Source organism: Entelurus aequoreus, linkage group LG19, assembly GCF_033978785.1.
Source record: "Entelurus aequoreus isolate RoL-2023_Sb linkage group LG19, RoL_Eaeq_v1.1, whole genome shotgun sequence".
In the NCBI taxonomy this organism is placed as follows: Eukaryota; Metazoa; Chordata; class Actinopteri; order Syngnathiformes; family Syngnathidae; genus Entelurus; species Entelurus aequoreus.
Window position 1 is genome coordinate 19,740,092 of NC_084749.1, and position 67,874 is coordinate 19,807,965.

General features: G+C 37.2%; 1 protein-coding gene across 1 annotated transcript; it reads left to right on the top strand.

Moving 5' to 3' along the window:
* The first annotated feature begins 31,593 nt into the window (after nt 1-31,593).
* Nucleotides 31,594-58,213, top strand: gipc3 (GIPC PDZ domain containing family, member 3). Its single transcript, XM_062027515.1, has 6 exons — nt 31,594-31,881; nt 41,884-42,069; nt 42,166-42,346; nt 55,090-55,199; nt 57,356-57,437; nt 58,062-58,213. The coding sequence occupies exons 1-6, from the start codon at nt 31,594-31,596 to the stop codon at nt 58,211-58,213; spliced, it is 999 nt and encodes a 332-aa protein (XP_061883499.1).
* The last annotated feature ends 9,661 nt before the right edge of the window (nt 58,214-67,874 follow it).

Genomic DNA, 67,874 nt, shown 5'->3' on the forward strand with positions numbered 1-67,874 from the left:
TGAATCAAACTTTACTTATATAACGCTCTTCATGCAACACAAAATGCTTTGTGCGAAAAAAAACTATAATTTAAAGAAAAAACACACAAGCACGCACACACACCACTTTTGACAATAACAAGACCTGACATGGCACTGAGAATTGAGGAAAAACACCACCTTTGAAAATACAATTAAAATATTTGAAAATATATGTGAAAATAAAGTATAAATATCGAGAATAATAATATAATAATAATAGCAATAAATAAAATAGAAAATAACAGAACACAAATTAATAACAGAGGAAGAGTTTAAAACGAAAAACAAAAATCAACATAATCTAAAAAAGACTCTTAAATACATTTTTTAAATATATGTAAAAATAAAATATAAATACCAAAAACAATATAGTGAGAATAATAGCATAATAATAATAGCAATGAATGAAATAGAAAATAACAGAATACAAATTAAGAACCAAAGAAGAGTTTGAAATGATCAGTAAAAAACCTGATTAAAAAGGTGCGTCTTTGGGGAAAAATAAAAAAATAAATAAATAAAAAATAAAATAATAATAATAATATATATATATATATATATATATATATATATATATATATATATATATATATATATATATATATATATATATATATATATATATATATATATATATATATATATATATATATATATATATATATATATATATATATATATATATATATATATATATATATATATATATATATATATAGTACAAATTAAAACTTCCACATCCTTGATAAAAAATCATTTAGGCTCTTGTTTGACACTGTGACTAAATACATTCATTTATTTTTAGATTATCACTTTGGTCATAGTTTGCAGTGTTGTACAACTGCACTTCTTCTAATGAAAGGTATGCTTGTTTATCTTTTACTTTGCCCTTCACCTTACTAGAAATATTAGGAACACCAACAAAAACCACAACATTTAAGGATAACTCCACACAGAGATGTTCCAATGGAGCTTCGAACCCTCATCGGGCTAATTGGGGACAGTAAATTGTCCATAGTGAATGCTGGGATAGGCTCCAGCTCACTCGGGGCCACTTAGAAGCAGAAAATGGACCACCACCGTAGATCACAGAACCACCAGACCAGACCAAAGATGAACCCGGGCCCTATCTCATAAGTCGCATTATAGTCACAATACAAGCAGTGTGTCAGGGAAATTATCATAAAAATGAATATACTGCATAAGCCACAGTGTTTTTTGTATGTATTATATGACCTGATGGGGTTTGAACTTTAGCAAACATTTGCCTGAGTTTGCTGATAGAGCAAGTCCTTGAGCAACATTTTATTATATTTGCAAGTGACCTTAACACTAGAGCGCCAGAATGTTCTAATTTTTGCAGAGCTTTGAGGGAGTTCTCATTTTTTAAAGTGAATGAAATGCATGACGCAATCACGTGTTTCTGCATGCATGCTTTAAAATGACAACACCGCTTTGGTAAGCATATTTCACATCATTGAAGTCTATCAGGTGGATTGGAGAAAATCAGAGCAGCTCGGTTGCTCGGCAACAGACGAGGCAGTGTGGTGGCGCATGAGACACGACATAGCAAACAGCCTCCGCACAATCTGCCCAAGGCTATACCCAGTCTTTCCCCTCAGTCAGGAAACACAGCAGATAGTGAGGAGGAAATCACACTTCCGAGGGAAGTATACGAGTGATGCAATGAGGGGGTGTCCTAAAGAGTGGGAAGGACAGCATGTCTTAATGACGCATGAATCATTACTTGAGATAGAACAACTCCTAAAAATTAACACAACAGGGGCAACCCATTGAATGTGGTTGACTTGTGCTACTGTATGTACAGTTAATAGGTAGTTATTAAATTACAGTGCAAATAGCAAATATCCAGCTTTTTCCGGATGTGCTGCAACTCAGACAGCACAATTTAAGGATGCAGGAGCCGTTTTGTTACATTAAAGATACTAAAACCAATAAAGTGTAGGTCAGGGGTGTCCAAAGTGCAGCCCGGGGGCCATTTGCGGCCCGCAGCTAATAGTTTACCGGCCCGCCACACATTCTGGAAATGCTATTGCAAAAATAAAAAATAAACATTACAAAAAGTGGAATGAGGTGAAATCTAACTAGAAAAAGTTGCAATGTTGACACAAAGCTGCCATGCAAGCTGCTTTTTTTCTTTTGTCTATCTTTATTTTTCTTTTTTTGCCATTGCTTAAAAAAAAAAAATCAATGTTATAATGAATTATTGACCTATTCAAGGCTCCAATTATTTCAAATATTTCACTTTAAAATGTTTTATGTGGAAAATATTGCACATATTGTGTGGTTGCCATACAAAAACAACAGACGTTTTCTTTTGACAAAAGAGCATAAAACAAACAAAATAATAGTTCAAACGTAAAATTGACAGATATATCTGAAGTTGATCTCGTAACTTAAGTGTTGAAAGTGAAAAAAAAAACTAATAAAAATGTATCACTTTATGAGTGGGGCACCTTTTGTATCCTAAATATATTTGATGGGATTTTATTTATCTTTTCACTGTGATTACTCAAAAATAACAATGAATTAATATCAATGGAGTCTTGCATTATTGATATTTTTAAGGCTCTAATTACTTCACATCAAACATTGCTTTCTGAATGTTTTGGGCAGTGGGGGAAATACTGCATATTTCAGTTTTATTATAAAAAACAAAGTTGTCTTGACAGAAAAGGCATAAAACCTTTTTGTTTTTTTTAATTTTATATCAACCTAAAGTTGATATACTGTAGAGATTTACTGTAAACCTTAAATAAAATAAATAAATAAATAATTTGACTTGTTTTCAACATTTTAATGACTTAGACCCTTTATGGTCCCCGGGAGCCCTAGAGGTAAAAAAAACCCCAAAATCCATATATTTTGTTATGATTTGAAAATGAAAACTATCAAAATGGCCCCCGCAGGCTTTAATTTTTCCGTGTGCGGCCCTCAGTGGAAAAAGTTTGGACACCCCTGGTGTAGGTCAATATATGCTATAGCAGGGGTTCTTAATCTTTTTGACCTCAGGGCCCAACTTTTCCCTTACTCAAATAATACCACTGAATTAGTAATCTTACTTTTGATTTTAATCATATTCAATAATTATATTTAACTTACTTACTGTTCACAACCTTGTCAAATAATATGAAAGCATGTGTTAATCACAAAGAGTAGTATTTATTTAACCCTTGTGTGGTGTTCGGGTCTGTGGGACCGGTTTTCATTTTTTATTAAAAGAAAAATGAGACAATTAATTAACTTTTCAAACTGAGACTCACTGATTTTGGCTCATTTTCTGTGAAGAACATATATCAGAATACATATTTAATGACCACACACCATACATCCCCCCTACACATTTCTATTACATATAAGATGTCCGGGTCCACTGGACCCGGGGTTAATAGAAGTGTGGAAATTGATGTTCTGTGTACCACACACACACACACACACACACACACACACACACACACACACACACACACACACACACACACACACACACACACACACACACACACACACACACACACACACACACACACTCACACACACACACACAGCAGGCCTAGACAGGAGGAGGACAGAGTGTAGGTACACAGAACATCAGAGGGTCAAATGTGTGAGAAAATGAGAGCAGACATGTGTTGACAAACAACGTTGCAACCTTGTGTGGGAACCGCAGGTGCAGAAACACAAAAGAAGAATCCCTGTGGGATGCAGAAACTGGCAGAGAAATTTTCCGTGCAACGTTCATATTGTTGTTACTCAGGCAGCGTTTGTGGGTCTGATGGACCCGTTGCATTTTGTGGCTTTTAATGCCTCACAATCAAACACTTTTATGTTAAAATACCAAACAGATGTTTATTGGGATAAGGTAAACATTTGGTCAGTATTATTGGGATAAGGTAAACATCTGTTCAGTATTTTAACATAAAAGTGTTTGATTGTGAGGCATTAAAAGCCACAAAATGCGACGGGTCCATCAGACATACAAACGCTGGCTGAGTACCTTATTTTTCGGAGTATAAGTCGCTCCGGAGTATAAGTCGCACCGGCCGAAAATGCATAATAAAGAAGGAAAAAAACATATATAAGTCGCACTGGAGTATAAGTCGCATTTTTTTGGGAAATTTATTTGATAAAACCCAGCACCAAGAATGTTAATAATTTCACACATGAGTCGCTCCTGAGTATAAATCGCATCTATGAAAAAAACTGCGACTTATAGTCCGAAAAATACGGTAACAACAATATGAACATTACAGAAGGGTTAACACATAAACCGTAGGCTTAGATCAGGCTGATTAGGAAAAAAAAGGACTCATAATTAACTGACCTAAAATAAATTGACATATAATTATGTTGTGCTAAAATAAAAAAAATCCAATGAATGATGAATATGTTTCTTAACTAAACTGTCGCTAACATTAACGTTCAAATGATAATACAGCTTCAACACTTTAGTCATATTTTTGGCGCTTAAGAATTTTCTCTCTGACTTTAGGTCCTGACTTTTTGTGTTTGATTGAGATTGTCATTACTGCCACATGTGGTGGAAAAGTGTATTGCAACTGAGTACCTCTGCGGCCCACACAGACCAGAGCCGAGAAACAGATATTTTTGTCGGCCCTATAGGGGGCACTGGCGCCCCAAGAAAAGCAGAGCCATGTTATATCGAGAGTATGGCCAACACGAGGAGCTTTTGACCAATCATTTAGGAGATCCTACGGCCACACTCTCTCTGATTGATCAAAAGCCCCTCATCTGATTACAGGGCGCCATGTTTGCTCCCAACTTTGAAACCAAATTGGCCATACATACGGCTCTGAACAAAGGCCCTATGGTTAAAAAACAATGTGCCAAACTATTTGAACAAAACATTTTCTTGGCTAATAGTTAATGATAAAAGTAAATACATTATTTTCTAATTATTTTAATGATGATTTTATTTTTATTCATGATTTTGTTTGCCTTCTCCTAATTTTATGCATCTGTAAGGCACTTTGAATTGTCTTGTGACGAATTGTGCTCCAAAATAAAACTTGCCTTGCTTAATCTAAACAATTTTTTTTATTATTAATGTATTATATTACTGTATTATTATACAGCCAACTAATTTTTTTTAGGGTTTTAACACACCAAAAAAACCCTAAAAACTACCGTATTTTGCAATAAATAGCCATGTTCATTATAACAGGACACTGTCGGCCATTTTTGGTTTTCAGGCAGGGCCACACCAGTCTAAATTATGGCTTTGTTTGGAGTCCCTCATTATAATTGTTTATTTATGTGAAAAAAATTGTATACTTTTTTTTTTAAACAAACTTGAATTTAATACAATGCATGTTTTGTACTAAAACTTATTCATGAGAAATACATTGTTCAACATCTTATTTTTTTGTGCACTATAACACAATTTTAACATCTTTAAAACATAAATCTATGAACCTTCCAAAATCAACTTTGACCGAGGTTCAAACCCTGTACCTCTGCTTTAAAAAGGCAAGCACTAATGTATTATATTGGGTATTTTGCTATTATATTCTTGTCAGTGGTGGAGCAGGAAGCAGCTGGGAACACGTGTGCTGTAGAAATTCCTATGAAGCGTCCTGTCATACACTAATTGACGTTTCACATGCTCTTCTTCACGGCTCACAACTCGGGTTCTGCCTATAGGACTAGGCGGCCTTTTTCGGGGAGATTGGACCAGTTTAATTTTTTTTTTTTTTTTTTGTGTCATGTTCAAATCCAGGATATGTTTATTTTCTCTTTAGATTGTGTCCAAAAAACCCCCCCAAAAAACCAAGCAAATGACCACACTTTAGACACCCCTGCACTCTAGCATAATACCAATGTTGACTCATTCCCAAACTTTCTAAAAGTTCATGAAAAATTGTATGTACTGTATTTACAGGGAATAGGCCCCATGACCACATGTTCTGCAAATATTGACATTGTGGCTCTTAAAACTTGAATTATCCACAGTGGTAAATTCAGTCAACATAAAACACCAGCAAGGCCTCCAAGGCTGAAAGGAGGAACATGTATTGAAAAATATGCCAAAACAATTAAAACAATAAATAGACATTTAAATTATCTGTGCCAAATGTGTTATTTTTTTGGTAATTGGTTGATATTAAACAAGACAATCAGGGTATATTGGCTAAGGAAAATACAATAACAATGATTATAGCATGAATAACAGCACCTTTGCAGACAACAACTATATTAAAACAAAAGTGCAGGACCACACAATGGAAAGCGTACATTTCCCTCAGTCTGAGACATGTAATGAAAAAGTCTTAATAAGCTATATAGTCGTTACTCAGCACATCAAAGTTTGTGGCTTTACTTTATCACAGATTTTTTTAAAGCTTATTTTACATATTTGTTGGCCTACATTAAGCATTTTCAAGCATGAAGAGGGCCAAATGAACTAAAAAAAACACCAACACTACAGTAATATTAGCCACTAACTGAGACCAAACTAATTAGAGCGAGCTGTCCAGTATTATGGCCACTGATTGGCTCAGCCTCAGCCATCATTTACGACTGTAACGTTGACTATGTGCGTGTCATTTCATATCTATAGGGCTCTAATAATGTTAACACATATTTTTATTAGGTTTTTTTATGCTCTACCCATGACAATATTCAATGCCTAATTAGTCATTCCCACTTTAAATGTTTTCATAAAAAAACGAAATAAATAAAAAAATCGAAATAAATTTTATATAGTTTAATTAATCTATTAGTCGCCAAATAGAGTTATAGTAGATGTTTTTTTGATATTTTTTTTTACCTCAACGTGTTTAAACTTTCACCTCCAGTCTTCTTCAGAAGGGTCGAAACATGTTAAAGTAAAAAAAACTACATATTTTATACCTATATATTGAGTGAAATAAAAAAAAAATCAAAGTATATAATATCTAAATATAGTAGTTTGGAAGTAGCCAAATAATAACGTCATTTGCAGCCATCTTGAGACATTATTAAAAGAGGAAAAAAATCCCCATTTTCTGATTCAAGTGCTATCCAAAAAAATATATTTGAACATGTAATTATAATTTCTGCTAAAACGACAATATAATTTTTTTTTTCATAAATAGATGTATTACGGCTTGGCATTGTTGCGTGACCCCAAAATGCAGAGACGACAAGCGACGTGCAGACCACGGGTAACTACAAAAAATTAGCAGTCGGTAGAAAAAAATGCTACGCAAGGCATAAACACAAAAACAACACTAAAAAACTATGCAAAACAACGCACCAGCGTCGAAAGACATTTAAAAAATGTTTTTTTTTAATTATTACCGTATATGGACCACACAACTAATGAACTACTTAAACAATAATAATAGTAATTATTAAAAAAAGGGATGAATAATAATATTGAAAAAAATCCTTGTCTAAGGCACTAATCAAATAGCAAGTCAATGTTTACTTTTAGGTTTCTGCCTAATACCCGGGAGGGGCAAGAGAGCAGCAACTCGGACGGAAATGCAATATTTCACTTTGACCGTTTAATAACTTTTGACTTATAAAAGTCTAAAATGTGAATGTAGCACATTAACCGGTATCAAATGCACAGTGTACTTGCAGCGTTGATTTTACGCAGCCGTCGATGGGTGAAGTGTTACATAAGTGTCACATTAACATGACATTAACAGAAATAAAGGCACATCGTAGTGCCTACTGCTTGAACACCTGCAGAGTAACCTTTAGCACGTCAACTAATTAACTCGAAGGAGTTATTCTGACAAAAAGAACTTTGAACTCAAAATGCATTTATCATCTTTGTTTCATTTTGAGCGTCTACACCAGGGGTCACCAACCTTTTTGAAACCAAGGGCTACTTCTTGGGTACTGATTAATGCGAAGGGCTACCAGTTAGATACACACTTAAATAAATTGCCAGAAGTAGCCAATTTGCTCAATTTACCTTTAACTCTGTTATTATTAATAATAAATGATATTTATCTTTGTGGAAACACTGATCATCTTAATTATTTCTCACAATAAATATATATAGAAACAGATAAATATCAATATGCAACACTTTATTTTTATATTTTCTCTAAGTGCACATTTTTCAAATTGAACATTTTCAAATGATCACTTCTAAGACAGTCTTGTGAAATCACAATATCCCATTTTAACTAGCTAGCCACTAACATTTTTTAACAAATCATGAATTACTTTGCACCATGTTTGTACAAATAATAACTCATGTAAAATACAAAAGTAAACTCTCAAATGTTTAAATCATGTCACACTTTGAACTGGACACCAAATCTGTTATCTGTTTCTTTGTCAGTTAGTGGGAAGCCTGGCATTGCATGCTGTTAACTAGTGTGTTGTACTCTGGTGTGTAACTTGACACTGCAACTCTGAGTGAGTCTTGCAGATGTGCATCAGTGAGGCGTGTTCTGTGTTTGTTCTTGATGAAGTTCATGTCAGAAAAGTCTGATTCACAAAGATACGATTTTTCCTCATTGTTTGCGGAACCTTCTTAATCTTTTGGACATATTTTCACAGCAATCTGGCCTTAAGCTTAATTATGATAAATGTAAAATGTTAAGGATCGGAAATCTAAAGGGAACGTCCTTTCGAATGGAATGCAAAGTGCCTGTTTTGTGGACAGATGGACCAGTTAACATACTTGGTGTTGTTGTCCCAGAAAATCTGGAAGATCTAGGCTCAGTAAATTATGATAATCGACTAAGAAAGCTGGACAAAATTATGCAATTATGGAAAGGGAAATCCCTAACCTTGTATGGTAAAATGTCTATTGCCAACTCGTTAATTATTCCTCAATTTATTTATTTGTTTTTGTCATTACCAGCTCCATCACAAAACTTTTTTAAGATTTATGAGCGGAGGGTCTTCGATTTTGTCTGGAACGGCAAACCAGAAAAGATTAAAAGAAAGGTTTTGTACAAAGAGTATGAATATGGGGGCCTGAAACTTCTCAACCTTGAAGCTATGTGTCTGTCTTTAAAAGCATCAATTGTTCCAAAGATGTATTTAAACATTGAGTGGTACACAAATGTCCTGTTGGACAAAAAACATGTACTGTATCAAAAGAAATTGTATCCTTTTTTACAAGTGATCCCCTCCCAGAGAGTCTGCTGGGAAACATGGCGGGGTTCATAAAGGAAACAATCCACTCATAGTGGTGTTTTCAATTTTATGTGCCAGAAAAAAGAGACAATATTTTGCAGCAGTTAATATGGATGAACTCTAATATTGTAATAGATGGAAAGCCTTTCTTTTGGAAAAATATGTTTGAAAGAGGAATCATTTTTGTCAATGATATTATCAATGAAAATGGTAAAATTATGAAGTATGATGAATATAGAGTTACGTATGGTGATGCTTGCTCAAGCTTTTCGTTTTATCAACTAACTGGAGTAATTGGGAAAAGATGGAAACAAATAATTAATTATGGAACTACTAAATTATTAGTTTGTAAACCTCTAATAAGAAATTCTAGTTGGCAAAAAGGAACTAAAATAAATAGAAAAATATATAATTTTTATTTAATAAAGAAATATTTGAAGGCTGCCCCATACAACACAAATGTAAAATGGGAGGACTTTTTTGACTGCCCGTTGCCATGGGATGCCATATTCAAACTAATCTATAAAACCACTATCGATGTGCAAAATCGTTATTTTCAAATTAAAATTATTTATAACTTCTTACCCACAGGGAAAATGTTAAAATTATGGAATATGACAGAGTCAGATGATTGCCGATTTTGTTGTCAGGAGCCTGAATCCACCCTGCATTTGTTTTGGTATTGTCATATTGTGTCTTTGTTTTGGGTGGAAGTTGAAAAAATGTGTTTAAGGATTGGTTTGTTTATGAAGCTTAATGTGGTTTCTGTTATTTTAGGAGAGTTTATTGACAATCATGATTTAGTCAATTTAATTATAGTACTCGGTAAAATGTTTATTTTTAAGGCCAAAAACAGATATTCACTTAGTATTACTTTCTTTAAAACATTTATTCAGTATTTTCTAACTTTAGAAAGTTACATGGTTGAAAACGATAATGATGCCAAAAAACATTAAAAAAAAAGATGAGAAGTCCTCAAAGGCTTATTTTGAAAGTATAATTATGTTTATAGATTATATGATATCTGTTGTTGTGTTCCCTAATTTGAGTGACCTGGAAATAATCTGGACTGTACATAAATGCTTATTTTGAAAATGTAATTTTGTTTATAAATTATATGCAATCTGTTGTGTTCCCTAATTTTTTTTCTGTGTACATGAATGAAGGTGTGTGTTGCTGAGTCCGACTTGGACATTATCTGGACTGGGCCTGGTTTAAAAAACCCTTTAAACAAATCTAATATCATTGACAACCTGGTCTGTTGAAGATAAGGCCCTTTTTTTTTAAATAAAATAAAATAAGATAAATAAATAAAAACATTTTCTTGGATAAAAAAGAAAGTAAAACAATATAAAAATAATTACATAAAAAATAGTAATTAATGAAAATGTTAGTGGACCAGCAGCCTATACAATCATGTGTGCTTCAGGGACTGTGTCCCTTGCAGATGTGTTGTCTATGTTGTGGGAACCAGAATATTGGTAGCAGAAAGAAATAACCCCTTTTGTGTGAGTGGGTGTGGATGAGTGTGCATGGGGGAGGTTGTTTGGGTTGATGCACTGATTGAAAATGTATCTTGTGTTTTTTCTATGTAGATTTAAATAAAAAAAATAAAAAAATAATTTTTATTTTTTTATTTTTATTTTTTTAATTTTTTTTATTTTTTATTTTTTATTTTTTATTTTTTATTTTTTTTATTTTTTATTTTTTATTTTTTATTTTTTATTTTTTATTTTTTATTTTTTATTTTTTATTTTTTATTTTTTATTTTTTATTTGTATTTTTTTTAGAACAGGCCCGCGGGCGACTCATCTGGTCCTTACGGGCGACCTGGTGCCCGCGGGCACTGCGTTGGTGACCCCTGGTCTACACATTAGTCTGCAACCTGGGCTACAGTTGACCATCTTCCATAGCAAGTTCACATCTTCTGAGACAAATGTAAACATTGATTAAACGTCGTCGGAAATCGTGTTGTTTCAACGTTTTATTAATGCCTAAATAAAACAGTTTTTCCTCATAAATAATTGAGCCGCTTTTAATTCACTTAATGAAATACATATCTTTACCATAATTCTTCTTCCTTTGACTTTGTAAACACTTTTTGTTTGAACGGATTCTTAAAGTGGATGAGCACATTATTTGACTTCTCATGATAAAAGTTTTAAGCGTTGTGCATGCATACAAATGTTTTAAATGACATACTAAAACAGTGGTTCTTTTTTCATCAAGTACTATCTCAGAAAAAACTTGGCTCTCCAAGTACCACCATAATGACCAACATTAAAACACATTAGCATAGTAGGCCTAAGTATTTGTTAAAAACAAGGCAGAGGTTTTATTTATCAAGTACATGTAATATTTTTGGCCACTGGAACATTACACACAGTTAGAACAGTAACACTGTGTATGAATATAGGAAAATAAACTGTACTTTAATCAAGAGATTAAAGTACACTAGATGGAGCCTGCGTACCACTGGTGGTACATGTGTCACAGTTTAAGAATCACTGTACTAAGAGTTGTAAGTGTTGTACGTGCATACAAATGTTTTAAATAACATTTAAGTTTATAGTTCTCCACCGTTTTGAGATAATGGCTTTTTTGCCGATATCCGATATTCTGATATTGTCCAACTCTTAATTACCGATTCCTATATCAACCGATACCGATATATACAGTCGTGGAATTAACACATTATTATGCCTAACTTTGTTGTGATGCCCCGCTGGATGCATTAAACAATGTAACTTTACCATGAATTGATTAACGTGGACCCCGACTTAAACAAGTTGAAAAAATTATTAGGGTGTTACCATTTAGTGGTCAATTGTACGGAATATGTACTGTACTGTGCAATCTACTAATACAAGTTTCAATCAATCAATCAAAAACAAGGTTTTCCAAAATAAGAGAACAACTGCAACTCCAGTTATGGAAAAAAGTGCCAACATGGCGCTGCCATATTTATTATTGAAGTCACAAAGTGCATTATTTTTTTTAACATGCCTCAGAACAGCTTGGAATTTGGGACATGCTCTCCCTGAGATAATCATAATACCCATTACAACTATGGGAAATACTATACTTTGACTTTCACAAAGTGCATTATTTTTCATTTTTTTAAACATGCCTCAAAACAACAGCTACAAAAACAATGAAGGCACACAGCTTCAGTCCAGAGTATACTAGACTACGTCCGTGTTTTACCGGATATGTACCGCTCCATACAGCAGTGTTTTAAAAAGTCATTAATTTTAATTTTTGAAACCGATACCAATAATTTCCGATATTAAATTTTAAAGCATTTATCGGCCGATATTATCGGCAGGCCGATATTATCGGACATCTCTAGTTATAACTATCTTTTTGCATTATTTTAAATAATATTATTATATATTATATATTATATAATAATAATTATTTTAATAATAACGGTGTGGCGAAGTTGGTAGAGTGGCCGTGCCAGCAATCGGAGGGTTGCTGATTACTGGGGTTCAATCCCCACCTTCTACCATCCTAGTCACGTCCGTTGTGTCCTAGGGCAAGACACTTCACCCTTGCTCCTGATGGCTGCTGGTTAGCGCCTTGCATGGCAGCTCCCGCCATCAGTGTGTGAATGTGTGTGTGAATGGGTGAATGTGGAAATACTGTCAAAGCACTTTGAGTACCTTGAAGGTAGAAAAGCACTACACAAGTATAACCCATTTATCATTTAAATGTTTGCAAATGCACCAAATCATTGAATTTCAGTATTTTGGAATTGACAAATAAAGAGTTTGTTTGTTCTCAATAGCCAACATGATGTATTATTCTAACTGATCTTTTTTTTGTATCACAATTAGTGAGTGACGTGTACTGTTGTAGTAATTTCCCCATATTTCTACACAATAACTTAAATATGGTAACACTAGCGAGCAGTAAAGCTTGTGTAGGTGATTTTTGGACTAGAACATCCATCCATCCATCTATCCATTTTCTACTGCTTGTCCCTTTTGGGATCGCGGGAGGTGCTGGAGCCTATCTCAACTGCATTCGGACGAAGGCGGGGTACACCCTGGACAAGTCGCCACCTCATCGCAGGGCCAACACAGATAGACAGACAACATTCACACTCACATTCACACACTAGGGCCAATTTAGTGTTGCCAATCAACCTATCCCCAGGTGCATGTTGTTGGAGGTGGGAGGAAGCCGGAGTACCCGGAGGGAACCCACGCAGTCACGGGGAGAAGATGTACACTCCACACAGAAAGATCCCCAGCCCAGGATCGAACCCAGGACCTTCGTATTGAGAGGCACATGCACAAACCCCTGTGTCACCGTGCTGCCCATATTTAGCTTAATTCATTATATAAATATTTCTTGCCACCTTATGTTGCATAATAATTAATAATAGTAAAAAATATATATTTGGGTACAGCTTTAATTAAACGCTAAGCCAATGTGTACTTTTGGCTTACTGGCTAATATTTGAGTATGAGGAGCAACTTGGATGAAATGTTTAACTTTGACCGTTTAATAACAATTTTTTTCTTTTTTTTAAAAGTCAAAAAGGTCAATGTAGTACATTAACCAGCATCAAATGCACAGTGTACTCGGGTTCATATCAGACAGTTGTTAATAGGTAAAGTGTTACATAATTGTCACATTAATATGAAATTAACAAGAATAAAAGCACATCGCGGGCCTGCTGGCTAAACACCTTCAGATTAGTGTAACCTTTATTTGAGCAATTCATTACTTTTTTTGAACTCACACCTTTGTCATCAGGTCATTCTTCAGCATCTGCAAAGACAGTTTACCATTTTCTATACAATAATTGCCAAAGTATAATATATATATATATATATATTTTTTTTTTTATTGCACTTTACACATTTTAGGGCTTATTGTATCCGTTTCGTTTATTCTTCAAAACTTTTCAACAATTTTTTAGGTCCTTAACATGCACGAAAATTCACCAAATTTTCCAAAAACCTCAGGTCTGGCAAAATATATTTTATATTTTGGTGTTCCTGAACACCAAATTTCAAAATTGACTCTCTAGCGCCCCCTTGAAAATTATTATTAAAAAAATGGCCCCAGCCACCAGAGTCACAAAAATCCCTGGAAACGTCCATCATGACAGGACACATGTAAAAGTCTCAAGAGCCCATATTTAAAAACAAACATGAAGTCGGCCATCTTGGTTTCAGTCGGCCATTTTCAGGCCAAAAACCTGGATCGTACTTCCGGGAACTCCTTCCAGGGACTTTGAAGAAATGTCCTGCGGTTAAAATGAAATGCACTAGACCAGTGGTCGGCAACCCAAAACGTTGAAAGAGCCATATTGGACCAAAAATACAAACAACTAATCTGTCTGGAGCCGCAAAAAATGAAAAACCGTATATAAGTCTCAGTGGCCTAGTGGTTAGAGTGTCCGCCCTGAGATAGGTAGGTTGTGAGTTCAAACCCTGGCCGAGTCATACCAAAGACTATAAAAATGGGACCCATTACCTCCCTGCTTGGCACTCAGCATCAAGGGTTGGAATTGGGGGTTAAATCACCAAAAATTATTCCCGGGCGTGGCCAACACTGTTGCTCACTGCTCCCCTCACCTCCCTAGGGGTGATCAAGGGTGATGGGTCAAATGCACGAAATAAGTTCGCCACACCTAGTGTGTGTGTGACAATCATTGGTACTTTAACTTTAATGAAGGCAACACAATTGTCTATATCAGCTATAATAGCCTACTATCAAAATTACTATGCGTCGCAGGCTGAAGCCAATTTTCGTTGACAGAAATGTTGAAATATAATATTTATTCTACACATTTTTACAACATTGGACAACATTAGTTAATCAGAGGCTACTCAGAAGGTGAGATAACGCCTGGAAATTACTGGCTTTTTCGTTTGCATTTGTTTTCATTGTTTGTTTCCATCACTTGTAATGGCAAAATCAGGGCTTTGATCAAATATCCAATGTATTAGTTGCACAAACATAATTGCTTTTAGAGTGGGGGGAAATTGCAATCTCCGTCAGTCAACAAAGGGAAAACAACCTTTTTATAATCTAAGAAGTTGCCTAACACACATGTTTGTTTGCTTGAACAGATACTGTATACGTCATGTGATCATGTAAGTCTCAGAACGTGTCACACACGCTTATCTGTTAGAAAAAGAAAAAAGTTAGCAAGAGAGGTCATCTTTGTTATCGGAGGTCAGCGTAAACATATCGACCTTGGGAGTCGAGAATCACCTTGGCCGGAAAGAACCGGGCCGTGACGCACACAATAACGTACTACACAGACATGCAGCAGGTGTGCAGGAATGCTGATAAAGCAGAATAAAAGGGATATAAGGTGCCTGGACCCCCGGGATGCAGAGACGGCAGGCAAGTGCATTAGGGAAAACACAGGTCACATTTGGTTTGAGTCTTTAACATTTTTTCCATCCAAACTGCGACCAAAACCCTTCTTCTTCAAAGTCAGAAATCCGGCCTGCGGGAAGTCCGAAGTTTAAAATAAAAAAATAAAAATAAAAATACATATATATGTATATATATTTTAAATGTATTAATTTATTCTTTTATTGTATTTTTGAAAATTATTTTATTAAATTGTTTTTAAAAAAAAAAATCTGTCCTTTCTAATCCGTTTCTACCGCGTGTTACCCTCGGTGTCTCCTAGCCGCTCAAGCAAATCATATTGTCTAAAAATGCATTTTTCCATCGATAACATGACATCAAATGCGCACTCCTTCAGTCAATTAGTGCGCGAGGAATATATAAATATATATATATATATATATATATATATATATATATATATATATATATATATATATATATATATATATATATATATATATATATATATATATATATATATATATATATATATATATATATATATATATATATATATATATATATATATATATATATATATACTGTATATATATATATATATATATATATATATATATATATATATATATACACAGACCGGCCCCCGGCCAAATAGTTTTAACCCAATGCGACCCCCGAGTCAAAAAGTTTGGGGACCCCTGCATTAAAATGATCTATGCAAATTATACTCCTTCTCTTGTTTGATCCGTCCCATTTTGTGTGAGTCAGTTTGACTGGAGAGGTCCATACTTTCCTCATATTTGTTATTTTGCTATAACCAGCATTACCAGCATAAGCCTTAGAGGGGACCTTTAACTGTCCAAGGAACCATAAATCATACTCTTGTGTATTTTTGCTGTTTTAGTCACTGTGGGATTTTGCTACAAATTCTAATTGTCAACCCTTTCTGCTCATACACTTCCAGCTTGAGGCAAAGTGAACTACAGTTACATGACTTTAGGAACTTTTGCAGGAAGTGGTCCAAACAGCGAACCATTATGTTCGAATCACACGGACCTTTGTTTCCTATAAGTCACAATAAAATCGAAGAGCGTTGCTGGTCTGTGACCTTTGGGCAGTCATCATACAACCAAGAGGAGCTTTGTCTAATGGGACCAACGTCAACATCACGCTGCCAAGACACGTTTTTAGCTAGTGCAGGAGTAGTTCACAGTTCTTAGAATTTACAGACTCACGTTGTTGGCCTTTTCCAGATTTGATCATAATTGTGTTTCGCTACACTAGTGCTTCTCAATTATTTTGTGACGCCTTCCCCCCCGAAAAAATACAAATATTTTACGCCCCCACTGTAGCCGCCACAACTATAAATAGTATATTTTGCCTATTAAATTGTTATAAGTACACCTCCGCATAACATTGTATCCTTATTAACATCAACTTACAAAAAAGGATAACTTCATTAACATTGTTGTTTTAGTCTGTAACAGAAAATAATTTGTTGAAAGGACTAGTTGGTACAATCCCTGGGGACTCTGCATGGCAGGGGCGTCCTCCTCCCTGAGCCAGGCTTGCACCTGACCGCATACCTAAATGAGGCTAAGTGGCACTGCTGGGAGGCTTTTCCACCATTGGGACACATCTTCAGTTGTTCGGCCCGGCTTACCACAAGACAACCTCTGCCGAGGAAGGGCCCACCCCAGGGTGATCAAATCCCTGGGTGTGTGCATCCCATTAGGTGTTAGCCTTAGCAGCCCAGCTGGTGTCACTCCTCCTCAACCACAACCAATGGCTCGTCCTCTCTGCTGTGTTGGCCAACTCTTTAATGGCCTGTCTGTGAGCCTGCCCCCTGACTCCAACCTCCCTAAGGAGCTTTGCTGTTGTGCTTGCTACAAAGCCCCTACAGCCCACCTCCACTGGGCGCACCCTTACCCTCCAGCCTCTGTCCTCTGCCTCAGCTGCAAGGTTGGAGTACCGCAGCTTCTTGCGTTCATACGCTTCTTCGATGGCATCCTCCCACGGAACTGTCAGTTCAATAATATAGACTGTATGGCAGGTTTCAGACCATAGGACGAGGTCTGGACGCAGGGTGGTCGTTGCGATCGCCGGGGGGAAAATGAGCCTCTGATCTAAGTCGACTCGCATCTGCCAGTCCCTGGCTGCATTCAATGGGCTTAGATCAGGATTTGAAGGTCTCGTCTTCAGCTTTTCCCCCTCCCGAACAAACGCTGGTAGGTGTCGGCACACTTCCTGGTTGTTGATGGGTTGGGCATTGATGGATATCCTCCTGCACTCAAGTTTGTCAGCTAGACATCTGAGGACCTGGTTATGTCTCCACGTATATCTGCCTTGAGTGAGGCTGGTTCTACAGCCAACCATTATGTGCTTGAGTGTTGCTGGGGTTGTACACAGGGGACAGGATGGGTCCTTTCCAAACCATTGTTGTAGGTTTATGGGAGATGGTAGCGTATCATATGTTGCTCGAACGATGAAACTCAGTCTGTTGGATTCCATGCCCCAAAGTTCGCTCCAAGTGCATCAATTTGCCTGAAATGAAAAACAAAATAAAATCCTTATTTAAACTATAAACATTTTTTGACCGACTTGAAACGTTTGATACTGACACATAAAATAAATAAACTCAATAAAAAATAATGCATTCATATTGACCGACAACATTAACCAAGGAGCACAACATATAAAACACTTTAATTTACAAAAAAGGAAATAATTAAAACAATTTCTGCTATTTTTTCTTGAAATCAAAATGAGAAAGTTAGGATTTATTTGTACAATGAGCAATTTTCGTAATGCACAGCTTTTAGAAGAAGTGTGATACTGATAAAAGCACCCCTACACTATTATTTATTTGGTATCCCTCCTGATTACAGAGACAGGTCTTCTTTGTCCTAACAGATATTTGCATGTATATTTTTAACATGCATGCATGTTGAAAGTATGTTTTTGTAATATCCTTTTCAAACAGGAAATGGAAAAAAACATAATACACAAAATACACAAAGTTGGACTCAAAATTATTCAACCCCAGTAGTAGATAAGGATGAGTACATTTAACATTTCAACCAATACGGTAATTCCCGGTAACGATAAATCAATAACGATACCGATTTTTGGTACTTTTGTGTGTTTTATAATTTGTTTAATAATAAAATCTAAATTTTTCAAAATGTAAAATTTAACACTGAACTGATAATTAAAACTATGCTTTCCAGTTGTAATATATGGTTTTCTTACATTTCTGAGTCTCACTGGCCATAGCCAGGAAGTAGTCTTTGCCATTAATTTGAATGTGCCATTCTTGTCTTTTGTTGAGCCCTAGAAAGCGTTTGTACTGTAACTATTGCACTTATTACATATCAGCTTTTTGATTGCAACGCGCATCTTGGTTGTAGTTTTCATTAACACATTTGGAGGTGTTGAAATCGCCATGTAAAATCGCCAATGCTAACCAGGAGCATGGATATGGCGAAGGCAATGTAAATTAGCATCGAGCAAGCAGATTTTGAAAAATGGAGCCCTGCTTTCGGGCGCTTTCTGTCAGGCATGTTTGCTTTGTTGGCATGGAAAATCGCAACATTACCTGGAGACAGTCCACTATGAATACGTGTATTTGCCTGCCAAGGGCTTGAGACGGTGCCGTGTCACCTGCAACAAAAGTACGGAAATATGTTACCCTTAAATTTCACCTGGATCAGTACCGGGTAGAACCGACAGAATTCGGTCAGTAGTTTGCAGAAAAACAACAAAACATAACTCCAGTATGATGCATTGTGGTCACGACAGTGGACACAATTGCGTCTTGCCATACAATGCCACCCATTGGTCGACTGTTGTACATTCTACAACCTTCACATGAACAAGATGGCTGATGAACTTGCAGAAGTGCAGGCAAACTACTAAGGAGTGATCCAATTGTTACTATTTCTGAATATTGATTTTGGGACTTGAGGAACTTGTGAATAATCATGTGTCCTACATTGAACATACACTATGCAACACTAGCTTTAATTTGGATAGTATTGCTACAGCTTTGTTGTTTAAAAAATAAAATAAAATTATATATATATATATATATATATATATATATATATATATATATATATATATATATATATATATATATATATATATATATATATATATATATATATATATATATATATATATATATATATATATATATATATATATATATATATATATATATATATATATATATATATATATATATATATCTGCAGTCACTTGTTGAATCACATCTACTTACACTACCGTTCAAAAGTTTGGGGTCACATTGAAATGTCCTTATTTTTGAAGGAAAAGCACTGTACTTTTCAATGAAGATAACTTTAAACTAGTCTTAACTTTAAAGAAATACACTCTATACATTGCTAATGTGGTAAATGACTATTCTAGCTGCAAATGTCTGTTTTTTGGTGCAATATCTACATAGGTGTATAGAGGCCCATTTCCAGCAACTATCACTCCAGTGTTCTAATGGTACAATGTGTTTGCTCATTGGCTCAGAAGGCTAATTGATGATTAGAAAACCCTTGTGCAATCATGTTCACACATCTGAAAACAGTTTAGCTCGTTACAGAAGCTACAAAACTGACCTTCCTTTGAGCAGATTGAGTTTCTGGAGCATCACATTTGTGGGGTCAATTAAATGCTCAAAATGGCCAGAAAAAGAGAACTTTCATCTGAAACTCGACAGTCTATTCTTGTTCTTAGAAATGAAGGCTATTCCACAAAATTGTTTGGGTGACCCCAAACTTTTGAACGGTAGTGTACATCGTTTTTCAGTCTGGTTGCCATCGTCTACATCAACAATGGTACCAGGTACCATGGTTTGGGACAGAAGCATATGATTTTGATGGCCTTACAAAAATGTATATACTGTATTTCCGGTCCGACAATAGTTAGCCAGAGTGTCAGCCCTAGTTTTTGACATGACACCAGCAAGTTAATCCTCGTTGTATAATATGCAGTGCACCATGCTTACCATCCACGCCAACATATATAGTCGACTATAAATGGAAAGGAAGTGGCATGTGGGTCCAAAGATACCTTGGATGCTTCAGTACGCTGTTGCCTGACATGTTGCCAGCGTTGGCTCGGCGTTGTGTACCCACAGCAGTGTTTGGTGATATAGCTGAAGGCCTCTTTAGTGCTGCCAGGCCACCTCAAGCCCATCCAGGTCCCTTTGTGGAACACTGATCAAAGGCAATGCTGAAGCAGGAGAAATTATTAATATTTTTGTTTAATCTTATTATTTATTTGTGTGTGGCGTCGCGCGGGTCTCGCTTCCTGTTGGGTGGGGTCCGTGCCCGTGTGGCCCGACCTTGCGCTGTGGGGTCTCTGTTGGTGACTTGATGTGGTGGCGGCGCGGCGCCCGTGGCGTTTGGGCTTGCTGGCGGGCTGGCGCTGGCTGGTCTCTGTGATCCTGTTGGCGTGTGGTTGCCGGTCGCGGGTTTTTTTTGATCGCTTTGATTTGATTGGGTGGTGCTGGCTGTCTGGGGGTGTTGTGGCTGCTGTTTCTGCTGCCGTTTGTTTGTGGTGTGGGCGCCCGTGGCTGCTGGGTCTGGTGCAGGGGGGTGGCTGATGTTGTGACTGGTGGCAGCGCGCGCGCGTGGTGGTTGTCGGGGCTGACAAACTGTGTATATGTATGTGTATGTGTGTGTGTGTGTATGTATGTATGTATGTATGTATGTATGTATATATATGTGTATGTGTATGCATGTGTATGTGTGTGTATGTGTACATGTGTATGTTTATGTGTATGTATATATATATGTATGTATATTTCTGGGGGTACGTTCTGGGCCTGCCTGTCGGGTGGGGGTCGGCGCCTCAGGCTACTGCATCCGGACTGCGTGTCTGGAGCTCCAGGGTCCCACCGTCCATCCCTTCCGGGTGCCCGTCTTGGTTGGGGCCTGCTGGGTCTGGTCCCTGCGTCTACTGTGGTAGCTTGGTGCTGCAGGGTATTCCGAGGTGCTGCGAGTCGGCCAGTTGTTGGGATAGCGACCCTGTGTGTCAGCATGTCTGTGATCTTCTTTTAATTCCTTTTTATTTTATTTTTTATTTTTATAAATAGATTTAATTATTTATTTATTCTTATTTTTTAATATATTTTATTAATATTATTATTATTATTATTATGTATTTATTTATTTTATTTATTTATTTCCCCTACCTCAGGGGGGGGGGACTCGGCGGGGGGGTTGCTGGTTGTTCCATCTCCATCGTTGGGGTCCCTGCGGGTGGGGTGGGTGGTTCCCGTGGCCCCGTGCTGGGTGGTCCTGTGGCGGCCGGCTTGGGTGGGGTGGCCGTGGGCTGGCCTCGCCGCGCTCTCCGGGGGGGGGGGGGGGGGGGGGGCTCGTGGGGGCCCGGTTGCCGGTGGGGTGGGGGCGGTCTTCCCATCCGGTTGCGGGGGGTCTCCGGGCCCCTCGAGCGGGGCGTCCCGCCTTTCTGTCCGTGTGGGGTGTGGTCTCTCGCTGGCTTGGGGTCTGGCTGCCCCCTGCTTTTCTCGTGCCTTGTCCTCTGCCGGGTGCGTCTGTCTGTGGCCTGCTGCTGGCCCTTGTGGGCGGCGCGGTGGGCCAGGCTCTGGGGTTCCTGTCGCTGTCTCCGGCTTGGCTGCGTGGGGGCGGTGGGTCCTGGTTCCCTGGGCACCACACTTACTGTTTGTGGGATGGGCTCTCGGGGAGGCTGGGGCCGTACTCTGGCTCCTGCACACACTGGGAGTCAAATGTATTGTACATGCAAATTCACATATACTCACACACATACATACAGACATACATAGGTACCTACGCTCCCACATACATATACAAATAAATACAGTACATATTTACACACTCAAAGTTCGTACATCCACACGCACATTCATTATACAAACATACTGTATACACATACTGTACATATACATTCACTGTAAAAACATACATATACACATACTGTACATATACACTCACTGTACAAACACACACATACACATACTACACATATACATTCACTGTACAAACACACACATACATATACTGTACATATACATTCACTGTACAAACACACATATACACATACTACACATATACATTCACTGTACAAACACACACATACATATACTGTACATATACATTCACTGTACAAACACACACATACATATACTGTACATATACATTCACTGTACAGACACACATTTACACATACTGTACATATACATTCACTGCTCAAACACACATACTGTATACACATACTGTACATATACATTCGCTGTACACACATATACACATACTGTACATATATATTCACTGTACAAGCACACATATACACATACTGTACATATACAAGTACATATGCACACATACACTCATGCACATAATCACGTTTCATCAAACATATATTAACGTTGTTGCCCTAGGGTAAACTGGGTATAACACATGGCACACTGACAAAGCTTAACCTATTGTTACTATAACAATCTACAAGGTTAATGTAGGTTGCTTCTCTTTCTTCCCCTCCATTTTTCTGCATTCTTTCGTAACTCAAGTTATCATTACGTATATGTATTGTTGCATTTGAACAATTGTATTGTTGATAATAAAGGTAAAGTATTGGTATTGTTTATTATCAATAGCGCTACTTCTATTGGTATTCATATTGCTCCATTTTTAGTGTAATAATGCTCATGGTCATTTCTGTATTTTTTAAAATTTTTCGCTAACTGCTTATTTGCTATTACTTTTACCATCATATTTGTACATGTAGTATTTGCTGATGTTGCTCTGTTGTTGTTGTTGTTGTTGTTGTTTTTGTCTCTCTGTCTAATCCCCCTCTTGTCCCCACAATTCCCCCCTCTGTCTTCCTTTTTCTCTCTTTCTATCCCCTCCTGCTCCGGCCCGGCTGCACCAAATGATAATATAAATACATTTAATAAAGTCAAAATACAAGTAAGGCAACAAGAGAAGTATCCTACACTTCTCTTTTGTAAAGTAAATCTGAACAGCCGATATGGGCATCTACATCTGCTATATGATTTGCCCGAGAAGCTGGGCAGGACATTATTAAAAAAAAAAAAAAAAGAAAAAAAAAAAAAGAAAAAAAAAGAAATGAAGGCTATTCCACAAAATTGTTTGGGTGACCCCAAACTTTTGAACGGTAGTGTATGTAATTAGATTGCAGATTTAGTTTTGTGGATTGGTGTTTTAAAAGCTTACTATTGAAGTCAGGAAGCTCAATACATTTAGCAATATCAAAATATATTAACACATTGTTAAGATCAATAAAACAAGTTGTATTTTTCCCTAAATGTATTTCATCAATTAAAACTCTAATGCAAGGATGCCCAAAATGGGGCCCGGGGCCCAATGTGGCCCGTCGACTCGTTTGATTTGGCCTGCCAAAGATTGGCAATCCAAATTTAAGACATATTATTTTAAACTCACAAGGTATGTCTTTATTTAATATTAAAATCAGATGTTGGTCTGATATCAACAAAAAAAAGGTATCGGGTTATATGGAATCGCATCTAAACTTTACGACACAGGACCTCCGATAATTGTGCAACACTCCAAAGCCATTTAACATCAAAATATCCTCCAATAAACACACAAGTTTGGTCTTTTCTTGTATTTTAGTAAAGTCATTTACAAAAGGTAAACATGGTAGGCTGTAAGCCACTAGCAGCTACACAACAGCTTAGAACACTATAGCACACAAGCTAGACATATGTAACACGTGTCCTTAATTGAACAATATTGCAGTCTAAAACAGCAGAATTGTCAATATAGACATGAAATAGTAATAGTTGCATGTTACTTACGCTTACTAAGTCTCCAAGGCAGAAAAGTAATAGAAAGTATTCAGTAACAAACGTGTCCGCATCATTCAACTTACTGCATCATGAGTTTAACTTAATGAATTATTGTGGACACCAGGGGTCGCATAAAAACAATTACCACTCCACTTCAAATTAAAGACAGCATAGGTCCATTCCAGACGGTTATTAATAAATAGGTTAGTGTTTTCCATACAAGCTATTAGTTCTCTGTTCGACTAATTTTGCTTGGTCAAGCTTTTTCTAACATTCCACACTACAAAATAATACAAGTATGGATGATTCCTGCTGATATCGCATTGGACCAATATCGGTATCGGTCAATATTCAAGGCTCCAATATCAGAAAACTTTTATCGGGGCAACCCTAAAACTCACCCAATCATTGACATCTGCCATCGATATTTGCAATAATTAAATAATTTTTTGTAGAGATGTCGGACTGCCGATATTATCGGCTGATAAATTCTTTAAAATGTAATATCGGAAATTATCGGTATCGGTTTCTAAAAGTAAAATGTATGACTTTTTAAAAGGCCGCTGTACGTAGTGGTACACGGACGTACTGTAGGGAGAAGTACAGAGTGCCAATAAACCTTAAAGGCACTGCCTTTGCGTGCCGGCCCAATCACATAATGCCTACGGCTTTTCACACACAAAAGTGAATGCAAGCATACTTGGTCAACAGCCATACAGGTCACACTGAGGGTGGTCATATAAACAACTTTAACACTGTTACAAATATGCGGCACACTGTGAACCCACACCAAACAAGAATGACAAACACATTTCGGGAGAACATCAACATAAACACAACAGAACAAATACCCAGAACCCCTTGCAGCACTAACTCTTCCGGAACGCTGCAATATGCACCCCCCGCTTGAGGCATGTTAAAACAAATAATGCACTTTGTGACTTCAATAATAAATATGGCAGTGCCATGTTGGCATTTTTTTTCCATAACTTGAGTTGATTTATTTTGGAAAACCTTGTTACATTGTTTAATGCATCCAGCGGGGCATCACAACAAAATTAGGCATAATAATGTGTTAATTCCACGACTGTATATATCGGTATCGGTTAATATCGGAATCGGTAATTAAGAGTTGGACAATATCGGAATATCGGATATCAGCAAAAAAGCCATTATCGGACATCTCTAAATACAAGTATGGATGATTTCTGCTGATATCGTATTGGACCAATATCGGTATCGGTCAATATTCAAGGCTCCAATATCGGTATAGTTTTATCGGGGCAACCCTAAAACTCACCCAACCATTGACATCTGCCATCGATATTTGCAATAATGAAATTATTTTTTGTTTACATTTAGGCTATTTCCATTTCACGCTAATGCACATTGGCCACTTATTGACATTTTTTTTTTTTTAATGTTGAGGGAATACTAAAACAAAGATTGTAGGTTGTAGAAATATACAATTCTAATTCTGTTCAATATTGTTTTGCAATTTGTCATCTACATAAGGGTTTTTAGCACAATAATGTCAAACATTTTGACAAGAGGATCTGGATGAAGATGTGTATCAAATCATTTATGTTCGCTTTTCAACATTTTGGGTCGCTGTGGGATTGTTGCTGATGCCCCAAAATGACAGAAGTCTTGTCAGTTTATTCACTTTTTGCTGCTTGAGGCGAGAATGAGCAAACGTGTGCACTGTTTAGTACCAGCTCTGCAACTTGATGGAGAGGTGGTGTATGAGCCAAAGTAGAAACTATGGCTGATAAAAATGCTGGTACAGGAATAACTATGAAACATGTCATTCACCCTGTAAGTGTTTCTTCCATGAAGAATTATCAAGGATACAATTATGTGGCTGTGTTGTGAAACATGACATAATAATAATAATAGGGAGGGGACGGTGGATTCCCCTGCAAATTACCCTGACGAGTCTGGACATTTTTCTCACGGTATGATGCAACGTGCTAGTTGGAATTGTTTAACACAAACGGATCAATTTGAAGCAGAATGCATCTCATCAGCTGGCTCTGTCTCCATGACGACTCACTTATGTCACATAGGGATGACAATAGGGGACTCTTCAACATGTCAACACCAACTGCTGGTTGGTGCTTACACAACCAACGATACACGTTTCGTAACAGTTTTATGAGAGCATGTTTTGAAAAGACCCCGAACAGCTGAGATTTTTGTCTTATTTATTTTGGATCAACGTACACATGTTAAAAGTGCCATTTAAATGTTGATTGTGTGCATTTATAAGAAAGAAGTACGAAACATACAGTATATTTGTTTATTTTATCTATTTTCCTGAGAATATGCATTGAGGCTATTAAGTGTGTTTTATCTGATCACTCGAATAATCGTACAAAATAATCGTTAGATTACGGCATTACTAAAATAACCGATATCTGCAGCTCGATACGCAGTTAGAAAGCAAAAACTGTGTGTGGGACATTTGTCTATCTTAAAGGGGAACGGCACTTTTAAAACATTTTTTTGCCTATCAAGACAGAACTAGGGTTGCAAAATTCTGGGAATATTCAAAATTGGAAACTTTCCATGGGAATTAACGGGAATATATGGGAGTTAACGGGAATTAATGGGAAATTAATGGGAATAAACATTGAATGCAACATGCTAGATCTTGCAGCATGATTATTAGCTAAAACAACCTGATTTAATGCAAATTCAGTTGAATTTCAACCCTGCACTGTGCATTCCTCCATCACATGTGCAGTGCATTCTTCCATCACATGCACAGATAATTACCAGCATGCTACACACTACAGGCCACACTAGTATTTGGGCCCATGGACTTCATCCAGTCAGGTAAGTTTTAATGATATTACTGGGGTAAATATATTTGATCTATGGTATTTAAGTTTAATAGAGGTGTCATTGCTTGTTACTGAATGACTGTAGACTACTCCAGCAGACTTCCACTCAAGCTAGATAGCTGTTCCTGTACTTGTTAAATGATTTTGGGGCCAATATCTCTAGCTAGGTAGGTTTATGTACCACCACAGTCTCATAATGAACCGAAAATATTTCTCCGTTAGCCGCGATGCTAATTTTCTCTATGTTAAATCCCATTCATTTATGCTAACAACGTTAGGGATCCGAATTTAACTTTTTTGTGATCTTTAAAGTTCAACTAGCAAATACTAAATCAAAATGTGTAGTTTCCTCAGCCTTCTGTTCTGCTAGCCATTCTGTTGTTATGCAAGAATGTAGGTTATAGTTTGATTTAACATGCTGATTGAGTGTTCATTTATTCATCTAGCCTATTTCTATTAATTTGTCCATCAGTAAAAGACTACTCCAATTGTTTAGCTGACTATTTATATCTGTGTGTGGCATTGCATTAGTGTTTTACAAGCTTTGACGGTGTACAACTTTGAATAATCAAAAAATGGTCAAAATTTCAAAACTTCCCGAGCTTAACTTCCCGTGGTAAATTTCCGGAAAGTTTCCGGAAATTTAAAACTTTCCATCCCTTTGTAACCCTAGACAGAACACACGTGTTTTTCTTTTTTTATGCAATCGTAAGTCGTAAAACACGACAAGTACACTATTCCGCCCTTAAAGCCCTCTTAAAAAACATCCAAACAATACTCCATTTACATGTCGTGTCTTATCAACCAAGTATTAGCGATATTATTATAACCGCGAAAACAGACCAACTACTTCTAGTGGCGTCGTGATATCAGAGTGCTAACTAGCTCGCGCTGCTATATTGACATGTTGAGCCGGTGAGCTGCTGCATGGCCTCTGAGTTGGTGAAAGTTCATTCTTGACTATGTATTATGACTGTCATCTGGATAGTAGAAGGCTGTTGCCATACATTGAGAAGTTGGTCAACTTTGACGTTCAACTTAGACCCGGAGATATAGCGAGAAAGACACAAAATTAGCGCTCGTTTGCAGCATTTATTTAACCCTTCGTGAGGATTAAGATTCATTTTTCATCTTAATGGGAAAATAGGAACATCCCATCGGTAGGCATCCCAGTGAGAGTAGACATTGTACAGTAACCGATTTGGTTTATTTTGTTCGTTGTTTGTGTTTCTTGTTTAGCACTTAGCAATGGTGCTATTTGCCGGCTCTGTTAATCCCACAGCTTCTGAAACATGTACTGTAGTTCATCCTCCTTATACTAGGCTCAAAAATAAGGTTTTAAGTAATCATGTGTCCCAAAGTAGTCTTTGTTGTCTCTCATGAAGTCTGCCATGTTGTTGAAGGGAAATGAATGCGCTGTCGTAGGCTTAAAATGAGCAACATATGTAAATATTACATGTTATTATGAATATGACTGTTACTACATGACAAACACTACCGTTCAAAAGTTTGGGGTCACATTGAAATGTCCTTATTTTTGAAGGAAAAGCACTGTACTTTTCAATGAAGATAACTTTAAACTAGTCTTAACTTTAAAGAAATACACTCAATACATTGCTAATGTGGTAAATGACTATTCTAGCTGCAAATGTCTGGTTTTTGGTGCAATATCTACATAGGTTTATAGAGGCCCATTTCCAGCAACTATCACTCCAGTGTTCAAATGGTACAATGTGTTTGCTCATTGGCTCAGAAGGCTAATTGATGATTAGAAAACCCTTGTGCAATCATGTTCACACATCTGAAAACAGTTTAGCTCGTTACAGAAGCTACAAAACTGACCTTCCTTTGAGCAGATTGAGTTTCTGGAGCATCACATTTGTGGGGTCAATTAAACGCTCAAAATGGCCAGAAAAAGAGAACTTTCATCTGAAACTTGACAGTCTATTCTTGTTCTTAGAAATGAAGGCTATTCCACAAAATTGTTTGGGTGACCCCAAACTTTTGAACGGTAGTGTATATACTTACAGTGCATATATAAAATGTTAATGGATGTTTTTGGATGTTTTTTAGAGCGCTATATAGGCGGAGTAGAGCAAATCCAGTTAGCTCCATTGTTAGCTGACTTTTCTAGTGACTTTTTTGCTGGTGTTTATTTACATTTATTTACTTTAAAACATAAAAATGTGTTCTAGTCTTACATGGGGATTGTGACTGATAGGCAAAATCCCCCAAAAAGTGCACAGCTTTTCGAAGCGGGGTTTGACGTATGATTTACGGACACGAGGCTGACCATATTCTGAAATCTCAAAAAGAGGACACACATATGCGTGCCAAGGCGGGCAGCACGCCAAAGCCGGGACTAAATGAAAATTTGCCAATGATACTCGAACTTGCTTTATAAATAATACATTTATTCAAATAAAGCATTTTTTCTCCTCTGTTGACAGCAGTGTTGGTGCTAGGAATTTTCAAAATGGGGTCCCATGGACCCCATCAAGTCATAAAAATGGGGTCATTTTTGGGGTCCCGATTTTTTGTAAGCGTTTTGAAAAAAAATTATAAACGTATGCATTATCCTGTTGTATCTCACATTCTATATTGTGTTTTGGAAAAAGGTTGTCATAAACGTTACTTAATTCATTAAAAAATAAAAAATAAAAAAATAAAATACATTTAAATAAATGATAAATGGGTTATACTTGTATAGCGCTTTTCTACCTTCAAGGTACTCAAAGCGCTTTGACAGTATTTCCACATTCACCCATTCACACACACATTCACACACTGATGGCGGGAGCTGCCATGCAAGGCGCTAACCAGCAGCCATCAGGAGCAAGGGTGAAGTGTCTTGCCCAAGGACACAACAGACGTAACTAGGATGGTAGAAGGCGTATGTAATATGTAAATGCATATGTAAATGTATTCAGTTATAAACATTCATTCACTTTCTTCTTTCCTTCATGGATCTAAACTTTACCACTGCTGCTAGTTTTTTCTATGTTTTTATTTAATAAGTTGTAGGTGTATTTATTCCAGTATAAAAGTGTAAAAAGTGTTTTGCTTCGGTCATGAAATGATGATAATGGTGTGCCAGGGCATACATACATGTTATATTTAATGCTTAAATCTCTGGAGTCTACATCAACTTCAGATCTATCCCTCATTTCAAAATGTTTTAGTTTTTTTTATGTTGTTTTTTTGTTTGTTTGTTTTCCGCCCTTTTTTGTCAACCAAAACTATATTTCTAATGGCAAACACACAAAATATGCAAAATCTTCCACCAAAAATATTTTTCAAAGTGGAATATTTGATGTGAAGTAATCAGAACCTTGGATAGGTCAATAATTCATAATAACATTCATTTTGATTCAATATTATGTTTTGAGCAATGACAGTTTGAAAGAAAAAAAAAAAGCTTTGTTTTATTAGTCAACATTGCAACTTTTTCTAAATGACATTTCACCTTTAAGCTTTTTTATTTCACTTTTGTTATGTTTTTGTTTATTTTAAGAGTATTTTTAGAATGTGCCATGGGCCTTTAAAACATTAGCTATGGGCCACAAATGGCCTCCGGGGCACACTTTTGACACCCCTGCTTTAGATAATAAAAAATTAAATCTGATAAATCTATCGATAAAAAGCAGAGCCTGGCGACGCATGCGCTCTCTCTGTCTCTGCCCCTCCCTCACGAATGCTGCTGCGTGCGCACACCTTCACAATTTGTTTTGTTTTTAACCCCTTCTTAACCCTGAACGTACATTGAAAATACACGCAACCCTAACTTAAAATGCCGGACATTTGAGGCATTTAAGAAACTCCGCCCGGACAGCCCCGCAAAAGAGGACATGTCCGGGGAAAAGAGGACGTATGGTCAGTCTAACGTACACGCTGGCATCGCGATGCGACTATTTGAGAAAAACTGAGTTAAATTATTATATTTATTACTTTATTAAAGGCAGAAAGGTAATGTCATGGCCAGTTGGTGGCCAAGGATTCACCCCAGCAACATAGAAGGCACCTGTACTCTCTGAGCAAAGATATCAGCTTACTTCTTGTTCTGGGTCAATTGTTTCCAATTTTGCAGCCATAGTTGCGCCTTTAAAACACGATTCTTGCATTTTACACACTCCAGCTGCAGGCTGATTGGAGAATGTTTGTTAAAAAAACGTTTAAATTGAATGTGTTTGTGTTCTCTCAGGTGCAGGTGTGACACATACAAACGCCAACTCGCAGGGCGTCGGGTTTCTACACGGACGTTCGTGTTACCAGCTATCATCACTAATTCATCCGCACTCTTCTCCCCGAAGCTTTGGGTGGTTAGGCAACTAAATAAGGGGGGAGGTCAGTGTATTTTTAATCTTTATGCCAGAGCAGTTGCACCATCAGGGCTCCCTGAGGAGTGCGCAGATGCAGAACAGGGAGGCTATGAGCCCGCAGGACTCCAAGGCAGCAGGGGCAGAGGCCATGGAGGGTAACAAGGCCCAAAGCCCCAGTCAGGGGTCTATGGAGCCCACGGCGCCGCCCGTCCCTCCTCCTTCGCCGCCGCCAACGGGACCGCCGGAATACCCACGGCCGAGGCTGATTTTCCACACTCAACTGGCGCACGGAAGCCCGACAGGCCGAATCCATGGGTTCACTAATGTCAAGGAGCTGTACGGCAAGATTGCTGAGGTTTTCAACATCTCTCCCTCGGAGGTACTGGACTGGTTATGTATGCAACCTGTATTGTTATTGTATTTCATTCAATCTAAATTCAAAGTGCTTTCTTTTAGAACATTCGGACACCTGCAAGTGGGTTGGTTTCCACGATTACCTTCACATGCGTCATCATCAATAGTTGAAACTTAGGACTCAGGATGTAACAGTTACCGATACAATGATAAACGCGATGAGAAACCGTTTAAAATGTAAATTATCGAACGATTGTGACTAGGGATGTCCGATAATATCGGACTGCCGATATTATCGGCCGATAAATGCTTTAAAATGTAATATCGGAAATTATTGGTACCGGTTTTAAAATTATCGGTATCAGTTTCTAAAAGTAAAATGTATGACTTTTTGAAACGCCGCTGTGTACACGGTCGTAGGGAGAAGTACAGAGCGCCAATAAACCTTGAGGGCACTGCCTTTGCGTGCCGGCCAAGTCACATTATATCTACGGCTTTTCACACACACAAGTGAATGCAAGGCATACTTGATCAACAGCCATACAGGTCACACTGAGGGTGACCGTATAAACAACTTTAACACTGTTACAAATATGCGCCACACTGTGAACCCACACCAAACAAGAATGACAAACACATTTCGGGAGAACATCCGCACCGTAACACAACATAAACACAACAGAACAAATACCCAGAACCCCTTGCAGCACCGGGACGCTACTATATACACCCCCGCTACCCCCCCACACACACCTCAACCTCCTAATGCTCTCGCAGGGAGAGCATGTCCCAAATTCCAAGCTGCTGTTTTGAGGCATGTTAAAAAAAATAATGCACTTTGTGACTTCAATAATAAATATGGCAGTGCCATGTTGGCATTTTTTTCCATAACTTGAGTTGATTTATTTTGGAAAACCTTGTTACATTGTTTAATGCATCCAGCGGGGCATCACAACAAAATTAGGCATAATAATGTGTTAATTCCACGACTGTATATATCGGTATCGGTTGATATCGGTATCGGTAATTAAGAGTTGGACAATATCGGAATATTGGATATCGGCAAGAAAGCCATTATCGGACATCTCTAATTGTGACTGATTACCCTATGTTAAAGAACTTAGTGCCCATTTCCTAGAGAAGCTCGCTAGCCTGCTGATCGCTTGCTATTAATGGCTTGCTGGCGTGCTAATTGCTTGCGAGCTTAAATGCTAACATGAGTACAAGACACATTTAAGTTTAAAAAATGAAAATTGGTTAAAATATGACAGTGTGTGTATAAGTACTTTTTAACAACATTCAACAATAGAGGGATAATATTTACAACCGTGATAATTTTGGTCACAATAAACATGACATTTTCGTATCTTTACATCCCTACTTACTTACCTTTCACATTTGTACGATACCAGTACTCAACGGTACCAATTTTTGCTACTTTTATGTGTTTATGTGGAAATAAACAACAAAAAAAAAATGTTGTAATATTAATTTTTTTTTAAATTTAACATCTAACAGTGAGCTGATAATAAAAGCTGTGATGTCCATTTGTTATATCTGGTTTTCTTACACTTCTGAGTCTCATTTGCAAGTATTATATAGTAGACTCTGCATTACAGATGTGACATCAATGAACGGAACAAGCCTTTTGAACGGCTCTCTGAATAAGAATCATCTTCTTTAGCCAAGTGTGTAACACGCTAGGAATGTCACGTGATACCGTGCTCTTTTTGTTGAATGCAAAAAACAAGAAAAAACACAGGAACGACGAGGGGGTGCAATACCTTGATGGCCATTTGCGGCACCATCTTGGTATGAAAAAAGATGCGGACGTTAAAGAAGACACGGATTTAAAAGACAATAAAGGAGCACAGAGATGATGCAATGAGCTCCCATTTCAGAGGCGCTATTTCTACATACAGCTACAGAAGTAAAACATAACGAAAAACAAAATACATATATACATTTTATGCTCCCTTATTTGTGTTTTTCTTTTTTGTAAAAATGCATATGTGCTACTAAGTTTTTTTAAGTAAGAGAAAATTATAAGTAGTGCTATAATAGTCACTGTCAAAGCATGGTGATATGGCACCCCTTAATGGAATATTTACAATAAAAACACAACAAAAATTTAAATATATTCAATGTTTCAGAATAATTCCCACCAATCGAGTACCACTGGTTTACATTTAAATGATTTGTATCGACATCTTATATCATAACTTCTACCAGTGATTGTTAAAAAGAAAAAGAGAACTACAATAATAAGCCAGTCTTTTGAACGGCTCTTTGAAATTGATTAACGTGGACCCCGACTTAAACAAGTTGAAAAACGTATTCGGGTGTTACCATTTAGTGGTCAATTGTACGGAATATGTACTGTACTGTGCAATCTACTAAAAAAGTTTCAATCAATCAATCAATCAATCAATCAATCAAGAAGTGACTCCCCTTCAAAGAGACATAAATCCCATCTCGACTTTGCATGCAGTTGCAATTCCAAGACATTAGATGGCAGCAATGTATAGGCAACAGAGCTATAAAGATGGCCGATACGGTAGTAAAGTAGTAGTAGTAGTAAAGTTTCAGGATGTTGCTGCAAAACTGAAGATAGCTTTGTCCTTTTTGAAATGATATACTAAGAATTCATGGCAAGGATGCATTTTTTCCCCCAGTTTTCCCGTAGTCAGGAAGTAGTATTTGCCATTAAGTTAAAGTACCAGCTGTTTGTAAAGTGCATCTTAGTTGTAGCTTCAACAACAATTTTTGAAATATTGAAAACGCCACGTAAAAAATTGCTAATGCTAATTAGTAGCATGTATATGGTATATCCAACGTAAATTAGCATCGAGCTAGCACATTTTGAAAAGTGGAGCCTTGATTTTTGAGCACTTTCTGTCAGGCATGCTTGCTTTATTGGCATGAAAAAAAGGGACACCTACTAATGCACCTGTCTGCACGCCAGGTGCTTAAGTTGGTGCAGAGTCACGTGCAACAAAGGTATCGAAATATGTTAGTTTGATTTTACATCAATCAATACTTGGTAGTCCTGAACAAATTTGGTACAAAAGTACTGAAATTGGTACTTATCCTTACTAAGGACTAGGGTTTTACGGTATACAGTAAAGTACCGCGATACTAATGAATAATTTTCGGTACTATACAGCCTCTGAAACGTACCGGTTCCGCGTCGAAGTCACGTCGTGACATTGCCGGTTTACGAGCAGACGAGCATGTTCGGTCGCACACAATCACAGAGTACTTACAAGCAGACACAGTGTGTAGACAGAAAAGGGAGAACGAACGCATTTTGGCTTAAAAGCGAACAATAAAGGTGAAGCTATAACACTGAAACGCCCTCAGGAAGAGATGCTTTAAGACATGGCTAGAGTGTGAATGATGTCTGTCTATCTGTGTTGGCCCTGTGATGAGGTGGCGACTTGTCCAGGGTGTACCCCGCCTTCCGCCCGAATGCAGCTGAGATAGGCTCCAGCACCCCCAGCGATCCCGAAAATGGATGGATGGAGGGATAGCTAGCTAGAGGCTAACGTCCATCCGCCGTCGGCAGTGTTTTAGCTACTTCTGAATCACTAATCCTGGTCTCCATGGCGACAAATGAAGTATGTTTCTTACAAGTATCATCCCTGCAGGACGAGGAATAGCTGAACATGCTTCACTACACACCATAGCTCACCGGCATCAAAATGTAAACAAACGCCATTGGTGGATCTATACCACTGTAACGATATCAAGTACAGGCACGTATCTAGTCAATACTACTATGATTACGTCTAAATTTTTTGGCATCACAACATCTTCTTTTGTTTTTTTAAAATGTATATTATGTTTATAAACTCAGGAAATATGTCCCTGGACACATGAGGACTTTGAATATGACCAATGTCTGATCCTGTAACTACCGTAATTTCCGGACTATAAGCCGCTACTTTTTCCCCTCGTTCTGGTCCCTGCGGCTTATACAAGGGTGCGGCTTATTTACGGCCTGTTCTTCTCCAACACCGACGAAGAGGATTTCGGTGGTTTTAGTACGCAGGAGGAAGACGATGACACAATGATTAAAGACTGACTTTTCATATAACGGTAGGCTGCTTATTTTGATAACGTACAGGCGAGCACTTTGTATTACTTTGCACCGTTGTATTATTTGTACTCTGCACGAATGCTGTTCGCCATGTCAAAGATGTGAAAGTTTGATTGAATGATTGAAAGATTTATTGTTAATAAATGGGACGCGTTGCGTTCCCAAACAGTCATCTCTGTCCCGACAATCCCCTCCGTGGTAGCAGGAACCCCTATATACTACGGTAATTACACATCAAAACCCTGCGGCTTATAGTCGGGTGCGGCTTATATATGGAGCAATCTGTATTTTCCCCTAAATTTAGCTGGTGCGGCTTATAGTCAGGTGCGGCTTATAGTCCGGAAATTACGGTACTTGGTATCGGATTGATACCCAAATATGTGGTATCGTCAACAACAGAAGAATAAGTGATTATTACATTTTAACAGAAGTGTAGATAGAACATGTTAAAAGAGAAAGTAAGCAGATATTAACAGTAAATGAACAAGTAGATTAATCATTAGTTTTCTACCACTTGTCCTTAATAATGTTGACAAACTAATAGAATGATTAATGATACAATATGTTACTGCATATGTCAGCAGACTAATTAGGAGCCTTTGTTTGTTTACTTACTACTAAAAGACAAGTTGTCTTGTATGTTCACCATTTTATTTAAAGACTTAACTGCAATAAGAAACATATGTTTAATGTACCGTAAGATTTTTTGTTAAAATAAAGCCAATAATGCAATTTTTTTGTGGTGCCCTTTATTTAGAAAAGTACCGAAAAGTATCGAAATAATTTTAGTACCGGTACCGGTACCAAAATATTGGTATCGTTACAACACTACTCAAGACACAATAACAGTTAATCATTGTTAAATAAAACATATGTACTGTACACTCTTTGACCATAACCTAATGTTACAATAACTAAAGCAAGCGCTGCATAAAAATGTCTGCCTTTAGCAAAAAAGTGTTTGAGGTTGAAGTTTGTAGGGGTGTGCAACGAGGACGATGATAGAGGAGTTCCACAAGAGCTCTCAAACAAAAACATTGTATTAAGTAACACGTAATAATGCAATATTTTTGCCTTGAACGTGATTGTGCTGTTCAAACTTACCAGCAAATGATTTGAACCGTAAGCCCTATTAGGTGGACGTCCAGCAAATATCAGGCTGGTCCGCCATTTTTTGTCAGACAAATTCGCAGAATTTGTATCTCCACTACCTAGAAACAGATACATAATATATAGAGATGTCCGATAATATCGGCTTGCCGATATTATCGGCCGATAAATGCTTTAAAATGTAATATCGGAAATTATCGGTATCGTTTTTTTTTTATTATCGGTATCGTTTTTTTTATTTTTTTTTTTTTATTAAATCAACATAAAAACACACTATACACTTACAATTAGTACACCAACCCAAAAAACCTCCCTCCCCCATTTACACTCATTCACACAAAAGGGTTGTTTCTTTATGTTATTAATATTCTGGTTCCTACATTATACATCAATAAATATCAATACAGTCTGCAAGGGATACAGTCCGTAAGCACACATGATTGTGCGTGCTGCTGGTCCACTAATAGTACTAACCTTTAACAGTTAATTTTACTCATTTTCATTAATTACTAGTTTCTATGTAACTGGTTTTATATTGTTTTACTTTCTTTTTTATTCAAGAAAATGTTTCTAATTTATTGATCTTATTTTATTTTATTATTATTTTTAAATAGGACCTTATCCTCACCATACCTGGTTGTCCAAATTAGGCATAATAATGTGTTAATTCCACGACTGTATATATCGGTATCGGTTGATATCGGTATCGGTTGATATCAGTGTCGGTAATTAAGAGTTGGACAATATCGGAATATCGGATATCGGCAAAAAGCCATTATCGGACATCCCTAATAATATATTTTTATTGTGATTCCAGCAGGCTAAAGTGCTTGATTTAGGAGCAGCTTTTGCAAAAATGTGCTCATAAGTTGCAATGTCTCCCCCATAAATGCATCATCTTGGGATTTTATGCGTTTGTTTTCAGTCAGACAATTTTTTTTTTTTTATCAGATTAATCACACTTAAAAATGTTGATTAATCACAGTAAATTACTTGCTTACAATAATTTAAATTCATTTTAAGAAAAACTTTCAGATCATATTGTTGTAATGTAATCCACAAACATTTTTAAAATGTCTTACTTGCTAAAAGTTGTGTCAGGGTGTATTTTGGAGCGAAACTTGCCACCAGTTGGAGTCTCCTCACTCCCGTATGCATTGACCTGATCACTGACCGTAAAACAACCAGCGCCACTGTTCTATCGATTTTGGCAACCGACCGACAAACGCAAATATTTCAACTGTTATCCGTGAACAAAATACCCATCCAAAACAGCTCCTCATGAAAACATTGTTACTTCTCAATTAAATGATAAATAAATGATAAATGGGTTATACTTGTATAGCGCTTTTCTACCTTCAAGGTACGCAAAGCGCTTTGACAGTATTTCCACATTCACCCATTCACACACACATTCACACGCTGATGGAGGGAGCTGCCATGCAAGGCGCTACCAGCACCCATCAGGAGCAAGGGTGAAGTGTCTTGCCCAAGGACACAACGGACGTGACTAGGATGGTAGAAGGTGGGGATTGAACCCCAGTAACCAGCAACCCTCCGATTGCTGGCACGGCCACTCTACCAACTTAGTCCTTTTAAATTATATTGCATTCATTTTATCTTGTACATGTATATTTTCGTTTTAATCACAGTTGAAACAGGAATATTAATTTTGTAGACAATTACATCATGAGGTAGTTCACAATGTATATTAACGGACAGTAAGCATGTTGACAATTACAGCGTGAGAAAGTTTAACAAATTGCCGTTTAGAAACGTATTTAAGTTGCTCAATAACAGACAAAGTAAACCTGGCGAAAACATAACCTCATTGAAGAAGGTAATAATTGAAATTTTACTGTGGGAGTGTTATTTCATATCCAAATCGGCGTTCCGAAAGTTGAAGTTGCATTTTTTTACATGGTTATGTAATTTGATAGAACCCACTATCGAGTTACGCAACTGGTTGCTTTTTTTCAAAGAAGCTGCTAAATTCGACAGAACAGGTAACCATCCAAAATCATTTCCGTGATTAATCTGCATTTATACCTGATGAATGTTCATGAAACATTTTTGGGAGATTAATCGCTCAGGTTAATTCGTTAACTTTGGCATGTCTGGTTCTTACACATTGCTTTTCGTTCGAGTAACTATTGAGCGTTGATCGCAGTGATTTTTGTTGGCAAATGACAGAGAGTGAAAGATTATCAACACAAGTCAATGTAAACAAGGAAGTAAGGATGTATGTGTGCAAAATGTTTTGCTTACTCCATTACCCTGCAGTTTAGTTAGCACTGTAGACCAGAACCAAAAGAGGGTCTGAGGAAATTTGAGAGTTCTGCTGAAAGAATAGAGATATTGACCTGGTTTGTCTACACAAAAACAAACATAACATCCTGGTGCATTTGATTGATTGATTGATTGAAACTTGTATTAGTAGATTGCACAGTACAGTACATATTCCGTACAATTGACCACTAAATGGTAACACCCGAATAAGTTTTTCAATTTGTTTAAGTCGGGGTCCACATTAATCAATTCATGGTATAAAGGCGGCTTTTGTGATAGCGTTTCTTCACATGGCTCCTCTGTACTCAGTCATGCATTCATCTGTGTGTGTGCGTGTGTGTGCATGTACTGTATGTGACTGACGGTAGGGGGTAGTGGGTCATCGAGGCGTTGTTTTTGTTTTATTTTGGGCATTGATTGAATTTGCGTGAATTGGCGCAATTGGAACATCACAAAATCCTGAAGGATCTGATAAGCAAACGCAAAAGGAACACAGTAAACCATTAAATTGGGTATCATGAATTATACTGACTCTACACTTATGCATATAAATACAACTGAATTCAATCGAGTGAGCTTGTCCAGAGATGGACAGTATGTTTTAATCTGCCCAGCAACAAAGCAGTAAAACATCAACAATGCCAATCAGTAGTATTGTCCTATCTACAATTATACCTGAAGGACATACACGACTGCAGAATTGCAGATTAGACCAACTGGATTCCTCAACAGCCAACCTTCATGTTCTTATCAGGAGCCATGATTATGCTGTCTTGATAGCCAAAAGTTTCACAAGATCCATTACACTAATTGATGAGCAAAAACATTTCTGGATATTTTAAAATTACCTTCCATAAACAACAAACATTTTGAAACCCCCCCCCCAAAAACTAACTGTCTACTTTACAGTCTTGACAGATCAACATCTGAACTGTAATTAATGAGAACATCTATGAGGCCTTAAAGAGAAGTGAGAATTCATAATGATGGTCAAAAGATAAGCAGTCGCTTCTCTTTTTTCTTGTGTGAACTCAACAACAGCAGATGACTTTCCAGTGCAAAGACATGACAAAGAAGACCTTGAACTGTAGTCGGAGTCTCGTATCGCGGCGAACAATATCAAAGCGGAACAACACCAGGTCAGATAACTGCTGACTGTGGTTATCTTCTATTTCCTTTATGGCTGATGAAATGGTGGTGCGATACAACCTCCCGTACAATTATCCAACTTTACTTGAAGAAACTATTGATTACGCTCGAGTGTATGGGAAAATGTTCCATTGGAAGTACTGCATTAGGAAAGCAGCCATTAACGAGTCTCGTCTTTGACTTTCTACAGACTAGCAATCAGACAAATGCATAATTGGGACAGAATTGTATATTAGTTATGTACTAATATACAATTATACATTTTAAAGGTATGGTTATTTTAGAACTTTTTTTCCACTCCATTAGGCTCACATACCAACAGTTCATACATTCCAGTGTATATTTGTTTGAATGTGGCGCCCTCTGCTGTTCAATCAGTATATAGCATTGCTGGAGATGTGCTTTTATACAGAGCATCATCACTCAAATAGATAGAAATACCGTAACTGAAATAAATACATTCACCCATCCATTTTCTACCGCTTGTCCCTTTTGGAAATAAATAAAATTTAAATTAAAACTTAAAAACTTAAGTAAAATTAACCAATATTAACTAAAACAAAACACGAATCATAATAAGAAAAACATGTGTAACAAAATATTTAAATAAAATAAGGTAAATCAAGACTGGCACTTTTAAATGGTGCTCTTCTGTTGCATCTCATTAGTTTAGGTCAGGGGTTGGCAAACTTTATTAAACAAACAAAAACAGTCTGCTAACGCAAAACATAAAGCTTACAAACCTTTAAAAGTTGCAATTAAAAAAAATATTTTTTTTTTTACTGTCCATTAAGTATTAAACTGAGAAATGAGAGTTGTATTTCTTGGAAAGTATTTATGGTTAGCTGGTGAAATTAAGTACATGAAACATATACAAAAACAACAGAGAATATCTTCATTTCATAGTTATATTGTGGTTTATTTTATTATGGCTGTAGCTACCAAACAATAGTGAATAATTGAGTAATCAAAGTAATCTCAATTGGTTTGGTTAACTGAGTAATTGGATAAACAAGTATTTTAGGGAAAATAGTTGGCCTCAACATTAATTTTTTCTGTTTGCCATAATAACTTTCATGTTTTTTTTTTTTAATGAATACACATCATCAACAATTTTTACAAATATGCATTAATAAATAAAAGAACAGCTCCACACACCACTGCTCTCATGTGAGTTCTATTGCAATGTCGATGTATTTAAAGTTCCATTTTTATTAATTGCACTGATTAAATAATTAATCAAAGCAACAGAATATAAATTAAAGCTTTTTTCTAATCGATTTAGTGCACTTTATAACTTGTTATTAATCGTACTTCATATTCATATTGTTTTCCATCAACTCTCGCATGTCAGTGATTGAAATTCCTGCTTCTCAGATCCTCTTCTGCACCCTCAACTCCCACAAAGTGGACATGCAGAAGCTTCTAGGGGGGCAGATTGGACTGGAGGACTTTATCTTTGCTCATGTCCGGGGGGAGACCAAAGAGGTGGAGGTGACAAAGACAGAGGACGCGTTGGGCCTCACCATCACAGATAACGGTGCCGGATATGCATTCATAAAGGTCAACCACGACAAATAATACACTTAAAATTTGGCTTGCACGATTCAAAAATTCCGAAATTATTAAAAAACAAACAAATGATATTGTTTCCCGCAGAGGATCAAGGAAGGGAGCACCATAGATCGGCTGAAGGCAGTATGTGTTGGGGATCACATCGAGGCCATCAATGACCAGAGCATTGTGGGATGTCGACATTACGAAGTGGCCAAGATGCTGAAAGAGCAACCAAGAGGAATTCCTTTCACTCTTCGACTGGTCGGACCCAAGAGGGCCTTCGGTGAGACACTTTTGTATAAATCTCTTTTTAACATTCTAAATACTGGCCATGATTTATATTAGAGTATGTTATAGGATACTTCCAAGGTTAGGCAAACTTATGCATCAGTGTTTCAGCATTCTGTTACCATGTCTTTTTTCAGCATCCCTCTATTTTATTTCATCAGCCAAGCAGGAAGATGAAGAGGGTTCTTGTGATTGGCCCCTTGCTAACAAATAAAGACAACATACAGACTTAGAAGTATGGATGGGTATCGTGTACATTTTGATCACTACTAGTACCAAGTCGGTACTTTTAAAATGGTGTTGTGCTTAAACAATGTCTAACCGGCGCCTAAAACCTGGAAAACATCCACTGTAAATAAAAACCTGTAGATTTTACGGTAAAAACAAAACAAAAACTTGCAGCGCAATTGTCCGAATGTTATCGTTAAAGTAAAAGTGGTACAGATTTTCAATTCACAGTAATTTGGTGTAAAAAACACCATAGATTTTATGGTAAAATTCTGGCTAATGATGTGTCCATTTTTTCCTCTGTTTTTTTTCCAGTGCACTGTAAAAAAAAACTGGCAGCTCAGTCATTAGCATTTCACTGTTAAAATAACTGGTACTGTTTTTCCACATAAAGTAAAAAACGACTATAGATTTGACTGTGATACTGATTTTCAATATACAATATTTTTACAGTAAATTTGGCAAAATATTTTAGAGTAAGCAGCTGGCAGCTCTGTCGCCAGAATTTTACCATACAAATAGTAGTGGTACCAATTTTAAAATTACAGTAATATGGTGTAAAAACCAATGAAAGTTTTACAGTACAATTCTGGCAACTGACTTGCCAGTTTTTTTGTTATTTGGCAGCTCAGTCAGCAGAATTTCACTGTAAAAATAAAAGTGGTACTGTTTTTCCATTGACAGTAATGCACTGTAAAAGCAAACACGGTACATTGTACGGTAAAAAAAACCCTGGCAACTGTGTCGCCACAATTTTACCATATAAAATTCGGTCTCTGAATATTCTCATTCATCCAGGTCTTTGTAATCTCAGGGCATTCAATCGATCGCAACTGAACTGTTTGGTTTGTCTTGGAATACGTTGTGTCTCTCAGAGAATGCTTCATCAGTTCATGCTCATAGACTTAGATTGGTCAGATCTAGTCTTGGACTTAGATTGGTCAGATCGAGTCTAGCGGCTGGTGCCAATACCTCAGTAGGTTTAATCAGTTCATGCTCATAGACTTAGATTGGTCAGATCTTGTCTAGTGGCTGGTGCCAAAACCCCAAATATTTATCCTCCAAAAACCAGGAGTGTGTGCTTGGGCATGAATGGTTTTGCCCTATCGTAGTGACCAAAAGAACTGCTTTTATGCAAATAAGACAATTCTACTGTCAATGCTAACGACAGTCGTTGAACTGTAATTTCTCCTCGTTAGCATTGAGGTATTGTGTGGCAGAACCATTTCTGTAGATCGACTACTACCAGTCAAAAATAATCACCCAAGTTAGCATTCCATTCAGTTGTAAACAAAGGGCACAAATGGAATTATGGTCACTTTCTGTGACCAGCATGTTTCTAACTCATGTTATTTGTTTATTAATTGCAGAGTATTTTAGGAATGTTTGAAAGGACAGTGTTGTATGTGGGAGATAGGTGGTGTCGCAGACCACCTCCTTTGTTCAGGGATGGATTTTCAACCTCGACATAGTTGGCTTCCCTCACTCCTCTTTCCATCCGTCCTCCCTGTCCAAAAATCTGTACCTTTTTGTTTTCAAAACGAGTGCTGTTTCTTCTTGAGGTGCAGGTAGACAGCTGAGTTTTGGCCTGAAGAGTTTGCCCGTCTATGTTGTGCAATGTGTAGGCTTAGTGGTTGTTTTGTTTCCCCAATATATGAATCAGTGCATTCACCATTACACTGGATAGCATACACCAGATTGTTTTTGTGGGTGTGGGGTGACCGGTCTTAAGGATGCACGAGTCTCGGTCTCAGGGTGTTGCCTGGTTTGAAGTGTACTGGGATGTTGTGTTGGTTAAAAAATCTTCTGAGTTTCTCAGATAGACCTGATACATATGGAATGACAATATTTTTGCGTCTGTCCCCTTTTCCCCCCTCATCCACTCTGTTCTTGTTATTTCTGGAACTGGATGCACTTTTCACAAATGACCAGCTGGGGTACCTACATGTTTTTCAGGGAGTCCCTCAAATGCCTATGCTCTTTCTCTTTGGCCTGTAGGCTGGTATGAACACTATCAGCTCTGTTTTGTAGGGTTCTGATAACACCCAGTTTGTGTTCCAGTGGGTGGTGTGAGTCAAAAAGTAGGTATTAATCGGTATGTGTGGGTTTTCGGTAAACCCCGACACGAAGGCCCCTGTTTTCTCCAATGTGGACATCACAGTCTAAAAAAGGCAAATTACTGTCGTTGACATCCTTACGTGTGAACTTGATTTGTTTGTCCACTGAGTTCATGTGCTCGGTGAAGACTTGTAATTCTTGGTTTCTGATTTTCACCCATGTGTCATCATTGAAATGTAATATGACTTGGTGCTGTTTCCTTAAAAGAACTCAGAGCTCTCTTTTTCATGTCCTCCATGTAAAGGTTTGCAACTATTGGGGATACAGGTGATGTCATGGCACAACCATTTTTTTGTCGGTAAAACGTTCCTATTAATTGAAATGATGTCGTGTTAAGGCAAAGCTCCATCAAAAGGCAAATGTGTTCTGGGTTTAGTATGGATCTATCCTGTAAGGTGTGATCACCTAATAGACATGGCCTCACTGTCTCATCCAGGGTTGGAATACAGGTGAAAAGGGAGGTGAGGTCAAATGAAACTATAGTTTCATTTTTTTCCAGTTTTAGATCTCTGATGCTCACTACAAAGTCAATTGAGTTTTGGACATAATGTGGAGTTTTGCCAACCAAAGGTGCTATGATGTTGCCCACATACTTAGCAATATTGTATGTCACAGAGTTAATGCTGCTGACAATAAGTCTGAGGGGAGCCCCATCTTTGTGTATTTTTAGCCTAGATGGTTTCCTGTGGGTATATTGGGTAACACAATGCCCGGTTGATGACTTCTAACTTTTGTAGAGTTTGTAAGTAGTAAATGATTTTCCTCTTGTACCCACTTGTGGGGTTCCCTTTTGAGTATTTAATATGTGTTAGAGGAGTGTAAGCAATTGGTTTTGGTAGTCAGTTGTGTTGAGAATTACTGTGCATATCCCCTTATCAGCTGGCAGGATTGTGATGTTTTCATCCTTGCCAAGTGATGTTACTGCCTTCCTCTCCTCAAAACGAGAGGTTTGGGGGTGGGGGCTTGGCATTAGAAAGAGCTGCCTTCACTTTCGGCCGTATTTGCTCCCCTTCGGTTTCTGTTACGTTGTTTTTCCTAATGGCTGATTCCGTCGCTGTGATCAAATCAACTGTAGGAACCTGATGTGGAGTCATGGCAAAGTTCAACCCTTTTGCCAATACATCTTTTTCTGATTGTGTAAGATATATGCTGGATAAATTCTTTCCCCATCTATTGTGTGATTCATTATAACTCTTCGGGCCAATAGTGATGAATGCACTGATTCATATATTGGGGAAACAAAAAAACCCCTAAGCCGACACATGGCACAACATTGACGGACAAACTCTTCAGGCCGAGACTCAGCCGTCTACCTGCTCCTCAGGGAGAAACAGCACTCCTTTGACAACAACAATGTTTCTCGACAGGATGTATGGTACAAAAGAGGAGTGAGGGAAGCCATCTATAACCTGACTCTCGCTAGATCCTTGTAGTCCGCTGAGCTCCACACAAGGATCTGGGCTCGAGGGCATTGCGAACTCCTTCAAGACAGCAAAAAATAATGAACCAATCAGGATCGCCGGGCGAGATTTCATTGATGCGATGTAGCGCCGAAGCGACTCTTTGACTCAAACAACAATCGAGGAGTCGTTGTCTGACATTGATTCTGCTATTGCAGCTGTTTTGCGACATCGATCATCTACTGACATTGCTGCGTTATTTCAGTAAAAGTTATCCAACTTTTTGCTCTGTCGTTATCCAATATGTCGGCTGTTCTGTTTTGGATTTCCCAGCGAAGCTCTCATTAGTGTCACGGGTTGATTTCGATGTGAGTGGTTGAAGTAGCACGTCATTCAAGATAACGGACAAGTGGTTTAAAGTTAAAGTTAAAGTACCCATGATTGTCACACACACACTAGGTGTGGCGAAATGATTATCTGCATTTGACCCATCGCCCTTGATCACCCCCTGGGAGGTGAGGGTTTATCCAATCACATACAATGATTTTTTTTTTTACAAGGTCCCGCCTTCTGAAATACATCTCCTATTGAGAAGACCCAGATCCTTGTGTGGAAATCAGCAAACTACAAGGATCTGGCGAGAGTCGGGTTAAGCCATCTATGTCATGGTTGAAAAGCCAACCCTGAACAGAGGAGGTGGTCTGCGACACCACCGACTCCCAGATACAACACTGTCCTTTCAACCATTCCTAAAAGACTGCAATATATCTGCACCTTATTGCTCTTTTATCCTGCACTACTGTGAGCTAATGCAACACAATTTCGTTCTTATCTGTAGTGTAAAGTTCAAATTTTAATGACAATAAAAGGAAGTCTAAGTGTAAGTCTCAGTATTTAGCCTCCAACAAATAACAGTTAAAAACAGAAAGTGACCAGAATGCCATTTGTTTACAACTAAATGGAATGCTAACGTGGTGATTCCGACTATTTTGGACTGGTAATAGTCAATCCACAGCGATCGTTCTGCCACACAATACCTCAATGCTAACGAGGGGAATTTACTCTTCAACGACTGTTGTTGGCTTTGACAGTAGGATTGTCTTGTTTGCATTAAACCAGCTTTTCTCACTACAATAGGGCAAACCCATTTTTGCCCAGGCACACCCTACTGCAGCGTTTCTCAAAGTGTGGGGCGCGCCCCACTGGTGGGGAATAGAGACATGACAGGTGGGGCGCGAGGAACGGGAGGAAATTTCACTTTTATTTTTTTTATTTTTTTATTATTATATTCTTTGATTTTTTTTTTTACTATGCTTTCATTTTCTATACACACTGGAAATCACTTTGTGATTCTGTCTGTGAAATCCGCTATATAGATAAATGTAAATTACTTATTTTTCCTGTATGCTTTACATTTCTAGGTAGGAGCGAAAGTTTGACAGACAGCAACAGTAACTAATGGGGGCGGGGCTAAGCGGAAGCTTTGTGAATGGCGAGTCACTGTGCGAGGATTTGCTGTTTTGCAAATACATAAAAAATAGAGCCACTGCTGATGAGCTGTTCAAGATAATGGACAGTTTCCTCAAAGAACACGACCTTAAATGGGAAAACTGTGTGGGCTTTTGCTCTGATGGCGCGCATGGCAAAGTCAAGAAACGGGCTGCAGGCTCTAATAAAGAGGGTTGCGCCAAATGCGCATTGGGCACAATGTGTCATTCACCGGGAAACACTCGCGTCAAGGCAGCTCAGCCCCGAATTCAATGAGGTTTTAACAGTGGCAGTGTCAAGCCTGCAACCCCGATTTGAAAAGCTGTGCAGTGCAAAACAGGCTCATTGCAGCCACTAATGCTGGAGTACTGTAAAACTCATGTTCACTTGCCCTGTCCTCCTTTTTTTGGCAAAGATTACAAAAATGGCACTTTTATTTTCATTTATTATTGAACTTAATGCAAGTTATTTGATTTATTATTGAACTTGATGCAAGTTATAACACTTTTTTTGATTTATTATTGAACTTGATGCAAGTTATAACACTTTTGTTTTATTTATTATTGAACTTGATGCAAGTTATAACACTTTTATTTGATTTATTATTGAACTTGATGCAAGTTATAACACTTTTTTTGATTTATTATTGAACTTGATGCAAGTTATAACACTTTTGTTTTATTTATTATTGAACTTGATGCAAGTTATAACACTTTTGTTTTATTTATTATTGAACTTGATGCAAGTTATTTGATTTATTATTGAACTTGATGCAAGTTATAACACTTTTATTTGATTTATTATTGAACTTGATGCAAGTTATAACACTTTTTTTGATTTATTATTGAACTTGATGCAAGTTATAACACTTTTTTTGATTTATTATTGAACTTGATACAAGTTATAACACTTTTGTTTTATTTATTATTGAATTGATGCAAGTTATTTTATTTGATATTGAACTTGATGCAAGTTATACCACAGCTGCACAGTTATTTTATTTATTATTGAACTTGATTTTATTTTATGTTATTGAGTTTGAATGTATAAAACTTGATGTTACTTGATGTTCGATAAATTTGAAAATGTTAAGCTTGGCATTAGCGTTCTGTTGGGGCGATGGGGGCAGGTGGGGCTTGAAAACTCCCCCTTGTCCAAAGTGGGGGATGACAAAAAAAGTTTGAGAACCACTGCCCTACTGGGTTTTGGAGTATAAATATTTGGGGTTTTGGCACCAGCCGCAAGACAAGATCTGACCAATGTAAGTCTAAGACTATAGATCTGACCAAACTAAATCTATTAGCATGCACTGATGAAGCCTACTACGGTATTGGCACCAGCCGCTAGACTAGACCTGACCAATGTAAGTCTAAGACTAGATCTGACCAATCTAAGTCTATGAGCATGAACTGATGAAGCCTACTCGGATTGCAGGCGAAACGTCTTCTAAGACAAACCAAACAGTCTAGTTGCGATCGATCAATGCCCTGAGAAAACAGTGGTATCGATGTTCAATTGACAGTAATTTGGTGTAAAACCCACTACATATATTATGGTACAATTCCGGCAACTGAGCTGACAGTTCTTTACGTAAAATGTAAACATTTTTTTAGAGCGCAGTACCATTTTCTATTTACAGAATTGCTCTGTAAAAACAACGACCAGAAATGTTATAATAAAAATGGTAGCTTAGTTGACAGAATTTTCCTGTAAAAATAAAAGTGGTATAGTTTTTCCATTCACAATAAGCTGAATAAAAATACGTACATTTTATGGTAAAACAACTGCCAGCTAATTTGCCAGAATTGTACCGTAAAATAAATGGTGGTTTTTACAGGAAATTACTGTGGATTGGAGAACGGTGGCGACTGAGCGAACTGGCAGATCAGAAGTTTACCATACAATCTACAGGTGTTGTTTTTACAGTGCATTAGTGTAAATGGAACCTTCGATTAAATATGATGCTGGTTGCCAAGGCCCTGCCTCCAGAGAAGAGCCTTTTTTGAAAGACACATGGTTTAAGAACACAGGAAGTGATTCTGGTTTTAGATCAACCGAACTGGAAACAACGGCAAAAAAAGAAATATTTAGTTAATTACAAACAATAGATACCATCTGCAAGGCGGAAAAACAGGAAGTGAGGCTGGATCTCAGCAACACTTTGATGCCAGACAACAAACTTCATTTGTGGCGGCATGTACTGTCTCAAGTGGGTTTTACGTCAGACAGACAGAAGCCTCTTTTTATATAGACCATTTGCAAGGAAAGTTAATTATATCAGCACATGAAATATCATACTTTCATGTCCGAAGACTATACAAACTGTTTATAGAGCATACTTGAGTTTAGTGGGTGATATTGATATTGTATTCCAATCATGCACATACAAATGTAAAACATTTCTTTGAAGGTCATTTCACCCTGCAAGAAAAACAACTGCAGACTGGATGATGCTAGGGAGTATGCATTAGTGTGCAGCATAAAAATGGAGTTGAGACCAAGTTACACGTTTGTACCGCTGTAAGGACACACTTTGATGAATTGCCTTCCTTGGCAACCTAATCCTGGCCATAAAAACATAACAACACGACCCTTCAAACATTTCGTTTATTTACAAAATCCGTCGCCATGTAGGCGTCTGTCTCCCTTTCCCTTTCCCATAAATGCTTTCATCGAATGGCAAAGTGGCTTTATTTGTTGCACTCAATCTACACACGTTAGAAAGGAAGCGAATGACAAACTGGGAACCTCCTCAGCCTTTGTTACCTGATTGGAAAGTAAGTGTTTTGCTGCTGAGCTGGCTTCCTAAAGCCACAGAACAAGTCACGTGATTACTGGAAACAATGTTGTAGTGCCAAATGGCCGCCCTTTCCTATAAGCTCATCACACGTTGTGTTGAACAAGCGCGTGTAATATGTCAATCATAGAGCGGATATGCAAGTATTTTATAAATCTGTTAAATTTGTTATTTCGCATTAAAAAGGGCCTGACCGACGAAACAGGTGCAAAACGAGAGCTTGCGCACAGGATTGCGTCTCATATATGTCAAGACGTGGACTATGGGGTGTTTGTTTTCCCGAGATGCAAGTAAAGTTGGATCGGACATGGCGTGAAGGTAAGGACATCATTTTATTTGAACACTAACTACAAAAAGGGTACAAACAAAAGGCGCGCTCAAGGCGGAGATAAACTTGGCTAAGAAACAAAAACTAGCACTTGGGCAAAAAACTATGAACATGAAACAAATAAACACTTACTGTGACAAGAATATAGACAAAACTCACTTGGCATGGAACTATGGTAGCATGGGTAACATGTGTAGCAGAAGTCAAACAGAGTTAATGTCGCCAGGCTGACTTCCTGGCAACTATCGGCTTAAATAGTCTTGAACATGTTTAATGACAGGTGTGTGAGTCCAAATGAATCAGGTGCGTGACATGAGGACAGGTGAAAACTAATGGGTTGTCGTGGAAATAAAACAAACAAGAGTGCACAAAGAGTCCAAAAACCAAACCGAACATAACCAAAACAAAACATGATCACACAGACATGACAATATATAAGCAGAAATCGACAGCGCAATCTATGTAGCGTGTCTGTCATCATGTGTCTGCAGAAAATATGCTGACTATGAGAACGCCCACAATACTAGGATAGGAGGTGCAAATATAATCAGTTAGCACTCAACTGTCAGGACTACAACTGTATCATACCAGTCTTTTTGGATGTGCTTTTGTTACGACCAAAGTCGCTACTGCGCATTGCCGACACCGACCCCACGTCACATTCGCCTTCGCGCACAGCTGAGGTGCACGCACCGTAGCTGCGGTGGTTGGCGGCGGTGGGAGGATACTCCTCTTTATTAACCAGAGGTAATACAAGCCGGTAAAAAGAATGAACAGAACAGCCGTCAGGGCCGACAAACAACTGCTGCTAACTGCTAAAACTAACAAATACAGTTCAGCTTGGCAACAGACACCGCCTCATAAACTTCTCTCAATCTGCATATTACATATATTTAGAGATGTCCGATAATGGCTTTTTTGCCGATATCCGCTATTCCGATATTGTCCAACTCTTAATTACAGATTTTGATATCAACCGATACCGATATATACAGTTGTGGAATTAACACATTATTATGCCTAATTTTGTTGTGATGCCCCGCTGGATGCATTAAACAATGTAACAAGGTTCTCCAAAATAAATCAACTCAAGTTATGGAAAAAAATGCCAACATGGCACTGCCATATTTATTATTGAAGTCCCAAAGTGTATTTTTTTTTTTAAAGATGCCTCAAAACAGCAGCTTGGAATTTGGGACATGCTCTCCCTGAGAGAGCATGAGGAGGTTGAGGTGGCGGGGGGGGGGGGGGGGGGGGGAGTTAGTGCTACAGGGGGTTCTGGGTATTTGTTCTGTTGTGTTTATGTTGTGTTACGGTGCGGATGTTCTCCCGAAATGTGTTTGTCATTCTTGTTTGGTGTGGGTTCACAGTGTGGCGCATATTTGTAACAGTGTTAAAGTTGTTTATACGGACACCCTCAGTGTGACCTGTATGGCTGTTGATCAAGTATGTTTTGCATTCACTTGTGTGTGTGAAAAGCCGTAGGTATTATGTGATTGGGCCGGCATGCAAAGGCAGTGCCTTTAAGGTTTATTGGCGCTCTGTACTTCTCCCTACGTCCGTGTACCACTCCGTACAGCGACGTTTTAAAAAGTCATACATTTTACTTTTAGAAACTGATACCGATAATTTCCGATATTACATTTTAAAGCATTTATCGGCAGATAATATCGGCAGCCCGATATTATCGGACATCTCTACTTATATTTAAAGCTTTTTTTTTAATGTAACTAATTACTTTCGCTAGTAAATAATAACCATATTTTTCGGACTATAAGGCACACTTAAAATCCTTTTTTTCTTCTCAAAACTCGACAGTGCGCCTTATAACCCGGTGCGCCTAATGTAAGGAATAAGTTTGGTTGCGCTTACTCACCTCGAAGCTGTTTTATTTGGTACATGGTGTAATGATAAGTGTGACCAATAGATGGCAGTCAAACATAAGAGATAAGTGTAGGCTGCACTATGATTGCAATATGTCTCAAGTAAACAACACCAACATTTTAAATGTTCCATTAAAAATATAGAACGTTACACACGGTGCTCAAAAATACCTGCTGATCTGCATTTGGGATCTGTAGAAGCCCTGAAAAATTGCGAACGTCCGCGAGTCGATAAGCTTCGTCTTTTTCCTCTATCTTCTTGTTATGTGACATAAATCCTCCGCTGTTGCCATTTTTAATATAAAGTAGTGTAAAGTTCTTACTTATATCTGTCAGTATATTCGCCATGAAAGCGCTAAAACATACCGGTGTAGTGAGTTTACATTATTCACCCAAGGAACTTTAGTTATTAGAGTTCCGGTCGGACGGTTTTTCACGGGACACATTTCCTGTGTTGTTATTTCCCGGATGCGGAGATGTTGCTCCGTTATTGATTGAAGTAAAGTCTGAATGTCATTAAAACAGTTAGCTACATCTTTTGACATTTCTTCCACTCCCGTCCTTGCACGCTACACCGCTACAACAAAGATGACGGGGAGAAGACGCTGCCAATGGTGAGCCACGTAAATAAGACCGCCCACAAAACGGCGCATCCGGAAGCGACTGTCAGAAAGCGGCTTGAAGATGATCTGTAAAACATAATCTATGCAACATTTTGACCATTTAGAAAAATAAATAAATAATATGACTCCTTTAATATGCCCGATAATCCGGTACGCCTAATATAAAAGGAAAAATATCTAAAATCCGGTATGCCCTATGGTCCGGAAAATACGGTATTTGTATTACAGAGTAATTCCATTAGTAATTAAATTCCTTTTTTGCTTAAGTAACAAGTGACTATAATTAATTACTTTTTAAAAGTAATTTTCAGAACACTGGTCATAACAGTCATGTGATGTTTGGTTTAAACCAGACCTGGGCAAATTAAGGCCCGGGGGCCACATGCGGCCCGTTAAGCTTTTCAATCTGGCCTGCCGGACATTCCCAAATAATTGTTTTAAATCTTTAAGATGGAAAGTGTAGCTGCCATTATGATGTGCAGTGATGTTTTCTAACAACCGTAAGTCTTGAACTGTACTAAGTATTTCAATAATTGGAATCTGCGCTTATGGATGATATACTAGTTACTATGGTAATCTAATTAGTTACTATGGTCATCTAATTAGTTACTATGGTCATGTGATGTCATGGCAGTGTGGGCGGGAAGCGTTTCCACAGACGCGGAAGGAGATTTTCACAACAAAGTTCTAAAGCTTAGTGATATATCAGATATAGCAGATTGTAGGTGGGTTTATTTTGTACCCTTCGCGTTCATATTTTACTGTTTGTTGCATTTTTGTTGCGTTTCACTTGATTGTAAAATATTTCGATCGAAAAGGGGGTGTGACGTTCATATTTTGTCAATATTCAGTGTTTTATCCTTCATAGAAAATGTAAAATTCCATTTAGTTTTTTAAGTCGGTCTGTCATAACGTTTTTAGCATTCAATCAGACATTATTGTGAGGTTTTGTATGAGTGTTCCTGAAAATAGATATACCGGTCCCCAGGCACATTTTTTTCTCTAAATGTGGCCCCCGAGTCAAAATAATTGCCCAGGCCTGGTTTAAACTAAACACTATGCGTGTTTAAAAAAAACAAAAAAAAACATATATAGCGTTTATCGCCATTTGCCTAAAAATACCATTACATAAGTGCTCATATTAATGAAATAAAAATGTTGATGTTGTTGTTTTAGCATCACTCAGCCATATTTTTTCATTAAACTGTAAAGTGAATGCAGATGTCAGGTCACATGTGTAGCTTTACATTGCTCATGAGGAGTTGAGGATAAGCAGAATCCTCAGCCATGCTAGAGCCAAATAGCTTTCTTCTCTTTTGTGTTTCTTTTTGAGTATAAATCAACAATAAAGTAAGCGTCGTCATAGCATCAGTCATAACTTACTGGAACACCGTACACACTGTGACATACTGAAGATTAGCTCATGCCGTTGACATTGGTAATAACGACCCCTGACTGCTCTCTGGAGTCATTTACTGTAGAATTAGTAATGCTTTATCTCTAACATAAATTAGGTTTAAAAATTTCTGATGGTTTGTGTGTTTTACTGAGAAATATCGCTGAGCATTCATTTACCAGATGTCTCCCTCGGTGGGTAACAGATGTTTTAAAAAAAAAAAAATGCTGCAATAAATAGCACAACATAGCTTTTCTTTGAAAGACAATGATTCATCAAAAGTAACGAGTTATTGTGATTGTGATTGTCTTTGTGTAAAGATGTTATGCAGTTTTTACAGGTAAACATGCTGAGGCAATTACTATGAGTAAGATTTGTTCTCTTGCAGGGCAAATGTTCTTGGGGAAACTGGAGAAGTTTTAATGTGCGGAGAGTTCCAGCTTTGATTAAATTAACAATGTGTGTGTCTATCTGCAGACATGATTGGAATGAGGACCAAAGCGCCGAAGTCTAATGAAGGCAAGATGGTCAATGGAAGGGAGACTTTGCGTCTCCGTTCAAAAGGTTCCGCTACCGTTCAGGAAGTGGTAAGTTCGCAGCATAATGGCCACTTCATTTTCTGGTCAACACGCAAGCACACACACACACACACACACACACACACACACACACACACACACACACACTGATTTCCATCACTTCAAAGTAAATACATTGACGTATTGTTCATTGATTTCCTGCAGACTTTCCTCCAGACACAATTACCCTGGCATGTTTGTTCAGCTAACTTTCAGCGAAACCAAAACAACAAAGTCAAACTATGTGAGAGTAAACTTGTCTTACGGTAACAAACAGCTACCCAGAGAAAAATGATATTGCAGTATTGAGTAAGAAGTGTTAGGCAAAGCAGACTGAATGAATGGAGTTTTAAAATGCCCCAAATTTACAAAATGTCTTTGTTTGTTTAGTATATTCAGACATTTATAATAATATTAATTAACTAATCTTTTTTTCTCTTTAATACGTCCTGTCCAGCCACACGGGCAAATCATATTTTTGCTGTAGAAGCCCGTATCTGCTGTACAGATTTACCATAGAAAATAGAAGTGTTGAATACTTCTCCCATTGCCTTATTTGTATTTGACTTCACTAAATGTTTGGATATATTTTGTGTTTGGATAGGAGGCGATTGGAAGAAGAAAAAACAGACAGAAATTGTGGGGGCAAGAGAGGGACAAGATAGAGAGAGACAACAACAAAACAACATAACTACCTCAGCAGTTACTATATATACAATAATGACAGTCGATAGTAATACCACCGTATTGACAATGAAAATGATACAATTGAAACAATAATAATACTAATAGTCGTAACAGATATTATAATGAATAACAATATTTGCCATTATCACCATACACATTTTTCTTAATACAACAATGCAGAGGAGCGGACTATATATATATATATATATATATATATATATATATATATATATATATACTGTATATGTGTGTACAGCATGTATATATATATATATATATATATATATATATATATATATATATATATATATATATATATATATATATATATATATATATATATATATATATATATATATATATATATATATATATATATATATATATATATACTGTATATGTGTGTACAGCAGGGAAACCTGACCTAAGGAATATTTCGCTCTACTCTGGTATTGAGCACTGTTTAACGGATAAACCACAGTAGCCTCAGCTATATATGTATATATGTGTGTGTGTGTGTGTGTGTGTGTGTGTATATATATATATATATATATATATATATATATATATATATATATATATATATATATATATATATATATATATATATATATATATATATATATATATATATATATATATATGTATATAGTATATATACATATATATGTATATTATACATACATACATGTTTGTATAGGTATACATGCATATATATGTGTATTATATATACATATATATGTTTATATATGTATATATGTACAGTATATATATATCCATCCATCCATTTTCTACCGCTTATTCCCTTCGGGGTCGCGGGGGCCCTGGAGCCTATCTCAGCTACAATCGGGCGGAAGGCGGGGTACACCCTGGACAAGTCGCCACCTCATCGCAGGGCCAACACAGATAGACATACAACATTCACACTCACATTCACACACTAGGGCCAATTTTAGTGTTGCCAATCAACCTATCCCCAGGTGCATGTCTTTGGAGGTGGGAGGAAGCCGGAGTACCCGGAGGGAACCCACGCAGTCACGGGGAGAACATGCAAACTCCACACAGAAAGATCCCGAGGCCGGGATTGAACTCACGACTACTCAGGACCTTCGTATTGTGAGGCAGACGCACTAACCCCTCTCCCACCGTGCTGCCCGTATATATATATATATATATATATATATATATATATATATATATATATATATATATATATATATATATATATATATATATATATATATATATATATATATATATATATATATATATATATATATATATATATATATATATATATATATATACATATATATATATATATATACATATATATATATATATATATATATATATATATATATATATATATATATATATATACATACACACACATACGTAGGAATACACACTCCACCTGATTATACACATTAATAATCTAATTTTACATCTTAAAGATCAGCACATTCTTCTTACAGCAGAGTGAGTTTGAAGAACAAGCTACCATGAGAGTGGACGACCTGCTGGAGAGCTACATGGGCATCCGAGATTTTGAGCTCGGTAAGACTATTTACTCGTTAATGGGCAGAGTTGCTCATCTTTTGGCTACATGCAAGTTGGCTACTTTCATCTTTTGACAGAGAAGCACAGTAATACCTCAGGATACGAGTGCCCCGGCTTATGACTTTTTCGGGATATGAGCTGTCTCTCGGCTAATTGTTATGCTTTCGTTTGCAAGCGAGTGTCACCGCGAACCCTGTAAAATCGGATTAAAACATCCGGTCTTACTCACTAGCATTATCTTATTGCTAGAGAGCGACATAATATGGTAACGAAGAAAGTGAGTGTAAAAATATGGAGATGTTGCTGATGGTGTGTTTGACGGAGAAGGTAAATGCTGTACATTCATAAAACTACTGTAATGGTTTGTAGTACATATTGTTGAATTGTTTCTCACACACTTCTATTGTAAAAGTAATTTTTTCCTTTTTAAACTGCATGTATCGTGTTAAAATTGTGCCGTTTCGACCAGTTAAAATGTATTTCAATGGGCAACAACCAAATGTCACAAAACCAAATAATCTCGTATCCCGAGGTACCACTGTAGTACTTTGTTCAGAGTGACAAAAGAGTTACTGACCTAAAACGTAAATCGAGACCTGTGCATCCCCGTCTTCTCTGCAGCGACCACCATAGTTGAGGCCGGCAGAGACAAGAAGAACCCTGATGACTTTGCAGAAGCTCTGGACTCGGTCCTGGGAGACTTTGCTTTTCCTGACGTGTTTTTGTTCGATGTCTGGGGAGCAATTGGAGACGTCAAGAATGGCAGAATCTAGATTTTTATTTAAGACAATGGAGCTGTGTCCTCCGGCACATCCAATTATAAGAAGGCATTGTAGCCTTCTCGTTCCTTTACATGCATTTTTAATGCGTTCATACATGTTTAATGCTTGCATATATTTAACATTTATGCAAGGATCACTTTCTTCTCAAACCATGGCAGGGACTAAACTGAATGTTTTGGTGTGTCGGCACATTATCGCTTTCATCAACGTTTACATTATTAATACATAATAAGCGTATGGTTAAAGGAAAAGTGCACTTTTTGGGGGAATTTTGTCCATCGTGTGAGACAAGAAACTAACGTCTTTCCCTTTACTGTGCGTTCTAAGTAGTGAAAAACTGCTAGTACGAGGCAGCTAACATGTGGATTCATATATTCCGCCTATAAAGCCCTAAAAAAACATCCAAAACCCACCAACAACGCGGTGAGCTGCATATCAACCGGGCTATATCGACATTGTTATTGCAAGAGCTAACACCAAGGAACTACCTTTCTGGCATCGTGACACCTTGCTCACACTGATCCTCCAACCACGAGCTTGAGCTGCTAACAACGTTAGATGCAATCGACCATAAAACAAAAAAGAACTATTGCCTTTAAATTAGAAAAAGTTAATGTTAGATTATGAAATAATACATCCACCTGTGCAGTAGAAGGTTGCAGCTACCAACTTGATACTTTATAGCAAACAATACACTGCAAAAACTGAAATCTAAGTAAGATTAAACAAATATCTCAAATAAGGGTGATATTTGCTTATATTCTGTCTGATAAGATAATTCTTCTCACTAAGCAGATTTTATGTTAGAGTGTTTTACTTGTTTTAAGGGTTTTGGTCCTAAATGATCTCAGTAAGATATTACAGCTTGTTGCTGAGATTTTATGACCTATATTGAGTAAAACATGCTTGAAACTAGAATATCAACTGTTGCAAAGCTGTGTCATCCACACTCACAAGTATAAAACTACTTTTTTAAAGTAATAATTTCTTATTTCAAGCATGAAAAAAAAAATCATGACTTTGACACAATTGTGTCTCATATTTAAACAGATGCCAGCCAAATGGACTTTGCTGTTTTATTTTCAACGAAACAATAGAAAATACGTACTCATATAGTAGTACAGGTGTTATTAGTGAGAATATACTTATTTTAAGGTATTTTTGGGTTCATTGAGGTTAGCTAATTTTACTTGTTTTGGAAAGTCTTGACAAGCCAAATTTTCTTGTTCTATTGGCAGATATTTTTGCTTAGTTCAAATAAAATACCCCTAACTTTTGTATTTTTTTTTCTTGTTTTTGAACACTGACTTTTTGCAGTGTAGAACACAGCATACGAGCATCGCAACATGGCTATGAAGCATTTTTTTTTTATCCGAGGAGTGAGGTTTATTTTGATTTTAGCAGCTAAAAAAGAGTAATAAGTGCTGAAAGTTACAACTATCGCATCAGTTGGCATCCCAGTGAAAACGGACATTGTAAGTCACTTTATGTTTTTTTTAAAACGTTTAGCAATAGTGCTGCATGACAACGCTCCGGGACTCTCACAAAGTTTGCCATTAGTGGTAGCAAACACAGAAATTGCACTCTTTGCTAGTGTTGTTAACAAAAGTATTGTTCATTGCGCCCAGGGAAGAAGTTACGGTAATGCTTAACCCTTGTATAATGATCATATTGTTGTTACTCAGAATAAACAATATTAACGTTGCACGGAAAATTTCTCTGCCAGTTTCTGCAACCCACAGGTATTCTTCTTTTGTGTTTCTGCACCTGCGGTTCCCACACAAGGTTGCAACATTGTTTGTCAACACTGTCTGCTCTCATTTTCTCGCACATTTGACCCTCTGATGTTCTGTGTACCTACACTCTGTCCTCCTCCTGTCTAGACCTGTTGTGTGTGTGTGTGTGTGTGTGTGTGTGTGTGTGTGTGTGTGTGTGTGTGTGTGTGGGTGGACCCGTACATCTTATATGTAATAGAAATGTGTAAGGGGGGTGTATGGTGTGTGGTCATTAAATATGTATTCTGATATATGTTCTTCACAGAAAATGAGCCAAAGTCAGTGAGTCTCAGTTTGAAAAATTAATTAATTGTATAATTTTTCTTTTAATAAAAAATTAAAAACGGGTCCCACAGACCCAAACACTACACAAGGGTTAAAATGACTGAAATACCGTAAATATTACATGTTATTGTGAATGTACCTGGAACTACATTATGTACATACTTACAGCATGTTTTTTGGAGTGCTTTACAGGCGGAATGGATTGTATCCCCATTACTTACATAGTTAGCAGCCACATACTAGCAGTTTTTTACTGTTTAGAACGCACAGAAAAGGGAAAGACGTGTTTTTGTCTCGCATAGGGGTTGTGGATGTTGGGAAAATATCCCTCAAAAATGCAGTTTTACTTTAATAAAAAAACAAACAGCACATAGTTTAGATGAATGGTCTCAACTTAATTGTATATCGAGTCATGTGAAGGGCTCAGAGGGTTACCTGTTTGACGTTACCTTCCTGAATTTATATAATTCTTAGCATATTGTCCTGAGACAGCACCCTCTGCAGTGGACGAGCATTACAGGGTTATTTAAAATAAATAAATAATGTAAATAACAAAAGAAATAGACTACAAACAAATGCCCGCTGCAGAAGACACTGGCTCCAAAGAGAATATGTCTATATTTGAAACTATGTATAATTCAAACAATTAATAATATTAATTTGACAGGGAGCATATGTGACAGCATATTAGGATTAGGATTCAATATATTGTGATTACAGGTGCATAACAGAATACAGGGTAATGAAATGTGGTTTAACATCCAATCCAGAAGTGCATTAATTTGTGTGCAGTATTTGTATATGTATGTATGGAATAAATAATTTGAGTATTTAGAAATATACAAACTAGATGTAATGGATAGAGTGTAATATATAGATATACACAAACCTATGATGTGAATATACAAATTAAATCATAGTACATAAATAGTTCTGAGTATACAAAACTTATATACAATGGGCCTGATTTACTAAAGGTTAGTGTGTACTAAAACACATGCAAACCTGATAGCACACGCATCTACTAAATGTGTGCAATAAAGGTGGGAATCTTTGGGCAGCTCACGATTCGATTAGAGATTACGATTCAGGAGCTACGATCCGATTAAAAATAGATTATTGATGCATCTTTTATTTATGTATGTCAACGCAGGTTTACATTTATTTTTGTTTCACTAAATAAGCGTTTACCACATGCAACTTTTAAAAACAGTGCTTTTGTAACAAGAAACAGTTGAATTAATTCCCATCACAGTTATTAAATTAATGGAAATGTGTGCAAAACTGGAACATAGATGCCCTAAAATAAAGGAGCTGGTCAGATCTCTCGGTGAGCTGGCCTGCTGCGGTCAGACAAATTTTAGATCCGTCCGCATTACTTTATTTACAATAAATAAATGGATTATCGATTGTTGACATTTACGAATCGATTTTATAATCGTCCATGTCCGAATTGCGATGCATCTAAAAATCGATTATAGTTATAAACAGTTATAAAATATTACATAAAAAATCACGCAGCATTATCGCCACATTTTCAACCACTTTCACTCTTCTGTCATTGCAATGAATGACGCACGGGGGCGCCACTGACTTCCATCGGTAAAGGTTTCTTTGATATACCTTGAATTTCTTCTTTAAAATGATGATTTTTTTTAAACAAGGCACTTACTGTAACTTAAATCCATACCGCGGCCTGACAAAAAAGTATACTTTTAAATGATCAGTATTGGTAATTGGTGTATTTGATATAAATAAAGATTGATTTCTTTCCCATTTAAGGCTGCTGAGCACATCGTTCAGGTTTCTGTACGGTTTCAAAATAAATACTGTATTCTTAAGCAACGTTTGTTTTGTTTTGCACGTAATTTGTTATTGTTATTGAATTGTTCTTTTATATGTAAGATTACAAAAAAGAAAACCATGGTAACAGCATACTTGCCAACCCTCCCGATTTGCCCGGTAGACTCCCGAATTTCAGTGCCCCTCCCGAAAATCTCCCGGGTCAACCATTCTCCCGAATTTCTCCCGATTTCCACCCGGACAACAATATTGGGGGCGTGCCTTAAAGGCACTGCCTTTAGCGTCCTCTCTCACCTGAAAAGGAGACTTTTATATATGTGTCCGTTATCCATAGGTTTATCTATAACCCATAAAGTAGGCAGGCACGAAGCTATTCCTCAGCGTTAATAATACAATGACACACAACATCCGGATTCCCATCATGCATTGCTTCAAAACTACGGCAAGTAGCAATGTCCAAAAACATAACAGAGACGAAGCAGAAGAACGAAGAAGAGACATGGCGACGACGAGTAATGTAACGGCTTATAGTCCGGAATTTACGGTATGTGAAAATATCTAAACATCTAATCTACAAACCCCGTTTCCATATGAGTTGGGAAATTGTGTTAGATGTAAATATAAACGGAATGCAATGATTTGCAATCATTGTTGACACTTCATCTCAAACTTGCTAAAAGTAAATTCTAAACTATAATTCATGCATCTCTCACCTGGTAGTAGACAAATGTGGCCATGGACCGACAGGCTGGTCCACTTTGACATCCCCCGAGATGGAAAAAGACGCGGTAGTTGCTGCAACTCTTTTAACCCTTCGTGAGAATTACGATTGAATCTTTATCTAAACGGAATTATGTGAGCGTAACGTCTGTCGGCATCCCAGCGACAGTGGAAATATTACAGTAAGTGTTTGTTATATTATGGTTTATTATGGTTAGTTCGTATGTTTAGCACCTAGCAATGCTGGTTATGCTAGTTTTTCAATAAAATACACCCGTTTAGCACTCGGCTTCTAAAACTTATTAGTCATCCTCTTTGGGTTCGGCATGAAAAATATAACGTTCTGGATTATAATTTTTCCCAAAGTAATCGTTATTGGCTCTCAAAAAGTCTACTTGATTTGCATTGTTGTTGATGGGGAAGGGATCCCTTCCTCATCAACAACAATGCACGTAGCGTTAGGAACTACAGATAGATCTGTAGTTCCTAACGCTACGTCATGCGATATACGTTCACGTGACTGGCTTCTTTATTGTCTCTCAAAATAGCTCGGGAATCTCCATGAGATTGATACTATTTTGATCGTATCTATTTATCCGCAAACAAGTCTTTTGGTGTCATAAATCAGGTTTATATGATACTAGCTTAAAAATAAAGGCAACTTGTTTTTCCACTCTACTGGTACTATACGAGACTGATTAAAATGAATTAAATTGATGTGTTTTGGCATCTGCTGGCTTTTTCTTTTTTGTATGTTGTTATTTTTAAAAATTAAGAAAATATATTACTATTATACAGTATATAGAGATGTCCTATAATGGCGGGGGGTGTATATTGTAGCGTCCCGAAGAGTTAGTGCTGCAAGGGGTTTTGGGTATTTGTTCTGTTGTGTTTATGTTGTGTTACGGTGCGGATGTTCTCCCGAAATGTGTTTGTCATTCTTGTTTGGTGTGGGTTCACAGTGTGGCACATATTTGTAACAGTGTTACAGTTGTTTATACGGACACCCTCAGTGTGACCTGTATGGCTGTTGACCGAGTATGCCTCGCATTCACTTGTGTGTGTGAAAAGCTGTAGATATTATGTGATTGGGCCGGCACGCAAAGGCAGTGCCTTTAAGGTTTATTGGCGCTCTGTACTTCTCACTACGTCCGTGTACCACTCCGTACAGCGGCGTTTTAAAAAGTCATACATTTTACTTTTTGAAACAGATACCAATAATTTCCGATATTACATTTTAAAGCATTTATCGGACGATAATATCGTACATCTCAACTATTATATACAGTATATCATACATGAAATGCATTTTTCTTGCATTTGAGTCATTCCATACGCACAAATGCGATGGTGATGCGATCCAAAGCCACGCGCACGAATTGCGAAAGTGAAAGTAAAATGTCACAGTGTCAGTGTGCATAAGTTTCTGTTTCTGCAATTCACAAAAGGTGTTACGGATTATAGATGTGTGCCGCCGGTTCAACACATCGCTCACAGGTAGGAGCGTGGTAACATGAATGTGCAGAAAATGATTGTTTACGTGGTAAATGCCCCTGTATGGACGCAAAATCCTCATTTAAATAAGGCGGTCTGCACCACTTTTCAATTGCACACAGTCTTAGTGGATCACACGCAACACGCCCACTAATAGTATACACTATTTTAATTTTGCACACTCTGTTTATCGTGTGGTATTTGAATCTTAGTAAATCAGGCCCATTATGTTCTATACATGCAAATGGGTAAAATCAGAAAAAAAAGTGTGAATATAATAAATAGTACATTTTATGAGTGACAGTTTAAATGGGAGATTGTTCTTGTATGAATTATTCCTTGTTATTACCATGATTTTAACTATTTGTTTTTCTATGTACAAATAAACAATTTTCAAACGATCATTGGGGCCTTGGAGGCCACTGGCTCAACGTTGGCTGTCCCTGATTGTGTTTTCTTTAAGACACCATTTGTGTTATTTTACTCCATAACTCAAAACTCCAATATTTTTTTCTTCTCCTGTATTCTTCTTTATTTACCTTTTTAAATAAGCCTGCAAAGAATCGGGCAGTAAAGCAGTGCAACAGGAAAAGTGATCACAATCAGGAAGTCTGATAAGCTAAAGTAAAGCTGTTTTTTTTTTTTTTTGCTGATAACAAGCAATGATTGTGAATGTTTAGTTTAAGGCTCCTGGAGAATTAGAGAAATAAAACTCAAAATTCTATAACATTTTTTATTTTTGTGTATTGAAGAAGCAGCAAGAGGCACTTCAGACAGTAAAATTGTTCCAACTGTATTTTTAACATTGTTTTGAGTCCTTCAGCAACATAATGTAGGTTTGTCAATCTCTACAATGGGAAAAGGGGAGTAATACCATGTTATTTGTGATGTGTAATTAGGGATGTAACGATATAAAAATGTCATATAACTGTAAAAAAAAGTATAATCATGGTTATCATTGTTATCATGTTAAAAAAAAGATCATAGTTATCGTTATCGCGGTGAAAATAAGATCACTGTTATCCTTATTATCATGCATGTGCTCAAAAAGTACTTATACTCACAACAAATTGTTTAACCGAGTTGTATTAAAAACAATTATTAACACACTCTTTGGCAGAATAAATATTAAGTATTTTTCGGCTTCTTAAAAGCCATAATATTTTGATATGAGTGTTCAAATATGTTTACCATCTTCTGTTTTAATTTTCAAATATAAGTGTTTCTCAACGATTGTCCCGACCGATTTACAGAGCTACCTAAGCTGTCAGCAAGTCACTTCCTGTTTATGTGACGTCACTTCCTGTTGTGCCAATAGAGCACAGCCTGTTGGTTCATTGTGCACAATTAAATAGCTTAGTTGTTCAGACAACATTGTGTTTGTATAAGTTTAGATTGGGGTATGACGTTTGTAATGGGGTAAGACGGTAATGTCTGTTGTATTCATGTTAGCATTTAAGCTAACAAGCGATTAGCAGAATGAAATGAGCAGAATGACTGAGTTTGTGCAGTAATCAATAATGGTGTCAGGTTCAAACTCTGATGACATCTATTAAACAAAACAAGAAGCAAGGAATTAAACAAAGACATAATTCAATTTAGCTCAATTGAGGAGAAATGCCCGGACTGTACTCTTTGTATAGTTCCACCACGCTCTGACGAAAGATTGTACGGCTCCTTTTTTATTTGGACTTTCCCTGATTACATGGCAACAGCTGTTTCTAAGGGAGGGGGGTCGTAAAGAGCCATCGCCTTTGATTACAAAACAGTTCTAAGAAAAGGTCGTAAAACAGTTCAAAGAAATGTTGCCTGGAGGGAGGTCAGGCCCTGCCTCCTCTCCGCTTTGTAGATCTCGGGTAAAGACAAAATCTTCCTGTGGATTACAATACATCAAAGAAACCGACGCCTTCATGTCGCTCCCCATCCTACACAGTGGAGTTTTACAAGCCTTTTGATTGGTAGGATCAAATATAGCTTTTGTCCTCTCGCAGGGCAAGCTGAACTCAATGTAACACAAAGTTTTGTGATAACTTATATACACATGGTTTTTCGATCTTTAATATTTGAAACTTTATTAACCATCTAAAATTTTACTGCGGTTTATCATCATCATCATCATAGTCTTTATTGTTACCTATAGCTTTTTAACTGTTTCGCATCAGTTTTACGCTGAAGTTTTACTTCGACACATATAGGGGATGTAATGATAAACGGTAATAATGATAACCGCGGTAACACTCCTGATAGTTAGTTTTAACACTGTTTTGAATCAACTTGATCAAAAAACCATTTACTTTGATAAACTCGCGGACTGACCGATGCTAGCTCGTTAGCTTAAATGTTAACATGAATACAAGAGACAATAATGTCTTTCCCCATTAAGAAACAACATATACAATCTAAACTTATATAAACACATTGATGTCTGAGCAACTAAGCTATTCAATTGTGCACGTTATCTTAGCACAGAGTGTTATATTAGGAATACGAGGCCTAGGTGTTATTACGGTGCTTTCAAGGACCGCTGAATAGAATTAGATGCCACAACACCCGCCAGAAAACTCAAGCAGTGAAGCATAAAAACACAAAACATGCAAGTGGAATTTGTAAGTCCATCTAAAGTTGGTCAAAAGTACTTTCTGAGTGTATTCAATAAGACCTTGATAATAATGATACCTGTGATAATTTTGGTCACAATAACAGTGGTATGAAATTTGTATATGAGTACATGCCTAGACATTTTGTATATGAGTGAACTCAAACACATCTCAAATCCAGAATAAAACACTTGATATCAGTTTATGCATTTTACGGACACAAACAAACGGAATGATCTCAGTGTGCGGTCTTTAATAGGCATCACTTAGTACATGCACTGCAATACACAGCTCTATTTGAAGTCGGACATAACACAATATAACAGCATTATTCTCCACAAACGTGGTTTGCTACTGTAGTGTGTCTTAACAGTGCTTAGCTCTCTTACAAATCTCGTTATTTGAGATCATGGAAATTATTTATAGTCTCCAAAACACAGGCTGTTTGCAGGTAACGACAGACCTAAATCTTCCCTGTCTGAACCCTCACACAGGGATTTATCGGGTTAATATAACGTGCCACAAAAAGCTGTTTACCACTTCCAACACACATATTTCCTCGGCCAAAGGCATGTTTTCTGAGATATTAATGTCAAAGGTACTTAGTCTCTTTTAGTGGCACAATATAGACATTTTCACGGTCGGCAAATTGTGAACCACAAAAAAGTCAGCTGGAGAATTAACACTTAGCTGAATTAGATAATAAATGAGAACATTAGGCCCAAATATAGCATATTCAGTCATAGAAATACATCGGTATTGGAAGAAAACATGCATACAGTATGAGCCGGTGTTTCCCTAACATTAGTCATGCTACATTCACATTTATTAAATGCATTTATGACAATCATGCATACTTGCAACAGGAAATAGCAACTTGATAATTTTTTATATAAATAGCTTTTATGTTTACAGTACAGTGGCAACTTTGCAAAGAGGGCTATAATATGCTGGATCCATTGTGTAAGAAACCTACTT

Bases quoted from the DNA above. Each gene is read 5' to 3' on its own strand.
- gipc3 (XM_062027515.1), top strand. From the start codon at position 31,594: ATGCAGAACAGGGAGGCTATGAGCCCGCAGGACTCCAAGGCAGCAGGG. The intron at 42,347-55,089 runs GTGAGACACTTT...GTCTATCTGCAG, and splicing joins CGGACCCAAGAGGGCCTTCG to ACATGATTGGAATGAGGACC. The intron at 55,200-57,355 runs GTAAGTTCGCAG...TTCTTCTTACAG, and splicing joins CCGCTACCGTTCAGGAAGTG to CAGAGTGAGTTTGAAGAACA.